This window comes from Pantherophis guttatus, chromosome 4 (assembly GCF_059756535.1).
Source record: "Pantherophis guttatus breed Tessera chromosome 4, ASM5975653v1, whole genome shotgun sequence".
Lineage (NCBI taxonomy): Eukaryota > Metazoa > Chordata > Lepidosauria > Squamata > Colubridae > Pantherophis > Pantherophis guttatus.
Window position 1 is genome coordinate 22,938,026 of NC_142066.1, and position 70,283 is coordinate 23,008,308.

Sequence of the window (70,283 nt, forward strand, 5' to 3'; positions counted from 1 at the left end):
AAGGTACTTATATTCTTTTCTTTAATCGAAGTAATCAGTTTTGCCATTTCTGCCAACTCCATCAGCTTCTGCAACTATTCGCCCATGGTGGGAATCCAAGTGTCCTTCTATTTATATTTGTATTCTCTTTAATTTTACCTCAGTCTGCCATTTTTACAAGCAGCATAATTCACTCAACCATTTGTAATAAACAAATGAAATGCTGAAAAGAATTCATAGCTGTAAATCTTTTCTGTACTCTGTCTATTTCCTTGGTAGTACAGTGATCTAAGGCACCCTGTTATTAAGCTGGTTATTAAGACCAGCTGCCTGCAATTACTGCAGGTTCGAATCTCGCCAAGGCTCAAGGTTGACTCAGCCTTCCATCCTTTCTAAGGTAGGTAAAATTGAGGACCCAGTTTGTGGGGGCAATAAGCGACTTTGTATAAATATACAAAAGGATGAAGGCTATTGCTGAGCACATTGTAAGCCGCCCTGAGTCTCCGGAGAAGGGCGGCATATAAATCAAATTAAAAAAAAAAATAGCTGTAAATCTTTTCTGTACTCTGTCCATTTTCCCCCCCCCTCTCTAATTTGTGCATTTGTTCTTTCTTTAAAATGCCATTTTCGCTCTCTGAATAAAGCTTTCCTCACCAAAAGTAAGCACAAAAGGGAGACACCAGAGATTTCTAATGATGTAACTACTAACCTGGCCTATCATTTATAAGAAGACAGTGCCCGATTTTCTGTTTATATCGTAGCTCGGAATACACAAATCAGCATTCGGGTTTTAAATGAGATACGACACCTCCCACAAAAGACTCTGGCTTGGAGCTCAGGGACTTAAAGCTGCATTGATAGGAGGCCACTTCTATTTTTTATTTTCTTTTAAAAATGAAGATTAAATACAAAGCACCTTCTGGCAAAAATATTCTCCCATTTGTGGGAGTGGGCGGGTAAGAGGCATTAGAATAGAGGCCTCTTTCTCTCTTTTGGTAAAATCGTATTCTTTGTTGAATCCCATGTCATTAATCTCACAACCCACCCAAAGTGGAATGCCCAGTTCTCCAAGGGACATCACGAGAAACTCGTTATTGCTTTAAATGAAATAAATAAACATTCATCTGGAAAAAATTAAAATGCCAATTGTTCCTTTCCAGCTCTGGATTCCAGACGGGCGTGCAGTCAACTAAAAAGGAGAAGTGAAACGAAAGCACAGAACAAACACTCTCCGTCTTTGCAAAGGCAAGTTGAATACGCTGTTATGAAAAGCCATTTCTTCCTTCTTGTTTTTCCCTCTCTTTCTTTCTCTCCCTTTCTCTAAAATCTCCGCTAGAATTCTAGCCCCCCACGTGCTAGAACAGGGAAGAAGTGAAAAGCAAAACAGAGCAAGAAGGAAGAAGAGACTCTTTTCGCAGAACTGGTCATCCGGAATAGTAGACCTGCTTGTCTGAAGAAGGAGGGGTGGGTAAGTTTCTCTCTCTCTACATATATATCTAATCTTGATTTCCCAGCAATGGTCAACCGGATAGCAGGAGGACGGCTGTGATGATAAGACACATCAAAAGACAATTGCAGATGAAAGAAGGGAAGGGAATGTTGTTATTCTGACTTCTTTAGAATGCAAGAACAAGGGAAACTTGCTCACAGAACAAAATCAACCATGGTGGATTTCTAGCTGTTACCAAGCTATTAAGATAGAATCCATGTTCAGAAAAAGGCAAGTGGCTAACTCTAAATAGGAATGGATGAGATGATGATGATGATGATGATTGTGATGGTGATGATGATGATGATGATGTTTTCCTTCCCATTCTAACGGCTGCATGGGAATTCTGCAACAAAGCATCCTAATGGTGACTTCCATAGCTGTAGTACTGCATCTAGTTTTGGTCATCACATTACAAAAAAGGACATTGAGACTTTGGAAAAAGTGCAGAGAAGAGCAACTAAGATGGTTAAAGGCCTGAAGGCTAAAACATATGAAGAATGGCTGGAGGATTTGGGTTTGGCTAGCCTAGAGAAAAGAAGGACTACGGATGACATGATAGTATTTGAAGGGCTGCCACAAAGAAGAGGAGGTCAACTTATTTTTCCAAAGCACCAGAGAGCAGGACAAGAAGCCATGGATGGAAACTAATCAAGGAGAGAAGCAACCTGGAATTAAGGAGAAATTTCCTAACAGTGAAAACAATTAACCAGTGGAAGAACTTGGCTTCAGAAGTTGTGGGTGCTACATCACTGGAGGTTTTTTAAGAAAAGACTGAACATCCACTTCTCTGAAATGGTATAGGGCTGTGATGGTGAAACTATGGCAAGCGTGCCGGAAGTGACATGTAGAGCCATCTCTCTGGGCCTGCCAGCTGTTGCCTGTTGCTCTTCACGTGTGTGCGGGAGTGCCAGAAACCGGAAGAGCAGCTCCCTGGCGTGCATGTACTCCCTGGCTGGCCAGTTAGTCTTCATGCTGCATGCGCACCAGAAACTGGAAGACCAAGTGACTGGCACACATGTGCATCCTGGAAACCGGAAGCTCAGCTTCCCGACATGCGCATCCCTGCAGGGGAACTGCTCTTCTAGTTTCCAGAGCTCCTGCGCATGTACACTGTGGAGCTGCTCTTCCGGTTTCTGGTGCTCCCCTGTGCTCAAAGACCAGCTAACCGTCCAGCTGGTCTTTGGGGTTCTGGCTTTCTGGCACACGCATGCACATGTGTACTTTCCGGTTTTGGCACTCGGTGCCAAAAAGGTTCGCCATCACTGGTATAAGGTCTCTTGCTTGAGTAGAGGGTTGAACTAGAAGACCTCCAAGGACTAATAGAACTTCCAGTTTTCTAACTCAAACAGCTGCTTCATTATGGCGCCTATGTATTCATGTGTATGGAATTGGAATGGAATTTACTTGGTGGATCATTATTCGTCAGCTTTATCCAAATATGCACTATATGAAGCTTCTGGACCATTTGTGGTCCATTAAAAATTGGAGACTTCCCAGTGGACCTCCAAAATTAATATCAAATAATGTAGTGTCCATCATCACCTAACCTGCTCTTTCTTGTGCCTAGAAAGCTGCTTTAATGAATATTTCCCAGCTTCATTTTAGGAAAGGTGTTGTTCAAATTTTCTGTGATGTTTTGTCACACCTCCAAATCCCTCCTCTAAACATCTTTTGCTTTTTTTTCTCTCTCCTCAGGACGATTCAGAAACGAACTGCTTAAGAATAAGGAACTCTTTCTGGGGATCATGCCCCAGCTTCATCTCTTCTTCATGGTTTACCTTGCTTCCTTCCATTTCTCTCTCTCCTTCCACAACAGTGAATGCGATACATACCTCGGACATGTCTGCAAGAATCATGTCAGCTTCGTACCAGGCCATAATTACATCGGGGAGGGAGTTGATATCACCACTCTGGAGAAGAAAGGGGCTTACGTGGTGGACATCAGCAAGTGGCAGGGACCCAATGGGACATGTACTCTCTGTCGGAATCATAAGATGGGTGAGCAGCTGCAGAGACTTCCCCTGGTTGGGGTGGATTGGCGGCAGAAGGAAAACTGCCAACAACAAGCAAGCAACTTTGTGGATGAGTTAGATATAGATGTGGCCAACGCAGTAGCCAAAGAAGTGAAAAATGGCTGGGAAATGGAGCTGGCTGAGGATTTCATGACGGAGGACCTGGGGTTCTTCAAAGCTCAGGTTGCTTTTGCTGGCTCTCACTCTAATACAGCCATTTGGGCATATCAGAAAACCCGCGAAGACCGATACAGCTTTCTGAGGAATGAGATTGCATGCGAACATTACAGGTAAGCATCGAAGCACTTCGAAGCATAAATAGGGAAAGGAGGAGCTGCAGTAGCCAATTTGCTAGAGAGGGGGAAAAAAAAACTTTTCAGGAGATGCTACGGAATTTGAGTTTTCCCCCAGAGGAAATAATTTCATACATTGAAACAAATTTCAGCTCCATCCTCCTGAACTGGAGTTGACCAGAAGGTATTGTGGAACATGAGGGGTCCTTCATGCTCTCTGAGCTTGGTTGTTTTATTGCAGACTTTTCATTACCCAAATTAGGTAACATCATCAGTGCTAAATGTCTATGGAGATTCTCAGTCATTCAGGTCATGGTTATCCCAAAAGTGCTTCATCTTTTCAACCCTGAACTACAAATATTCTCCTTTATTGTGGAGCATCCAATGGGCTATGAATAAAAAGTTGCTTAGCTCATGATAGATCTCAGAGGCTTGGGGTTACTATTGTTCAACTACAACTACCAATATCAGCTATTGGGACAAGATGCTTGATGTGTGTTGATGGCATGACTGCAATTACCTCAGAAGACACTGGCGTCCAAATCCATTCATTCTTGCTTTAGGACTGGTTAGGGGAACGAATTAGTCTTTGTCATCCTGACAAGTAATCTTTATTCAAAGACCAACGAGATAGCTGCTGTCTCTCCATAATCCCCCAGACGCTTTTGGTATCACCAACTACAAGGTCCTCTTTGATAACATCAAAGTTGGAGGCACCGTGTTGCTGTATTCCCATTCAAAATTAGTTTGTGGGGGAGTGGATTGAAGGATTGTGTTACACACTCATGGAAGTTAAAATGAGAGATATCCCAAGGCAACTTTGACCGGTTTTATTTGATCTCTGGTATGAATCTATCAGATGTGTTAATTAGAAGAGTCTGTTTAATAGGCATAATCAAAATGTTGAAGAAGACACACTATATTTCTTCATTGCATCTGAGTGCACAATATGCACAACCCACATTGGTGTTTGGATGCAAATACAGGAAGTCCTCGACTTATGACCCCCAATCAAACCCCAAATTTCCATTTCTGAGCAAGACAGTTGTTAAGTAAATTGTGCCAAAATTTACGAGCTTTCTTGCCACAGTTGTTACATGAATCGTTGCACTTAAATTAGGTTGTTAAGTGAATCAGGCCTCCCCACTAACTTTGCTTGTCAGAAGGTCGCAAAAGAGGATCATGTGACCTGAAACACTGCAATCATCCTACATAAAAGTCAGTGGCCAAGCATCCAAATTTTGATTACGTGACCCTGAAGTTGCTGCAATGGCCGTATGAAAAATGGGCATAGGTCACTTTTTTCAGTGCTGGTGTAACTTCGAACGCTCACTAAATGAATGGTTGTAAGTTGAGGATTGCCTGTAACAGGATGGATGGTAGGCTGTAGCTGAATGTACCCAAGAATGAGGGTTGTGGCTATGAGTTTGATAACTGCTGTGTTTGAGATGGGATTTCTGAAGATCTTTCTGGGATCATCTTAAGCATCAGAATTTCAAGGGCTCTCCTCACCAAAGATACTACTGTTTGAAATGTGCTTGAATTCCATGTTTCTCTGAAAATAAGACCTTGTCTTATATTTTTTTGAACCCCGAAATAAGCACTTGGCCTTATTGCAATGTGCTCAAAAGCCCAATTGGGCTTATTATTAGGGGATGTCTTATTTGGGGGAAAACAGGGTATTAGTAGCTCGGGTTGGTAGCTGGGCTGTTGCTTTGAGCTCTGAGCTTAGCAATTTGGCGGCAAATGTTTCATCACCATTCGAGGAGACATTGTCAGTGCGCTTTGAATGACGAGCACAATTCAAAGTACACTGACAATGTCTCCTTGAACGGTGACAAAATGTTTGCTACCAAATTGCCAAGCTCAGATCTCAAACCATCAGCCCATACTACTGTTTGCTGAGTAGCTACAACCAATTTTAGGAATAAGGTTGCTATGCTCAGTTCATGTTCCTCGTTTTGCTTCCTCCAACACACTTCATTTCCTGGCTCCATTTGGAGTAAGAGGGGGGGAATAGATAATTAATCCAGGCAACTAAATCCCAAAGGAGTAAAATTTTACCTCATGACAAGCTCAGTCATGGACAGGGTTACATTCCATCTCGTCAACTGAGTTAAAAAACACCCACACAAATGCAACTAGGGACATATTGTTTGTACTTAGTTCTCAAAAAAAAAAAAGGATAGAGATAAGGGTTACTTAAAAAGAAAACAAACATTTCTATTAATGGACTCGCTGCCAAGATTTAATAGCAACATAGACTGAGTGAGTTCCACAATGCCAGCCAGACCATGCCATTATGTCTTGCTTGTTTACTAGTACAGATATGGAGCTCCGCCAGTTATTTGGGGGAAAGTTTCTTCGGATGCCAGATACCTCCTGGAGGGAACAAGGAGAGGCTCATTATTGAGGAAGTCCTCAATTTATGACCACAATTGAGCCCACAATTTATGTTGCAAAGTGAGACATTTCGTGGAGGGGTGGGGCCAGCCAGCAATTTAACAACCCGTTTGCCCGAACCAGCTGAACTGGCCCAAACTGGCTGAATCCCACCTCAGGTCATAAGTCACTTTTTCCAGTGACATTGTAACTTTGAGTTGTAAGTCAGAGAGAGGGGGGGGGGAGGGAGGGAGGGAGGGAGGGAGGGAGGGAGAGAGAGAGAGAGAGAGAGAGAGAGAGAGAGAGAGAGAGAGAGAGAGAGAGCGCCTTGGTAGTACAGTAGTCTAAAGCACCCTGTTATTAAGACCAGCTGCCTGCAATTACTGCAGGTTCGAATCTCGCCAAGGCTCAAGGTTGACTCAGCCTTCCATCCTTTCTAAGGTAGGTGAAATGAGGACCCAGTTGTGGGGGCAATAAGCTGACTTTGTATAAATATACAAAAGTATGAAGGCTATTGCTTAGCACATTGTAAGCCGCCCTGAGTCTCCGGAGAAGGGCGGCATATAAATCAAATTAAAAAAAAAAAAAAAAAGTCGAAGACTATCTGTATAGAGTTCTCCTTATTTACAGTTAGTCCTCAACTTTAAATCATTCATTTTGTGACCATTCTAAGTTACAACACACTGGGTTGTTTTTACATCTATGATTCTTGCAGCATCGGCAGGGTTACGTGCTCAAAAATTTTGGACGCTTGTCAACTGGCATGTATTTAGGATGGCTGCAGTGTCCCAGGGTCATGTCATTGCCTTTTGAAACCTTCTGACAAGCAAAGTCATGGAGGAAGCCAGATTCATTTAACAACCATGTTACCAATTTACCAATTACAGTGATTCAGTTAACAACTCTGGCAAGAAAGGTCACGAAAAGGGGCAAAGCTCACTAAACAACCTTTCTTCCTCAGCGATGGAAATTTGGGGCTCAATTGGGGTCAATTGAGTCAAGGACTACCTGTATTTGTTTGTTTGTTTGTTTGTTTGCTTGCTTGCTTGCTTGCTTGCTTATTGATTGATTGATTGATTGATTTGATTGATTTGATTTATATGTCGGCCAATCTCACTATCCAGCAACTTGAGGCAGCTTACAATGTCGAAAATAGCAGCATAAAAGAATTTTAAAAATGAGAATAAGAATGTTACGGCTAAAACCCTAACCTAGGGCTAGGTTTTTCAGAGAGATCCATTACCACAAAAGATGTGCAAAACTGCCCTGATTCAGGAATGGAATAGAATGTTCCAGAAAGCTCCAGAATGTCCCTTCTGGTTCATGCCATTTAGGGGGCAATATGATGGTATCTGGAAATAAATCCACTGTGCTGGAAGCAGTTTGAAGAGTTGAGGATTCCAGATTAATCAGCCTCTTCCAGGGCGAAAACAATTGAGACCCATTTTTGGTTAAGAGGATATACTTTTGGAAATGAATTCAAATCACCCGTGGACAGGTATGATCTGATGACAGACTTCAAAGACCACAATAAACCACAGGATGAAACCTTCAGACCAGGGGTGAAATCCAGCAGGTTCTGACAGGTTCTGGAGAACTGGTAGTGGAAATTTTGAGTACTTCGGAGAACCAGCAAATACCACCTCTGGCTGGCCCCAGAGTGGGATGGGAATGGAGATTTTGCAATATCCTTCCCCCAGGAGTGGGGAGGGAATGGGGATTTTGCAGTATCCTTCCCCTGCCATGCCCACTAAGCCATGCCCACCAAGCCATGCCCACAGAACCGGTAGTAAAAAAAAATTAATTCCACCACTGCTTCAAACCCATAACAAGGAACTTGGTTAAAGTAAAAATTTTACAGATACAATCTAGATAGGTAAAGAAGTAATTACAGACGGGAAAGTTGGTGTCTATAATAGATATTTATTGTACCGTGTTTCCCCGAAAATAAGCCCTTCCCCCCAAAATAAACCCTTGCCTGAAAATAAGCCGTTCCCAAAAATAAGCCTTCCCTGAAAATATTTAAATGCATGCACAGCCGGTCCCCGCCATTTTCCCTGGTTAAGGTTAGGGGGAGAGAGCTGGAAATCAGGTAAGACAGCAAGAGAAGCCCCGTCTTGCTCCACGTGCCCCAAAATAATAAGACCTCCCCAAAAATAAGTCCAAGTGTTTATTTCAGGGTTCAAAAAAATATAAGACAGGGTCTTATTTTTCGGGAAACGCGGTAGGTGACAACTGATACTTATTGTGGGTTACCTTTAAAATAAATTGCAGCTCTGGTACTCCAGAAAGAAACAGACAACCAGGTTCTGGGTACTTCTTGACTTACGACCACAATAAATGTCCATTATTAAAGCAAGACAATTGTTAAGTGAGTTTTGTCCCCTTTTACGGCTTCCTTGGCCACTGTTGTTAAGCGAATCACTGCAATTGTTAAGTGAATCATGTGTTCATTAAGCAAATCTGGCTTCCCCTATTGACGCAGCTTGTCGGACGCCAGTTAGGAAGGTTATACATGGTGATCGTAGGACCTAGGACATACCAGTTGCCAAGTGTCTGAATTTTGATTACGTGACCACAGGAATGCTTCAACAGTTGTAAGTTTGAAAAATGGCCATAAGTCACTTTTTTTTAGTGCTGTTATAACTTTGGTCACTAAACAAATGGTTGTAAATTGAGAATTACTTTGTATAGACTGTTATACACTCAGTAAAGTATTTGTTGGTGTCATGATGGAAAAAATGAAAAGGAGTCCCCCATTTTCAGAGAAACTTTTCAAGATTAGGAAAGGGACACCAGAAAATATGTTTTCCAAACACCACATGAAACGTAGCAGTGCACCCCTACCAGTAGTGGGTTTCAAAAATTTTTACTACCGGTTCTATGGATGTGGCTTGGTGGGCGTGGCTTGGTGGGCGTGGCTTGGTGGGCATGGCAAGGGAAGGATACTGTAAAATCTCCATTCCCTCCCCAATCCAGGGGAAGGTTAGTGCAAAATCCCCATTTCCTCCCAATCAGCTGGGGCTTGGAAGGCAGAGAATAGACGGGGGCAGGGCCATTCAGAATTTTTACTACTGGTTCTCCAGAACTGGTCAGAACCTGCTGAAACCCACACCCATTAACTGACCATCGGAGAGCATCTGATCTTAAAGCATGGTTGTTGCATCATGTTCAGTGGTGTGATTCAAATAATTTAACAACTGGTTCTCTGCGCTAATGACTGGCTGCATAGGTGTGGCCATGTTGGGTTTGGCCAGGGGGTGTGACAGGCACTCAGCCTCCTGCACGCCCCTGGTAGCAAAAACAGGCCACGGGGGGAGGGCGCCCCACACCCTTGTGCCCCATTTTGGGTTTAGAAGACCTCCCTGAAGCCTTCTGGGAAGCGAAAATGGGCCTAGGAAGCCTCCTTGAGGCCTCCTGGGAGCGAAAGAGGGCCATGGGGGGAGTGCCACCCCCCACCCCCCTGCACCTTGTTTTGAGTCTAGGAGGCCTCCCTGTACTTATCTGGGAGCCAAAATGGGGCACGTGGGGACTCCTAGAAGGGGTGGGTCAGCCTGTAATTTAACTACCGGTTTGGCTAAACTGGCCCGAACCAGCTGAATCCCACCAGTTATAATGTTCCTTTCTCATGCTGAATGCTGAGGCAAGAAATGTGATTTGGTATGCTGCCTTTGACACAGAACTGTCCAATTAGCATACCCAAAACAAGAAACACTCTTTGGAAAATTGGAATTTATTGGATATACCATGTTGGTACTGAAAAAACAAAACCAGCTCTGGTTTCCCGCACAAATACCTGCCCAGTTAAACAATACTTTCTTCTTCTTCTTCTTCCCCACCATTGGTGGATCACATTGTCCAATTATGAGATGTTCTTTTATTATGGGAACAGTCCATCTCTTTCTCAAGCACCTGCAGTGTGACCTTGATGGCTTCCATGTTTTCACGATCTCTGCATACATTCTCCACATTCCATTTCCCCCTTTTCCTCCCCCCCCCCCGGTTCATTGGCAAATTGAAAAGCATTAAGGTTTGAAAGAAGCAAAGTGGCTCCATCGTGATATGCTGACAATATCCTGCATTTTTCATTCTTTTCCTTTGCAGTTTGAGGCTTCAGACGAATCCTCTGCTGTCCTTCCATTTTGCTCAGACCATCGGCAGGTTGCCCCCCAATCATGACCCTGAGGAATACCAGCATTTCATCAATATCTACGGCACCCATTATATCAACCGGGTGTATCTAGGTGGACGAGCTCGTTACTTGATGGCTTTGAAAACTTGTGTCATGACCTTAATGGGGCTCACAGCCGAGAATGTCAAGGTCTGTTTGGATATGGAGACAAACCTGAAACATAGAGGGCTTTGGGGATCTATTTCCTTCCATTCCAAATGTGCCAAGCTCTGGTTCGGGAAATCTAAATCCAGCTTCCACGACCTTCATTTGACCCAGCACACAGAAGTAGTTGGCGGTCACAAAAGGATGCTCTTTTCAGAAAGCAGAGACGTGCACCATCTCACGGAATGGATCGAGAGTACCAAAAGGACACCTGGGTTGGTGTCTTATTCCCTTTTACCTCTACACACCTTGTTGAACAAAACAGACCCCAGGAGGAATTTTTTAAAGCAAGCCATTGTGAGCTACATTAGAAGAAGGGCCCTAAGGAGGGACTGTCGCCAAAGCTGTCCCAAAAACTTCAACAGTTGGGTCCGAAAGTGCACTTGCATGTGTATACCCAACGGTGTCATCAACGACAAATGTTGTGGCACTGAGGTAGGCAGGGCTTACCTCAGGTTCCATGTACACAGCGGATCCGGTCTTTGGGGCGACTATTTTTCCTCCACCGATGCCTACGTCAAATTTTTTTTCCAAAACCAGGAAAGGCGCACTAGGGTCATTGGTGGGAACAACAATCCTCAGTGGTCAGAAAATCTGAACTTTGGGGCTGTCACATTGGATGGCAATGACAACTTTGTGATGGAGGTTTGGGACAGCGAAGTCTGGCATGATGAACTCTTACATCGATGTCGTGGGAGGTTGAGGTCAGGCCTTAGCAACTGGCACAAATGCTACCTCCCACATGGACACGTTAGGTTCTATTACGTGTTGACGTGTGCCCCTACTCTGACCGGGTCCAGCTGCCATGATTATATCCCTTTGCATCTGCCAACCTCCTATTTCAATGACACTAATCCTGACTGGGAAACTTCATGGTCACACAAATTTCGTACCTAGCTACTGCATGGGTACAGCTCATACTGCTAAATTAAGCAGGGGTGGGCTTCAAAAATTTTAGCAAGGGGTTCGCTGCCTGGTTGCTGGGTGGGTGTAACCATGGTGGGTGTGGCCTAGTTGGCCTCCTGCACCATGGCAGGGGGGGTCCTTTTTGCCCTCCCCTGGCTCCGGAGGCTTTCCTCGAGCCTTCGGGAGGGCAAAAACGGCCTCCCCAGGCTCTGGAGGCCCTCTGGAGGCTGGAAATGGGGCCATTTCTGGCCTTCCTGAACTTCCGGTAGGCCCATTCTTTACCTTCCCCGAGCCTCCACATGCACCCTGCACTTACCTGCATCCAAAATGGGTCACGTGGGGACTCCTGGGAAGAGAGAGGAGGGGTGAGCAGGCAAGCCAGGAGTGGGATTTGGGAGTTCTCCGAACTGCACAGAACCTTAGCTAGATGTTCTCCCAAATCCCTGCGAACCCCCAGCAGCCCACCCCTGAAATTAAGGCATTATTCAGATTTGGAAAGAATCTAATAGGAATCCCTATCAATTTTCTTCCATACAACTGGGAAAGAGTTATCGAACAGATAATTTCTAGAAAATGTACTCTTGTCTTCACCTTCCAGCCCCAATTGAGCCTAACATTTCTGTTGTTAAGTGAGAGAATTGTTAGGTGAATTCTGCCCCATTTTATGCCTTTGCTTGCCACGGTTGTTAAGTGAATCATCGCGATTGTTAAGTCAGTAACACAGTTGTTAAGCGAATCTGGCTTCCCCATTGACTTTGCTTGTCAAAGTTCTCAAAAGATGATCACATGACCCCAGGACACTGCAACCAGTGGTGAAATGTAAAATTTGTTACTACCGGTTCTGTGGGTGTGGCTTGGTGGGGGGGTAATATGACTGAGTGGGCATGGCCAACTTTTTTTTTTTTTACTTTTAAAACCATTTTTTCTACAATCTCTTCAGCTGAAGAGGTTGTAAAAAAAATGCTTTTAAAGCCTCTGACGATCCCAGCTGACTTGCCTGATCCGCAGAGGCTTTTTTTCCTTTTAAAAGCATTTTTTTCTATAACCTCTTCGGCCGAAGAGGTTGTAGAAAAAAATGCTTTTAAAAGCCTCTGACGATCCCAGCTGAGCCACGTGATCCGCAGAGCCTTTTTTTTTTTAACTTTTAAAAGCATTTTTTCAGCTGAAGAGGTTGTAGAAAAAATGCTTTTAAAAATTAAAAAAAGAAAGCCTCTGATGATTGCGCGGCTCAGCTGGGCAATGGTGGGGGGAGGGGTGCAGGGATTTTTGCTACCGGTTCTCCGAACCACCCGCCTCCATCGCTACCAGATTGGGTGATCCGGTCCGAACCGGCAGCATTTCACCCCTGACTGCAACTGTCATAAATATGAACCAGTTGCCAAATATCCACATTTTGATCACATGACCATGGGGATGCTACAACAGTTGTGTAAAAAAAACCGGTCATGAGTCACTTTTTTCAGTGCCATTGTGACTTCATATAGTCACTAAATGAATAGTTGTAAGTCAAGGTCTATCTGTATAAATATAGGTGGGCTCAATCATTTCTTTCTTCTTAATGCCTTTGTTATTATTCACTCGCGCTTTTTCAAGTGGTCCAATTATACCGTGGACCAGGTATGTATCAGGACCACATAGTTGTGAATTTGTAACATGACATGGGCCCCTTTTTGCAGACGTCATAATCACAACCTGTATGGATAGTATATTTTTGTATTTATAATTAGAGAAGTAGTAGCATGCTGTGAGAAGTTAATTCAACATAATTTCATGTGGTTCAGAGAAGGAACTATTAGGAACCCAGTCCTGTTAGCAATACTTAAAGGAGCTGGATATATATATAGCTTGCAAAAGAAAATGCTAAGGGAAGATGTCTATGGAGATTCTCAGTCATCCAATCACAGTTTTTCCAAAGATGCTTTTTTTCCAACTTTGTTTCTTTGCTTTTCCTTGAAGACATTTCGCTTCTCATCCATGAAGTTTCTTCAGTTCAGTTCTTCAGAACTAAAGAAGCTTCTTGGATGAGAAACGAAATGTCTTCAAGGAAAAGCAAAGGAAGTCCAGGTGTGCCTCTTGGAAAAAAAGCATCTTTGGGGAGATACAATAGCAATCTTCAGATCTTGCAGGTTCACCTTCTACCGGCCTCCCATAGGCCAGTGCGCTCACATTGGACTGCCCTCCTCCGGGTGCCATCAGCCAGACAATGTCAGCTGGTGGCGCCCAGGATGAGGGCATTCTCTGTGGCCGCACCGACCCCCTGGAACGAGTTACCCACTGGGCTCCAAACGGCCCCTGACTTCCGCTCTTTCCGCAGTGACCTGAAGACATGGCTTTTTCAGAAAATCTTCTGATCTATTTGGGAGCTATAGTTTTAATTTGGGGATATTAAATTGGATTTTTAACATTATTTATTGTCTTGTTTTATTGCTGTGAGCCGCCCCAAGTCCTTCGGGAGAAGGGCGGCATATAAATATTATCAAATAAATAAATAAATAAATAAATAAATAAATAAATAAATAAATAAATAAATAAATAAATAAATAAATAAAATATACAAAAGGTTGTCAGATTAGAAGAGTGAGCAGATTTACACTAGATTTGAGGAAGAACTTTCTACCATTGAAGCCATCTTTTCGAAGATGTGGAATGTTATTTTTCCACTGGAAGCCTTCAAATAAAAGCTGGAGAGGAATCTGTCCAAATTGTAGGTCAAATCTTGGACTAAGCAGGATATCGGGCCAGGTGACCTCCAGAATGTCTTCCTATGTATTCTATGCAATATTTGGAGACTGTAATTTAACATTAGCACAAAGTCCCACTGTGCCTAGAATTAATTTCCCAGATTTATCATCGTGACAAATCCCGTTTTTTCCTATGTACAATATATAGAACTCTGAAACGTATGGTTCCTGCAAAAAGGACACCTGCCATATTTTCAAGGATGAGTTGAAAATAGAGACGGGGAAAGTCCTGACCTAACTACACATCCACATAAAAGAATTATCTTCTGTCAAATCCTTCCTATACTATTCAATTTAATTATTCACTTCTAATAGATTCCATCCTTCTGAGGTGGGTAAAATGAGGACCCAGATTGTTGGGGGTAATATGCTGACTCTGTAACCCGCTTAGAGAGGGCTGTAAAAGCACTAAGAAGCAGTATATAAGTGCCATTGCTACTGTGTTTCCCCGAAAATAAGACCCTGTCTTTTATATATATATATAAACTCTGAAATAAGTGCTTTGCCTTATTGCCATGCACTCAAAAGCCTGATTGGGCTTATTATCAGGGGATGTCTTATTTTGGGGAAAACGGGGTATTTCAGAAACTTTCATACAATCTGCAAAATACATATAAAACATAAAGAAATAAATCTTCAAATATGTCTGTGGTGTATGCTTTGTTTTGATTTTTTACCCCCTATGTCATACTGTTGTTTTAGAAAACTATCCTTTGCCATTCTGATCATAAAGTTGATTTGTACAAATCCATGGGTTTCTGTAGGACTAATGAGCATTGCATAGATAATGAATGCTAAGTCTGAAAGCCAGTTTTCATGGATGAATGCAGTGATAGGATTCAAGTAATTTAACAACCGGTTCTCTGCCCTAATCATTGCTTCCAATAACCAGTTTGCCAAACTGCTCAGAAAGTTAACAACCGGTTCTCCCGAAGTGGTGCGAACCGGCTGAATCCCACCACTGGATGAATGGCATGGTCTTCCATGCCATTCCATGCAGTGGAGAAGGAATAGTGAAAAGAAGGGGAGATACGATAGCAGTCTTCCAATATTTGAGGGGCTGCCCCAAAAATGAAGGGGTCAACTTATACTTTTTATCAGGTTTGCCTGATTCGCCAGTTGCATCCCTTTCTGGATCGGGACTCGTTACGCACAGTCACTCACACCCTTGTCACCTCACACCTGGATTATTGTAATGCTCTCTACATGGAGCTCCCCTTGAGAAGCACCCGAAAGCTCCAACTGGTCCAGAATGCGGCCGCGCGGGTGGTAATGGGAGCAATGTGGCGCTCTCATGTAACCCCCCTCCTGCGCGAGCTGCACTGGCTCCCAGTGGTCTTCCGGGTGCGCTTCAAGGTTTTGGTTACTATCTTTAGAGCGCTCCATGGCTCAGGACCAGGGTACTTACGAGACCGCCTCCTGCCACCAATAGCCTCTCACCGACCAGTTCGCTCCCATAGAGAGGGACTCCTCAGGATGCCGTCGGCCAAACAATGTCGACTGACGGCCCCCAGGGGGAGAGCCTTTTCTGTGGGGGCACCTACCATCTGGAACGGGCTTCCCCCGGAGTTACAAAACATCCAAGACTTACGCATATTCCGCCGTGCCCTGAAAACATTTCTATTCCAACAAGCTGGTCTGGCCTAACTCTCCCTTTTTAATTGGCTTTTAAACTGGCTTTTAAATTGGGTTTTAAACCTCTTTAGATAAATTTGGATGTTTTTAATCTTTGAGCCTAAATTACTTAATCTGTTTCTTAATAGTTTTTAACTTCTATATGTATTTGTATTTATTATGGCTGTTCACCGCCCTGAGTCCTTCGGGAGTAGGGCGGTATACAAATATGAAAAATAAATAAATAAATAAATAAATTCTCCAAAGCACCTGAAGGCAAGACAACAAACAATGGTTGGAAACTAACCAAGGAGAGAACCAACCTAGAACTAAGGAGAAATTTCCTAACATTGAGAACAATTAACCAGTTGAACAACTTGCCTCCAGAAGTTGTGGGTGCTTCATCACTGGAGGCTTTTAAGAAGAGACTGAACAGCCACTTATCTGGAATGCTATAAGGTCTCCTACTTGAGGAGGGGGCTTGACTAGACGACCTTTAAGGTCCCTTGCATCTCTGTTATTCTGATTTTACTCCACTAGTTCAGATGAAATTTCTCCTAAATTGTTGTCTCCATCATGACGCTCTGCAGACGTCCTCCAGAAGAACGGGAGAAATAGAGCAAATGGATGGCAAAACCTTTTACAAAATAACGTTGAAGTACAAGCAGGGAAAATACTGGGGGGAGACTAGTCTGAATTGGGTTATGAAGCTGGCGGTGCTTCACCTCTTCCCATTGTACTCAAAGCTGCCGGCCGTGAGTCATTCCCAAATCCCCATCAAGCCACTGAGACATCCGCGGGGAGGAGCCGGACCCCTCGCCGCTTCTCCTGCCTCAATTCTAGGGCTTGATTGAGACCCGCATTGCTGGGAACTCACCCACCTTCAGAAGGCGGCACCCTGCTAGGGTGGCAACTTGGCCCTTCCCTCAGACCTTCCCAGAGGCGGGAGAAAGGGTGATGGACACCCAGCACGTGGCCTCTACGGAGAGCTTCCTCCCAGCAATTATCTACTACTTTCACTCCATACCTTATATAACCGCTAATGCTCACTCTTCAGGCAAGTTAGGGTGGCTATTGATTCATGCCCGATGTCATTGGTATCAGTTGCAAGCACGAGAAAACTAGATCCTTTCACTAAAATATACAATGCTTTACAAATTGTAAAACGCGCCTCTCGGGACAAAACAGGGGATGGAGAACGGATATTTCTAGTTGGAGCGGCGACCATCATGCACTTCTTCACATATGCAAATCTTCACATATGCAAATTTTCCCTCTTCTTCTTCTTCCATCCGAGCAGGTTTCAGCCAATGGATGGCCGAGGATCGCTTCCGCTCCTCCTCCTCTTCCGCGCGGATTCTTTTTTTTTTTTTTTCCCAGCGTCGTCGCGCATATGCAAATTTGACGACTGCAAATTGAAAAGGGGCGGAGTCTTCCCGGATTGTAGAACGTTCCCGGGAAGGCGCCTGCAAGAGGAAGGCGGAAGGCTTTATCCAGGGTAGCGCGAGCGGAAGTTGCCGGTGAGTGCCCGGTTGATTGCAAAAAAGCAAACACGGAGAGAAGCGTTCGCACGAAGCGGGAAGCTAGTTTTGCATTAGCGTCAAGGGGAGGGGAGATAAGCGGGGCAAAGTTGCAAAAACTCTTGTTTGCAGTAAAATAAACCTTGTTAAGAAATAGACGGGGTCGAGGGTAGGCGCGTTTTGGTGGCTTGTTGGGGATTTGGGAATAGGAGTCAAGCAAAGAAAAGTGGGGAGAGGAGCAAAAAATGCATGCTTAAGGTTTCCCGGTGGACTGAATAGGTTTCAAGTAAGCTGGCTTTTTTTTTTGCAAATTTTTATCTTCTATTTAAATAGTTTATTTAAAATTTAAAAAATACATTTTGCAAAATTTAATCAGGATGGGTGAATGGAGCGGACTCTCCCGCCGAAAACGAATCTGAATGTGGGCTTAACCTGATGAGAATATTCACCTGCTGTTCTGATTGGGATCAGGGAAGTTCTGAGCATGTGCAGAGTGTACAGTACAGGTAGTCCTCGACTTACAACCACCACTGAGACCAAACTTTTTCTGTTACTAAGTGAGGCATTGGTTAAGTGATTTGTTTGTCCCCTTTTACAGCAGTTAAATTAACAGGGTTAATAACAGGGTTATTAAGTGAATTTGGCTTCCCCATTACAAAAGGGGAGCATATGACCCTGGGACACTGCAACCATCGTAATTATGAACCAGTGGCCAAGTGTCTGAATTTTGATTCCATGATTGTAAGGATGCTGTAATGGTTGTAAGGGGGAAAAAGTTTTCCGTGCCATTGTAACTCCAAATGGTCATTAAATGAACTGTTGTAAATTGAGGATTACCTGTAACTCCCATGCAACTGGCCAGCCATTGCTAATATTGCTAAAGATCACTTAGAAGCCATAATAAAAGGGTACAGTACTAAGAAAAGTGGCTGGCAAACCATTTTGGGGGGGGGTAGTAAGTTTCAAGAATAGGTATCTATAGAGATTCTGAATCATCCAGGTCATGGTTATTCCAAAAATGCTTTTTCTAAAAGGCAACTGGACTTTCTTGGGGGTTTTTTTCTCTCTTTGAAAACATTTTGCTTCTCATCCAAGAAGCTTCCATAGTTCTGATTGGTGGGGAATGGAAGGATTTATATTCTTTACAATCATTTAGACCTTAGCACTCTGAAGGTTGATTGTTAGCTCTCTGCCAGTCCTTGAGACCACTTGGGCGTGGTAAGATTCAAATTTCTGTGGGTGTGGCTTGGTGGGTGTGGCACGGGAAGGATACTGTAAAATCTCCATTCCCACCCCACTCCAGGGGATGGTTACTGCAAAATCCCTGTTTCCTCCGGATCAGCTGGGACTCCGGAGGCAGAGACTAGATGGGGGTGGAACCAGTCAGAGGTGGTATTTACCGGTTCTCCAAACTACTCAAAATTTCCGCTACCGGTTCTCCAGAACTGATCAGAACCTGCTGAATACCACCTCTGCACTTGGGGGTTTGTCTGTATCCTCAGAGTCACCTGAATCAGAGTTCAAATCGATATGGGACCTTCTTGAGACTGTGTTGTAAGCAGGGGATAGATTGTGTTGTATCCCTTCCCATTTGTTGAGGGAGGGCTGTTCTATTTTAACATAAATGACCTCTTGGAACTCCTTTCAAACAGGTGATTCTCCCTGTCCTGAATGTGAATTTGGCTGTCCTCAAAAGCGTGACGCTTGCTTTTCAGATCCAAATGGACTGTTGATTCCTGTCCTGATGAGTTTGTTCTCCTGTGTTGTACCATGCGTTTGTGAAGTGGTTGTTGTTTTGTTTCCCCAATGTACAAGTCTGGACTTGTCTGGTTGCATTGCACTGCATATACCACATTGGTGTTTTCAGAGGACCTGATTTGAAAGTGGAGCCAGAGGCCATCTATATTAAAATTGAATAGTCCTTCCCAGTGGTGGAATTCAAAATGTTTTACTGGTTCTGTGGGCATGGCTTGGTGGGCGTGGCTTGGCTTGGCAGGTATGGTGTAGCTTGGTGGGCATGGTAGGGAAAGGATACTGCAAAATCCCCATTCCCACCCCACTCTGGGGCCAGCCAGAGATGGTATTTGCTGGTTCTCAAAATTCTCAAATTCTCAAAATTTCAGCTACCGGTTCTCCAGAGTCTGCTGAATAGCACCACTGGTCCTCCCTAAACAGAGGGGGAGGGATACGACACAATCTATGTCCTGTGTAGAATGCAATCCCAAGAATTACACTCTCGATTCAGGTGACCCTGAGAATATAGATAAACCCCAGAGTAGCCTCAATGACTCTGAGAGTGTTAACAGATGGCTGCAAAGAATATTCATCCTTCCATTGCCCATTAGTTACAATTGAGGAAGCTTGTCGGATGAGAAGTGAAATGTTTTCAAATTAAAAACCAAGAAAATCCAGTTGCTTTTTGAAAAAAGCCAGGAATGAAGTTTCAGAAAACCCTCATAAACACACTGCACACCTATTAGGAAATTTTACCACTGAATAGATGAGAAAATAGATAAGAAAAAAAATGTCTTCTTGTATTCCAGTGGGAAAGGGTGATTATATCAATGGTAGTGATGGAAAAATAAGTTGTAGGGTATTTACAAAACCAGTGGCTTTATTATAGGGGGGAAAATAGCAAAAGGGGTGCATTATAATGCACAAATCCACATAGGCTTGTTAGTCTTCAAGCAGTCACAAGGAACACTTAATTACAGACTCATTTCAGACTTGTAAGATGATGTATTTGCTGCAAGAACCTGAAATGTTTCAAAGCCCACTCTCTTGATGATGCTGAATGCACACTCTGCTCCTACAAAACCATCCGTAAGTGCCTAAAAGGCCTGGTTAAGTAATTCTCACCTGATTCAAATCTGCAACACATTTGCCCAGCAGCTGAAAAAAATGCTTTTTACAACAGGTAGTGAAAAACGCTCTTACGGGAAGATAATAATCTTGTGGTTCTCTAAAGATAGCAAGGTTATTATGACATTCACTTTGGTTTTAGAGGCAGGAAAAACAGCTTGCAGATAGGCCTTGATTTACAGTGACACTTAAGCTCAAAATTTCTGCTGCCGAGTGAGCTTGTCCAATTTTACGACCTTTCTGGATACAGTGGTTAAGGCAAACTCTGCAGTTGTTAAGTTTAGTCCCACGGTTGTTAAATGAATCTGGCTCCCCCATTGACTTTGCTTGTCAGGTCACCAAAGGGGATCACACGAGCCCAGGACATTGCCGTCGTCATAAGTATGAACCAGTTGCCAAAAATCTTGAATTTTGATCACATGACCATGGGGATGCTGCAATGGTGGTAAGTGAGAAAAACAGTCATAAGTCAGTTTTTTCAGTGCCGTTGTGACTTTGGTCACTAAACACACCCTTGTAAGTTGAGAGCTATCTATATTGGGAGTTTCTACTATAGCATCTCAAGAATGGCTGGCTACACAGTGCCCAGGAACGGGGCAGACAAAGAAACGCATCTTCCCTTTTGCAGAAATGGGATAATGGTTGCAGCTTAGCACCATGGTGGCGCAGTGGTTAGAAGGCAGTATTGCAGGCAAACTTTGCCCACCGCCTAGAGTTCGATCCCGACAAGACTGAAGATTAACTCGGCCTTCCATCTTTCCGAGGTCGGCAAAATGAGGAGCCAGATTATTGGGGGCAATAAGCTGACATTGTAAACTGCCCAGAGTGTGCAGTAAAGCACTATGGGGCAATATATGCAGGTAGTCCTCGATGTATAACAGTGCATTTAGTGACTGTTCAAAGTTACAACGACACTGAAGTGATTTACGACCAGCGATGGGTTTCACATTTTGTTACCACCGGTTTGCCCCGCACGCGTGCACACGCACACCCGTGCATGTGCTTTGCTTGTGTGTGCGCTTTCCGCGCACGTGCCTGTCCTCAAAAACATGCCTAAATAAGACAGCATAGCACTGGGGCAGGTGAGAGATCTCTGCTACCAATTCACCTGAACCGATTGAATACCACCTCTGCTTATGACCATTTTTCACACATACGACCTTTGCAGAGTCCCCATGATAACCTCATCCAAATTCAGATGCTTGGCAACTGGTTCATGTTTACAACCATTGATGCGTCCCACGTGATCGCCTTTTGCGACCGTTTTGAAAAGCAAAATCCACGGGAAAGCCCAGATTTGCTTCACAGCCACGTGGCTAATTTACCAACCGTACTGATTCATTTAACTGTGGTGAGAGAGTTGTAAAATGAGTCAAAATACTTAAGAAATGTCTCACTTAACAGACTAAATTTTGGGCTGAATTGCGGTCGTAAGTCGAGGGCTATCTGTACAGTTAGTCTTAAGTGCTATTGTTGTGGTCCGTACGCAGCTACTGCAGTTAGTAGCTGATTCAGACAGCAAGGAGGCTGATGTGGTGCTGCATTGTCCAACTCGAGTGGTACTCGAGTCGGACAATGAGGAGGCTGGAGAAGATGTGGTGTCAAAGGCAGGGATTCAGCCAGGACCTTCAAAACCTCCAGAAGCTCCTTTAAGTGAAGAGGATGGAGAAGAGGAGCCTCTTCTCGATGCACAGGCGCGCAGAGCTGCCAAAAGGCAGGGGTGGCTCCTCAGGAGGAGGTCTCCTCGAGAGTAAGGCTTGGGGCTAATTGGCCACTCCCTTAGCCTATTTAAGGAGGAACGCCGACTGAACTAATTTGCAGGGAACAACTTAGTTCACATACCTTCGTGTCGTGTCTTGCTTATCTTACCAGCTTCCTGCAAATTGCTTCTGGGCATTCTGCCAACCATAGTAAGTTTTCAGTTATTATTCTTTGAATTCTTGACGGCTGTTAATGCAATTAATTAATAGCCATTGTTGTAAAAGACTGGTTTATTCAATAAATTAAGGTTTGAACGGACTTCGTGTGTGCTGCGTTCTTTGGGGTCCGTAGCTGGGGCAGAACAGCTATTGCTATTGCAGCTTATCTTCAGCGCCAGGTTGGGGGCCTCTGAATTGACAACCTGTCCGCTTACGTGTGTGTTGTGTTGCTGTCACAGGGATGAAGAGGAAGCGAATGACTTCCAGAGTCCAGCCTGACGAGGCAGGGACTCAACCTGACCTGCGCTGGGAACACGAGATCAGTGGCAACCAATGGCAGGTATTCCCACCTGAGCAGAGTGAGATCCTGAGCCAAGCAATTCGGTAAGTTGGCTTCCTGGAGGAGGAGGAGAAGTAGAAAAACAATAATGTGGCGGGCCTGGAATTGGTTGGTGAGATTGCAATGCAAACTCTCGTGTTCTCTGCAGGGCACAGAAACTGGCCGAAAACTTAGGAGACGACCAAGTGGACCTGTGCAGGATGTTGCTGCGGAACAAGGAGAGCGGCCTGGAGAACCGTGTCCGTGTGGCTGTCTGTGATCAGAAATCCTGTAAGTTGCTGTCTCTGATTCTATAGGTAGTCCTCAATTTACAGCAGTTCATTTAGTGACCGTTCGAAGTTACAACGGCCCAGGGAAAAAAAAAATCACTGATGACCATTTTTCACACTTGTACCTTGTGTTTTCCTGAAAATAAGACCTAACAGGAAAATAAGCCCTGGCGTGATTTTTCAGGATGCTCGTAAAATATAATAAGCCCCAGTTAAAATTCTCAGGTGGACATGTTTAGTACCGTATTTCCCCGAAAATAACCCCTCAGCAGAAAATAAGCCCTCATGCGTCTTTTGGAGCAAAAATTAATATAAGACCCCGCTCTTATTTTTGGGAAAAATACGGTAGCATCCCCATAGTCACGTAAATCAAAATTCAGTCGCTTGTCAGCTGACTCATGTTTATGACGGTTGCCTTGTTCAGGGGTCATGTGACACCCACACACCCTTTGCGACCTGACAAGCAAAGGCAATTGGGAAAGCTGGATTTACTTAACAACTGCGTGGCTAACTTAACAACTGCAGCGATTCGCTTAACAACTGTGGCAAGAAGAGTCGTAAAATGGGACTAAACGCACAAGAAATGTCTCGCTTAGGAACAGGGAATTTGGGATCAGGGAATTTGGGATCAGTTGTGATTGTAAATTGAGGACTGCCTGTATTTATTGCATCTGTATTCTGCTCTTTAGGTCAACATTGCCAGCGCCCACCATAACTGGTCCTGGCCTTTGATTCTCATACAGGGCGGGGGTGGGGGGGTTTCCTTGATTTATAACTCATTTAGGGACTTCTCAGAGTTGAACACCCAGAAAAAAATGACTTGTGTCCAGTCTTGCAACCGTTGCGGCCTTCTCACAGTCACCCTGATCAGAATTCAAATGCTTGGCAAGGGGAACCTATTTACCACAGTTGCAGCTTCCTGGGTCACATGATCACCGTTGCTGACCTTCCCACCTGTTGTCTGACAAGCAAAGTCAATGGAGAAAGGCGGATTCGCTTAATGACCGCATGGTTTGCTTAGCAACAGCGGCAGAAATGTTAAATAAATGGTCATTTAACAACCATCTTGCTTAACAATGGAAATTCTCATCCAGTTGTGGTCATAGGTTCAAGGACTATATGTCATCCGGAAAGGTTTAAGTAAGCCCTGGGTTTGACAAAACAACAGATAGTCCTCAACTTACAGCCACATATAACAGAATTTTCTGTCATTAAGTGAGAGAAAATTTTAAAAGTGAGTGTTATTTCATTTTCTGACCCTTCTTGGCACAGTTGTTAAGTGAATCACTGCAGTTGTTAAGTTAGCCACACAGTTGTTGAGTGAACCTGGCTTTCCCATTGATTTTGCTTGTCAAAAGGTCACAAAGGCAGATCACATAACTCCGGGACAATGCAACCATCATAAGTATGAACCAATTGCCAAGCATGTGAATTTTGATCATGGGGATACTAACAAAGGTCGTAAGTGTGAAACGGTCATAAGTTTCTTTTTTTCTGTGCCGTTGTAACTTTGAACGGTCACTAAACTGTTGAACTGTTAGTCGAGGACTACTGTATCATAAAACGTGGCTATATGTACAAGAGAGACTGGCTGAGCCAGAGGAAGGAGTCAAACAGGCAATTAATCTGGAATCCCTACATGGGCACAAGACAGTGAATTCTGATACTCCTTACTTGCTGATAAACTTTTATTTGGATAAGAGACTACCTGTAAGACAAGCTGGTTTCTCATTTCTCTTCCTATTCAACCCCTGAGAGATGTTTAGCTTTGACTTCTTATATTTAATTCAATTTCTTTTTCTCCTTTTCCTCTTCTTCGCCCGCATGGGAGCAGATTTCGTCTGGCAATGGGAAGGAGACCAGGAAAATGAGTGGATTCCATACCCTGCTGCTACCTGCTTGGATTTACAGGCAGCCAAAAATGGTGACCGGGAACCCACAGTGGACTTGACATTCGGTCAGAAATGCTACAAGCTGGACACGGCCCGCATGGTGCAGACAAACCAGCAGACTAAATTTGAACGTCGGATAGAATACAAAGAGTCAGGTATTGGAGTCCAGGTAGTCCTCGGCCTACGGCCACAGTGGAGCCCAAAATTTATGTTGCTAAGCGAGACATTCGTTAAGTTTATTTATTTATTTATTCAATTTATATACCGCCCTTCTCCTAGTGGACTCAGGGCGGTGCACAGCCAAAACTAAAATACATAACAATACAAAATTTAAAATTAATTAAAAGAATTATATACTTTGGCCCGAATTAAAACAGTGCGAATTAAAACCCATTAACAAATTAAAACTAAACAATTAATAACCATTAAAAACTAAAAAAGGGGGGCGGGGTTCACGCCAGCCCTGCTTGCTGGAAAAGAAGAGTTTTCAGGGCTCGGCGAAAGACCCGAAGATCCGATATCCTTCTTATCTCCGGGGGCAAATCATTCCAGAGGGCGGGGGCTGCCACATAGAAGGCCCTCCCCCTGGGGGTCGCCAGCCGACATTGCCTGGCCAACGGCACCCTGAGGAGTCCCTCTCTGTGGGAGCATACTGGACGGTGGGAGGCTATCGGCGGCAGAAGGCGGTCCCGCAAGTACCCAGGTCCTATGCCATGGAGCGCTTTAAAGGTGGTAACCAACACCTTGAAGCGCACCCGGAAGACCACTGGAAGCCAATGCAGCTCACGCAGGAGAGGTGTCACATGGGAGCGACCCCTCGCTCCCATAACCGCCCGCGCGGCCGCATTCTGCACCAGTTGGAGCCTCCGGGTACTCCTCAAGGGGAGCCCCATGTAGAGAGCATTGCAGTAGTCCAGGCGGGAAGTGAGGAGTGCCTGAGTGACTGTGCGTAAGGAATCCCGATCCAGAAAGGGACGCAACTGGCGAATCAGGTGGACCTGATAAAAAGCCCCCCTGGCCACGGCCATCATATGCTCTTCTAAAGACAGCCGTGCATCCAGGAGGACGCCCAAGTTGCGAGCCCTATCCGTGGGGGCCAATAACTCGCCCCCAATAGCCAGCGTTGGGTTTCCCCCCCACCCCATTTTACGACCTTTCTTGCCACAGTTGTTAAGTGAATCCGTGCAGTTGTTCAGCGAGTAATATGCTTCTTATATTAGATGAATCTGGTCACAAAGGGGGAATCGATCACATGACCCTGGGACACTGCCCACGTCGTAAATATGAACCCGTTGCCCAGCATTTTAGCTTTTAATTGCATGACCCTGGGGATGCTGCAACATTCGTAAGTAATTTTGAATAATCCCTAAATTAACTGTTGTAAGTCAAAAGGGTACCTGTGCAGAAATTTATTGTTATGCTGGGAATTGAACTATAGAACTTCGACCGGGCTCTGTCACTCCTTGCAAGTGAAAATCTATGAGTGTAGATTTGGCCCCGGGGCCCCTTCCCCTCTATCCTTACATAGGAATGGAAACAACAGTTAACACCTCTGTTCCATTCTGCCTTTCCCTTTTTTTTTCACCTAGCCTGGCTAGGTGGCTCAGTGGCTAAAACGCTGAGCTTGTCGATCAGAAAGGTCGGCGGTTCGAGTCCCTAGTCTGGGTCTCCTGCATGAGCAGGGGGTTGGACTAGATGACCTCAAAAGGTACCTTCCAACTCTGTTACTGTTATTCCTCATTCAGATGCAACAGAGGCAGAGGTGGGATCCCTGCTGAGCAGCAGTGATTTGGAGGCCAGTACATTGGTTCCTGCTAAGAAGTCCCAGACTGAATTAGATGCCCCTACATCTCGGGGGCAAGGAGATGGGATGGGTAGGTGCCAAAAAAATTGATTTTGGGGATCAGTGCATGAGGGTGAGATGGAAAGAACAGCTTGGTTCTTCGGAAATAAATACGTGGTGGGGAGGTTGGTAATAGGAACTGCAATTAGGAATCTCATAAGAAGTTAAAAGATAAAAGTTCCCCCTGTCCAGTCACGTCTGACTCCAGGGAATGGTGCTCATCTCCGTTTCTTAGCCGAGGGAGCCAGTGTTGTCCAAAGACGCTTCTGTGGTCATGTGGCCAGCAAGTCTGTATGCCGAAGCACACGGAATGCTGTTACCTTCCCACCAAAGTGGTACCTATTAATCTACTCGCATTTGCATGCTTTCAAACTGCTAGGTTGACAGGAGCTGCAGCCAGTAACGGGAACTCTCCCTGTCGCGCAGCACTCCTCGAACCTAGGCTGTCAACTTTCCAGCTGACAATCTCAGGATCTTTAATCTCCGATCCATTGTTCCTCCCCCATAAGAAGTTAGAGTTGCTGAAATACCCCTTTAATTAAGTGTATTTTGTTTTAAGCCCAGAGACGTAGGATCATAAGGAGTAAGGACCTGTTCTTTTTTAATGCTTAGATTGTAGGATGTCAGCCTAAGCTCCTTGTAGCCAAATGCCACCTCTGTTCAATGCAAAGTGGGTATTTTATTATTATTTTTCACCTACAGAGGCAGTAAAAACATTGACCGTGAAGGGAAAAGCTCCGGTTGACCCAGAGTGCAAAGCCAAACTGGGAAAAGTATGTCATCGGTATCGTTATGACCTTTCTGAGAATAGAATATTTGCTAAATTAGAGTCCAGAGTTTGGTCAGCAAACAGGTTGGCAGATGTTGTCAGGAAATTTGCCAAGAAAGCTTTAGCAGAGAAATTGGTATCTTTCATGGGATTGCTGTGGGAAAGACCTTGGGAACTGACCGGCTGCCTAGGAGATGGTCAGATAATAGGCAGCAGAGCCCACAACTGGATAGTGGGTGAGGCAAGAAACTCCAAAGGGATCCTTTTATGTTAAGAGATCCATGATGGCGAACCTAGGGCACGCGTGGCCAAAGTGGCACACGAAGCTGTGTCAACCCGGCACGCGCGGCCTTGCCTGTTTGTCTTCCAGGTTTCTGGCGCGCATGCGTGCGCGATGATCAGCTGTCCTTTGCAAGCGTGGCAGTGCCAAAATCTGATTAGCTGATTGTCGGGTGCGCATGGATGCCAGAACTCAGAGGTTCGGCTTTTCCATAGCGCGGCCCTGACGAGCACGCGTGCACGACATTTCCGTGTGACCTTTCGCCATCACTGTTATAGACTGTAAAAATAACAGTGGGGGAATTGTACTCTCAGAGTTAAAAAATTCAGTTAATGTGGTACAATAGAATTAGTTCATTGGTTGTATTTCCTATCTGGTCTGCCTGGAAGGGCCGGGAGCATCTGAGGTTAGTAATGCCCGCCTTGTAGGTTGGAGGCACCCTTTTGAAGGAGCCAGTGGGAAAGGAGAAGGAAGCAAGGAGTGGCATCTTAACGTAGGTCAGTGGATTGACCAGAGAGTCCAAGGACATGGTATTATGATCCAGGTGGGTCAAGGCAAGGCAGGCCTCTAGAGCAGGAGTGTCAAACTCAATTTCATTGAAGGCCGCATCAGGGTTGTGTTTGACCTGAGAGGGGCAGCATGGCCAGCTTGACATCACTCGTGTCAGGGATGGCTACGGTGGCCTGAGTGATCTGCCAGCGAAAATGGGCTCCCGAGCTCCGTTTTCGGCTGTGATGGCCTCCTGCAACCATCTGCCAGTGAAAACGGAGGCCGGGAGGACCCACATGCAGCCCTACTGAGCTCCATTTTCACTGGTAGAGGCACCTCAGGACGGTCCTTCGATGTTTCCAGGGCGGCCCCGCAGTTCTAAGCACCATACAGGCCAGATCCGGCCCGCAGGCCTTGAGTTTGACAACACTGCTCCTCAACCTTGGTAGCTTGAAGATGGGTGGACTTCAATTCCCAGAATCCCCCAGCCAGCGCTGCTGGCTGGGGGATTCTGGGAATTGAAGTCCACCCATCTTCAAGCTACCAAGGTTGAGAAACACTGCTCTAGAAAGTCCTTTAATTGCTCTCAAAATATGTTCAAACAAACGGCCTTCTAACTATCAGTAAGGCTCTAACCCCTCCACGCTACCTTGAAGGCAGCCACCCTCAGTCCCACCAAACAACAGCCCCTATGTTACAAAGACAGTACACCAGGTAGGAGCATGTTCACAGAGAAAGGTTCAACGTTTAGTCCACTGGCTAAGCGAGTCCACATGGCAAACTGTAGTCCACAAGGTAAAGTTCAGGCACAAGATAAATAGCAGTTCTCAGAGGCAAAGGCAGTTGTAAAGGCAGAGCAAAGCCAAAGACAAACGTCCAAGGCAAAAGGCAGAAGACAGTCCTCGAGGCTAGACAAATCAACAGGCGTAAAGCAGCCTTTAAGGCAAGGCAAAGGGCAACAGACAGGAGGAGGAGGGAGGGAGTGTTAGCCAAAGCAAACAATTCTTCCAGGCAAAGACTAACTCCCGACCTCCAAGGTCCCTTCCAACTCTGTTTTTGTTACCCCAAGGCTTCTCCTTAATTTACTCCATATGAGATGTTCCTTATGAGGAGGGATGGGAGGAGTAGCCTTGCAGTCCTTCTGTGGTCTTGCTTCCTCCAAACCGGGCTCTCATGGGGGAGGACACATGGTTTTCTGTCATTGGTCTCTTTTAATGACTCCTTCCTTCCTTCCTTCCTTCCTTTTTTCTTTCTTTCCTTCCTTCCTTTCTATTTTCTCTTTCTTTCTTTCTTTCTTTCTTCCTTCCTTTCTTTTTTTTCCCTTCCTTCCTATCTTTCTTCCTTTCTTCTTTCTTTCCTTTCTTTCTTTCCTTCCTTTCTTTTTTCTTTTTCTTTTTTCTTTCCTTCCTTCCTTTCTTTCCTTCCTTCCTTCCTTTCTTTCTTTTTTCTTTCTTTCCTTCCTTCCTTTCTATTTTCTCTTTCTTTCTTCCCTCCTTTCTTTTTTCTTCCTTCCTACCTTCTTTCTTTCTTTCTTTCTTTCTTTCTTTCTTTCTTTCTTTCTTCCTTCCTTCCTTCCTTCCTTCTTTCCTTTTTTCTTCCTTTCTTTCCTTCCTTCCTTCCTTCTTTCTTTCCTTCCTTCCTTTCTTTTTTCTTTCCTTCCTTCCTTCCTTCTTTCTTTCCTTCCTTCCTTCCTTTTTTCTTTTTCTTTTTTCTTCCTTCCTTTTCTTTCTTTTTTTTCTTTTTTTCCCTCCCTCCCTCCCTCCCTTCCTTCTCTCCTTTGCTGCCATGATAAGCTACATGGGTGATAGTCATTGCAGGAAATTTCTTCTGCTGTTATTACAGTCCAATAAGTTCATTCATTCCCTCACTAGCAGAGGAGAATCACCCAATTTCTGCAGAGAGCTGGTGTGTGTGTGTGTGTGTGTGTGTGTGTGTGTGTGTGTGTGTGTGTGTGTGTGTGTGTCACACCTTGGTTGCCCGTGAGGTTCCTTAAGCCACTTCCTCATGCTAGCCTTCGTTAGCATAAAACAGCCCCTTTAGCCATGCTTTCTGGGAATTGAATTGGGAGTTGAAATCCAACATTTGGAACAGCATTTGGTTGGGGAAATAGAAGATTTTTGCAGTCTGGCAAAGAGACTCTTTTAGCACAGCAAGTGGCAGGGCCGGGACATGCTGTCTGTGCTTGCAAGCTAAGCAGTGAAGGGAAACAAGTTACTACAAAATAGTATAGTTATACATATAGTTATTACAAATTAGTCTTAGTTGAACCTCTGCTATTTTGCTCCCTGATTTCTCGCTTCTGTGTGTTGCTTCTATGGTGGCGCCAGGCACAGTCTTGCCGTAGAGATAAGAAGCGCACAACACAAAGCTGCCCGAGATGAAGTCAGAATAGATAAGGAAGACAGACACACAAGCCTACAAGAAATGCTCTATAGATAAGAAAGGCATGGTCAGGGCAGGGTCAAGGAATGCTCTATGGATTGGTAACAAACTTTTGTCTCTGACTGGTTACCTGAATGTATAAGATGCTTGCCACACTCTTCTCAGGTGTGGCTTTTTCCCTTGCATGCTTGCTACTTGCATGCTGTGGAACTGTCCACGCAGATATTTGGCCATAACAAAAGCTGTTACTTTTTCCAAGCCTCTGCTCAAGTCTCTTTTTGGAACTTTGATGACTTGAGTACATTTTGGACCTTACAGCAGAGTCTGGTTTGGTTAGTACTTGGATGGAGGCCTACAGGAAGTCCTAGGGCTGTAGACCAGACTGGCAAATGTGAAGAAGACAATTGCATTTTTCAGCCAAAGAAATTGCATGGTTGTTGTCTTTGTGAAGTCAAACCTAGCTTAAAAGGGGGTTTATTTTTCTTTTTTCATTCCTGTGTTTTGAATAACCTCCTTTCCTCTTTCTTGCCTTTTCTAAAGGCTCATGTTTATTGCGAAGGAGATGACATTTATGACGTGATGTTGAATCAGGTGAGTGGACTCTACCTGTTGGTATGTTTTTTTTCCCCCCAATCAAGAGATTCTGCCTGGTTTTAAAAAAAGTTTGGACTTCAGTTGGAGAGAACTAGGCTCATCCCTCAATTTCAGTCGCAGAGCCAACCAAATGAGGTCAGACAAGGCCTATCTTTGAATCTCTTGTTCTTAGCAAGATTATCTGGATGACGAAATTGTGGGGAAAGCCCTTCTAACAGGCAGGGAAGACAGAACTAGAAACTCCAATGATGTAGGTCAGTGATTCTCAACCTTTTCTTCACCACGGACCCCCTTTAAATAACTTTTGTGGCCACGGATCCCCCAAGACTTAAGATACTCAAGATTTAAATCATAACATTTTTTTCAAGTCTTCGCGAATGCCCTGTGATGACATTGTGGTTCCCCCCATGGGTCCACAGACCACAGGTTGAGAACCACGGATGTAGTAGGGGGAGCTTATTGATAAATTTGGGCTTCCCCCTTCTTCAGCTGGCTTCCTATCACCCTACAGAGCAAAATTCCCCTGAAGAGATTGGAGAAATAGTTTCATGAAAGTCTGATTTTTCATAGAGGTTTGTTCAGATGACATCTAGGAGAGCAGTACATGGAATAGAAATGGAACAAGATGTTGTCTTCTCATTTCTGACCATCTCCTTTTTTTCCCCATCTTGGCTTCCTCCAGACAAACCTTCAATTCAACAACAATAAATATTATCTCATACAACTGTTGGAAGATGACAATGCACAAAGTTACAGTGTCTGGATGCGCTGGGGGCGCGGTGAGTTGGGGCAAGGAACTGAGTCATGGAAAAAGGAAGTGAGAGCAAAGCTGACACTTAGTAGGCCTTAATTTTTAATACAAACTAAAAAGAAAGCATGGCTCTATTTCACCAAGCAATCATGGATCTAGGATTGTGTTTCTCAATCTTTGCAACTTTCAAGATGCGTAGACTTCAAGTTCCTGAATTCATGCTGGCTGGGGAATTCTGGGAGTTGAAGTCCACACATCTTAAAGTTGTCAAGACTGAGAAATACTATCAGGGATCTCATTGCCTGAAAATGCTGTAAGTGGTTAGAATGCAGTATTGCAGGCTGACACTGCCCACTGCCATGAGTTCGATTCTGACCAGTTCAAGGTTGACTCAGCATTCCATCCTTCTGAGGTTGCCAAAATGAGGGTCAGGATTGTTGGGGGTAATATGCTGACTCTGTAAACTGCTTAGACATGGCTGTAAAGCACTATGAATCGGTGTATAAGTCTTAAGTGCTAAGTGTTACGTTATCATAAATACCTTTAAAAAAAACAATTGAAATGTTAGTGAATAATGATACATCAAGTTTTTGGATTCTTCTGGAGTTCTTGCATTTTTTTCTGAGTTATAGAATGTGGCTTCACCTCTTCTGTACTCCTCAGTATCCTTTTGATCATTCCATTCCATTCCTTCCTTCCTTTCTTCCTTCATTCCGTAGTGGTGCAGTTGTTAAAATGCAGTATTGCAGGCTAACTCTGCCCACTGCCAGGAAGTTCGATCTTGACAGGCTCAAGGTTGACTCAGCCTTTCGTCCTTCCGAGGTGGGTCAAATGAAGACCCAGATTGTTGGGGGCAATCGGCTGATTCTGTAAACTGCTTAGAGCTGTAAAGCACTGAAGCGGTATATAAGTCTAAATACTATTGCTATACTTTATATAAAAACTATTTCAGATGAAATTCTGACTGTGTTAACCTTCAGATGCAATCAAAGGAGATATTAGTACACCGTTTAGAGGGCTGTAAAGCACTGTGAAGTGATATATAAATATAAATGCTATTGCTATTTATTCATTCATATATATTTTTTTTTACTTTCTAGTGGGTAAGTCTGGCCAGAACTCCCTCGTTCCTTGCTCTGGAGATTTAGCAAAAGCCAAAGAAGTGTTCGCCAAAAAGTGAGTCCCTCTAAAAGTTTTGGCAATGTTCTTATCCCACTCAGCACCTCCTTTCTCCTGAACTTTTTTGTTTTGTTTTTGCCTCTGAGGTTCCTAGACAAAACCAAAAATGAATGGGACAAACGGGCTAACTTCCAGAAGGTCGCAGGCAAATATGATCTTCTTCATCTGGACTTTGAAGCCAAAGATGCTGTAAGGCTTTTTGGCGGGAAAGAGCAGAGGGAGGCAGCTTTAGAAAACAGAAGGATATTTTGCTCATAAATCCTCATTTTGTATTCCTGCCAGAAGAATTCAGGAGCTGCCCCCGAGAACACAGTCTCCAAACCCCAGCCGGTTTCCCAGCTGGACCTAAGGTTGCAGGCTTTGGTAGAACTGATATGTAATATTCGCACGATGGAGGAAATGGTGATCGAGATGAAGTACGACACCCGAAAAGCTCCATTAGGTACGCAATCATGGTTTGTCCCTCTTACCCTTAGTTTTAATTTATTTAAGAGGTCAACTTGGCCAAAAAACCCTTTTTTTTAAGTAGAGAAAGCGCACAATCATCTTTTAGAAGAAATGAGAAAGGTTCCTTTGCTTAAGAAATCTTATTGAAAATAAACACAGGTAGTTCCTGACTTACAACCTGTTCTGACCCAGCCTTCACAAGTAGTGATAAGCTGTTTACTCACGAGTTAAACAAATCCCTTTTTTTATAATGGGGCAGTAAGAGTCTTTTATTCACATGGATAAACAAAAAAAAAAATCAAATGTAATTAGTCCCAACAAACCTGGGTTTAACCAAGAAATCCGAATTGCTTGCTGTAGACTAGAAACAAATGATTGTCTGCGACAACAGGCCACACCCAAATCCCTACTAGTATAACCCTACTCCCAGCCTGGGAGAGGCTGGCTAGCATCCATATCTGCTTTTCTTTGAGATCCGGCTTATTGTTTTCCTTTGCTCGCCTCTCCTCTACTCCCTATGCAAATATGTATCTGGGATGGGCCCCATCTGTTCTTCCCCCTCACTTAGCTCAGACCCCAAAGACAGCTGCCTCTCCATCTGTGGGAGGACGGAAGGCCCCGGCTCCTCTTCTGTCTCTGATGCTATTTTGTTATCAGACTCCGAAGCGGGCCTAGGCTCTCCATCCACTTCCTCCTCATCTGACTCTGCTACTAGCTTTGCTGGCAGTCGGCGGGCCACAACACAACCATTCGGTTTAGCGATTGTTCAAAGTTACAATGGCACAGAAAAAAGGGACTTGCGACAGTTTTTCACATGACCGTTGCAGCATCCCCATGGTCAGGTGATCAAAATTTGGGCGCTTGGCAACTGGTATGTATTTATGACAGTATCCTGGGATACTGTGGGACAGTGTCCTGGGATACTGCCTGGGACAGTGTCCTGGCAGTGTCCTGGGATTATGTGTTCACCATTTGTAACCTTCCCAGCTGGCTTCCAACAAACCAAATTAGTGGGGGAAGCCAGATTCGCTTAACAACTGTGGGATTCACTTAACAACCTGGGTTATTAACGTAACAGTTGCAGTGATTCACTTAACAAGAGTGGCAAAAAAGGTTGGAAAATGGGACAAAACTCACTTGGTTTATATTAGGTGCATACGTAAAAATCAAGCTAAGGTTTATTTTCGGGATAGGTCTTATTTTTGGGGAAACACAGTACGTATACTTCGGGAAATTTTGGGAAGTTTCAAGGCACCTGGGATGATCTCACCGGAGTCCCACCAGAAGCAGTTAGATGGACAGCTTCCTTCCATATCGAATTATAACATCTATCTCAACAGCCCCTGTTCTGTCCCCACTACACGTTAGTCTGTGTGCAGCTAAACCCACCTATCCTCCAGTAAAACAGACCGTGTGCATAGATCTGAGTCAGTGGTGAAATCTAAAATTTGTTACTACTGGTTCTGTGGGCATGGCTTGGTGGGGGGGGGTAATGTGACTGGGTGGGCGTGGCCATTTTTTTTTTTACCTTTTAAAACCATTTTTTCTACAACCTCTTCGGCTAAGAGGTTGTAAAAAATGATTTCAAAAGACTCTGACGATCCCAGCTGAGTTGCCTGATCAGCAGAGGCTTTTTTTCTTTTAAAAGCCTCTGCCGATCAGGCAACTCAGCTGTGATCATCAGAGGCTTTTAAAAGCATTTGATGATCCCAGCTGAGCCGCATGATCATCAGAGGCTTTTTTTTTTTTTACTTTTAAAAGCATTTTTTCCACCGAAGAGGTTGTAGAAAAAATGCTTTTAAAATTTTTTTAAAAAAGCCTCTGATGATTGTGCGGCTCAGCGGGGTGGGGGGTGGGGGGCAAGGATTTTTGCTACCGGTTTTCCGAACCACCCGCCTCTATCGCTACCGGATCAGGCAATCCGGTCTGAACCGGGAGCATTTCACCCCTGATCTGAGTGCTTTATTGAAAGAACAGGATATGGTGAAACAGCGATGCTCGGTGTGTAGAATCTGAGTTTGTCCTTGGATGACCATGTGCCACAGATTTAAGATGGATTCCTCTTTGCTTCTGCCTTCTCCAAATGCTAAAGGAAATGGAGTTTGGCTTCCCAGCATGCACTTGTTTTCAGAGTGCAGGCTGATGGGTAATAGGGTGGGGTCAGCTTCAAATAATATACTTGATATTTGTCTCTCCGGCCAAATGGGGCTAGAGACCAACACCAGTATATAAAGATCGTATGTTAGGGCATATTTGTCCCTCCGGGGATAAATATATAGATGGGGATAGGGAGCAACAACAGTATATAAAAGTTACAATATATCGAAGAAGTGAATACACACCCTCACGTTTTGTAAATATTTAAGTATATATTTTCATGTGACAACACTGAAGAAATGACACTTGGCTACAATGTAAAGTAGTGAGTCTACAACTTGTATAACAGTGTAAATGTGCTGTCCCCTCAAAATAGCGCAACACACAGCCATTAATGTCTAAACTGGTGGCAACAAAAGTGAGTACACCCCTAAGTGATAATGTCCAAATGGGGCCCAAGCAGTGGTGGGATTCAATTTTTTTTAATACCGGTTCTGTGGGCGTGGCTTGGTGGGCATGGCTTGGCTTGGTGGGTGTGGCTTGGTGGGCGTGGCTTGGTGGGCATGGCAGGGGAAGGATACTGTAAAATCTCCATTCCCTCCCCACTCCAGGGAAGGATACTGCAAAATCCCCTTTTCCTCCCGGTCAGCTGGGACTCAGGAGGCAGAGAATAATGGGGGCGGGGCCAGTCAGAGGTGGTATTTACCGGTTCTCCGAACTACTCAAAATTTCCGCTACTGGTTCTCCAGAACTGGTCAGAACCTGCTGAATACCACCTCTGGGCCCAAGCAGAGGTGGTATTCAGTTGGCTTGGATCGGTTCGGGCAAACCAGTAGCACCAACAATCAGTTGGCCCCACCCACCTGTCCCGGTCTATTGTATCCTTTATTTCCTGCTTTGTAGCTCATCCCAGTCGCGCAGCACAGCTGATTTCTCCCTCACTCGCTGTTCTACTTACCGTTGCTGATTTGGAAGGTAAGCCGCTAAACTTCTAAATGCTCCATTTTTGGCGCTGCGCTTAAGCACCTTAGCATGTGCTCACCGAACCGGTTGTTAAACCAGCAGCATTCCACCACTGGGCCCAAGTAGCCGTTTTCCCTCTCTGGTATCACATGACTCGTTACTGGTACAAGGTCTCAGTTGTGAAGGGGGAGCAGGTATGTTAAATTTTGGTGTTATCGCTTTCACACTCTCATACTGGTCACTGGAAGTTCAACGTGGCACCTCATGGCAATGAACTCTCTGAGGATCTGAAAGAAAGAATTGTTGCTCTATATAAAGATGGCCTAGGGCTTAGTCTATAAGAAGATTGCCAAGACCCTGAAACTGAGCTTCAGCATGGTGGCCAAACCATACAGCGGTTTAACAGGACAGGTTCCACTCAGAACAGGCCTCGCCATGGTCGACCAAAAATGTTGAGTGCCTGTGCTCAGCATCATATCCAGAGGTTGGCTTTGGGAAATAGACATATGAGTGCTGCCAGCACTGCTGGAGAGGTTGAAGGGGTGGGGGGGTCCAACCTGTCAGTGCTCAGACCATACGCCGCACACTGCATCAAATTGGTCTGCAGGGCTGTCGTCCCAGAAGGAAGCCTCTTTTAAAGATGATGCACAAGGAAGTCCGCAAACAGTTTGCTGCAGATAAGCAGACTTAGGACATGGATTTCTGGAACCATGTCCTGTGGTCTGATGAAACCAAGATAAATTTATTTGGTTCAGATGGTGTCAAGCGTGTGTGGTGGCAACCAGGTGAGGAGTACAAAGACAAGTGTGCTTGCCTACAGTCAAGCATGTTGGTGGGAATGTCATGGTCTGGGGCTGCATGAGTGCTGCTAGCACTGGAGAGGCTACAGTTCATTGAGGATACCATGAATGCCAACATGTACTGTGGCATACTGAAGCAGAGCATGATCCCCTCCCTTTGGAGACTGGGCTGCAGGGCAGTATTCCAACATGATAAGGACCCCAAATACCTCCAAAACGACCACTGCCTTGCTAAAGAAGCTGAAGGTAAAGGTGATGGACTGGCCAAGCATGTCTCAGACCTATTGAGCATCTTTGGGGCATCCTGAAATGGAAGGTAGAGGTCTCTAACATCCACCAGCTCTGTGACGTCGTCATGGAGAAGTGGAAGAGGTCTCCAGTGGCAACCTGTGAAGCTCTGGTGAACTCTATGTCCAAGTGGATTAAGGCAGTGCTGGAAAGTAATGGTGGCCACACAAAATATTGACACTTTGGACATTATCACTTAGGGGTGTACTGGCTATTGTTGCCACCAGTTTAGACATTAATGGCTGTGTGTTGCGTTATTTTGAGGGGTCAGCACATTTACACGGTTATACAAGCTGTAGACTCACTACTTTACACTGTAGCCAAGTGTCCTTTCTTCAGTATTGTCACATGAAAATATATACTTGAATATTTACAAAATGTGAGGGTGTACTCACTTCTGTGATATACTGTATATGCTGGGACATGACAGTCCCCAATCTTTTGGGCACTGGGGACTATGTTCCATGGAGAAAGGCTTTTCCACGAACCAGAGGCGGTGCGGTTTTGCATACTGCCTGCATCCCGCAGATGGAGCTTCGCTTGTTTGCACAACCCAGCTTCTGTGGCATGCCACGAACCGATGCCGGTCAAAGGACTGGGGTGGAGGGTGGGTGAACCCTGATCTATCCCATTGCAATTCTGTGGTTCCCTACACTTAAGTTGATTTGATTATGGTTTTATATTAATATATTACTATGTTTCCCCAAAAATAAGACCCTGTCTAATATTTATTTGAACCCTGAAATAAGCGCTTGGCCTTATTGCCATGCGCTCAAAAGCCCGATTGGGCTTATTATCGGGATGTCTTATTTTGGCGGAAACAGGGTATCTCCTATATCCGTGTTGGCGAACCAATGGCACGCGTGCCGGAAGTGGCACGCAGAACCATTTCTCCAGGCACGCAAAGCCACTGCCCATTGTTCTTCCGGGTTCCGTACGCCAGTCATCTGGTTTTCATGTGCACAGGGTGTGCCGGAAATTGGAAGAGCAGCCGTCCATTGCACATGTGCACTCCAGGAAAACGATCTTCCTGTTTCCAGAGTGCGCATGCGCACTGGCCAGCTGGTCTGGTTTCTGGCGCGCATGCGCACACAAAGACCAGCAATTGGCGTGTGTGCCAAAAGATGCAGAGAGGGAATCCCAGCGGTCACTTCCTACAGGAGCAGAGCAAGATAAGCCAGAGATTCCCTCCCTCCCTGCCCGCGCAACTACTTGCACGGTCCCAGGCAGTCCAGACCACCGGTGGACCAGCAGCCTTTTGCCTATGCTGCTCCCCCAGTCAGAAGGGGGTGCAGGGAAACACGCGAGGAGGCCGTAGTTGCTGCCAGCCGGGCCTGCCCGCCTTCTCCGGTTGGCAGGCAGTGGAGGCTTGCAATGAATGGTGCAAGCAGGACTGCAGCTCCGCCCCCATGCTGTAAATGTGCCTTGCGGGAGCGGAAGCTCGGAAGAGTCGAACCCTCCTGCCTGCCTTATGATGTACCTTTCCAAGGCAGGGCTGGGCTCTCCAACCTTGGCAACTTTGAGAACTCTGGGAGTTCTCAAAGTCCACAAATCTTAAGGTTGCCAAGGTTGGAGAGCCCTATTCCAAAGGGCGCCTGCAACCCGTGACTGAAGGAGCTGGAGTTGTGGCTGTGCCAGCCATCTCCCCCACCCAATTCGGCTCCCTTCCCCCCCCAGCCGCCTCCTCTTGCCATCGGGCTCAGCGCCTGCAATCGCCACAGGTGGGAATTGTCCACGCTGCCGGTGGATCCCGGGTTTCCTCCTTGCTGCGCTCCGAGGGACCCAGCAACGGAGTGCCAGGACACCGGCCGCACTGCGCTCTCCCCCGAGGCTGCCCCGGCTGGACCGCTGCCTGGCCTAGCTAGTAGAGAGCGAAGGGGCAGCGTCTCCAGCTGGCCCGGCACCTGCTCTCTGCTTGGAGGACCTGCTACTGTCTTTAGGAACGGTGCTGAGCCAAGCTGCCCCGGGAGGAGGGGCCACAAACCGGCGCTGTGCTCTTGACCTCCGACTGAGGGAGTCAGCCCTCTCCGTGGTGAAATCCACAGCAACACATGGGGAGAGGCAACCCAGTGCGAAGCGGCGGCCCCGAGGCTGGACTCAAAGCTTGCCAGCCTTTTGGGGAAAGTGGAGCTCTGGTTCCCGGCTGCGCTGCTGGTTGGGAGGCTCGGGCCCCAAGCAACGGTGGCTCCTGGCCTGGGGCAGAGGGAGCGTGGGGGAGTTTGCAAGGGCTGCTCGGAGGGACCTTTGGGGAGGTTTCAGCAGCCGGAGATTGAATGAAAAAATCTGGAGAAGCTAATAAACTAAACAATTGATCTGATACAGAATTTTCAGGCGGCAGTGCGGGCTGGGCTCCTCCCCCCTGCCGCCCGAAAATATTTTCCTACCTGGAAATGCACATTCCAGAGCCGAGCGCCCTTCTCCTCCTTCTCCGCAGACTCACTCCGCCTCGGGGGAGAGCGCAGCGCGGCCGGTGTCCTGGCACTCCCTTGCTGGGTCCCTCGGAGTACAGTGAGGAGGAAACCCGGGATCCGCCGGCAATGCGGACGATTCCCACCTGGGTCATTGCAGGCGCTGAGCCCAATGGCGGGAGGGGGCAGCTGGGGGGAAGGGAGCCGAGTGGGGTGGGGTGGGGTGGGGACAGGATGGCCGGCACAGCCACAACTCCAGCTCCTTCAGTCGCGGGTTGCAGGCGCCCTTTGGAACAGGGCTCTCCAACCTTGGCAACCTTAAGATTTGTGGACTTTGAGAACTCCCAGAGTTCTCAAAGTTCCCAAGGTTGGAGAGCCTAGCCCTGCCTTGGAAAGGTCCGTCATAAGGCAGGCAGGAGGGTTTGACTCTTCCGAGCTTCCGCTCCCGCAAGGCACATTTACAGCATGGTGGTGGAGCTGCAGTCCTGCTTGCGCCATTCATTGCAAGCCTCAGCCGCCCGCCAACTGGAGAAGAAGCGGGCCCGGTTGGCAGCAACGGCAGCCTCGCGTGTTTCCCTGCACCCCCTTCTGACTGGGGGAGCAGCATGGGCAAAAGGCCTATGCTGGGATGGGTGAATGGGGCGCTGGCGAGTTGGCAGGCAGGACCGTGAGCACTGCCGCCGGCTTGGGAACAGCTGTCTCGCAAGGGTACCTGGTTGTCCTCGGTTAAGAGGCGCGCCGGCCCTCTTGGAAAAAGTGGGGGCGCAGGCCTGGCAGGCGCACACCTGCACAGTAAGGATTGCATGTGCGCATGTGCAGTGTGAGGTGCATGCGCATTAGCATGGGGGTCATGTGCGCATGCGCAAATGGGGTGCCCATTGCATTATGGGTGCTGGCACGCGGGAGCATGCGAGGGTTCACGCGCTCGGACTTTTGGCACCCAACGCCAAAAAGGTCACTGTCCTATATCAGTGATGGCTAACCTTTTTGCCATCGCGTGCCAGGAGAGGGGGGGCGGGGAGGGTCGCGCGTGCATGTGCCCACGCGCATGCGTGCGCAACCCCCTCCCCCCTCCCCCCCGTTCCTGGCACATGATGGCCTGGTAGGCGCGTTTTTCTTTCTTACCTGGTTCCAGATCCTCTCTGTGTATCTGGAAGGGCGAAAACAGCCTTTCCCACTCCTTTGGAGGCCCTACGGAGGCTGAAAGGGCCCATTTCCCAACTCTCGGTGGGACAGGAAGTGACATTTTTTGCTGTCCCCAGCCTCCAGAACCTCTCTAGGAGCCTCTCTAGGAGTCTCTAGGAGCCGCTCTAGGAATTTCTGGAGGCTGGGGACAGGAAAAAAGTCACTTCCTGTCCCACTGGGAGCCGGGAAATGGGCCCTTTCAGCCTCCGTAGGGCCTCCAAGGGAGTGGGAAAGGCTGTTTTCACCCTTCCCAGATACACAGAGAGGATCTGGAGCCAGGTAAGAAAGAAAAACGGGCCTTCCCCACCCCGCCCCCAGGCCCTCCAGAGGCAGGAAACAGCCTGTTTCCCTACTTCTGGTGGGCCCAGAAGGCCCGAAAATCAGCTGGCCGGCGCGCGCATGCGCCCCAGAGCTGAGCTGGCATGCTCACTAATATGGCTCCGCGTGCCACCTGTGGCACACGTGCCACAGGTTCGCCATCACGGTCCTATATTGTCCACCTATCTTATATAATGTATATTTGCTGATGCTTTATTTAAAGTAAATTTATATATCAGTAATTACGTGGCCTCTTTAGATTCCATACACTCAATAAATAAATAACTGCCTGCCCACCTTGAATCCAACTGATTTTATTTTTTTTAACCTCTGCTCTAGGAAAGCTGACAGCTGAACAGATCAAGGCAGGGTACCGGTCATTACAGAAAGTGGAAGCTTGTCTGAAACGGAGTCAGACTGGTTCTGTCCTGCTGGAAGCTTGCAATGAATTCTACACACGGATCCCCCATGATTTTGGGTTAGTAGCACCGATTCCCCTTCTTGAAGTTGTAAGTTGTCCGGGAGAAGAAGAAAAAAAACCCAGTCTCCTTTGGCACTATTCTCATACAGATCATCCTCAACTTATGATTGTAATGGAGTCGGCCCATTAAGGTTGTAAGTCATAGTCATAAACAGGTCACCCGTATGACTGATCAGATTTTGTAACCTTTTTTGTAAGGTTACAAAAGGTTTGTAACCTTTTTTTTGCAGCGGTTGTGAAGTGAACTCTGTGGTGAACCAATTATTTGCAATAGGCCATTTGTGACTACAAACAGTTACTAAGCAACCGTTATAAGTGGAGGACTTCCTGAATAGCTGTTGTGTGTTATTATTCTCTACATTATTTAAATCTCTCAGCCAGTTTTCTGATCAATGAGAACAGGACTATGTATTTTTCCCACCCCAAACCTGTGCAGTTCCGATCTATCTGTAATTTTGCAGAGATAATGAATTGTTAATTGAACACCACAATTTGACTACAATTTTGGAGAGTTCAGTTTGTGCTTCAAATTAGCTTTCAGGGCCCCTTAGAACAATGCAACTGGTAAATAGCCCTGGTGTTTAAGTTTTATGGGAATGATCGTTTGTTTAAACAGTTGTGTGCTCATGCATAGGGTATCCAGAGACGATCTGTCTGCTAGTCTAATCTGGACTAATAGAGATCTTTTTGAATCCTCTCCCTGGTTGCTTAACTAATTGCAGAGAAGTTTTGATTTGCCAAAGATTTGATTCAATTCAGATTCGAGAGCCGTAGATTCAATAACAATTCGCAAATTTTTACCAGGCATAACAAGTGTAAACAACTAGAGGGGAATTGAAGAAAAGAAAGAAACTATAAGTTTCGGTTTCTGAAACTGCTGGTTCAGACCACAGCTTCCTCACTCACAGGCACACACACAAATGTGTCAGCCCTTTGAGGTGGCCCAGACATGAAACTAAAACCATAAGGAGTAACAGTGCCTTTACTTTAAGATTACACTAACAGATTTTGCAAACCTGAAAACATTTCTCCCCACCAGCAGTGGATTTCCAAAATTCTTACCACCGTTCACCCCGCACACGTGTATTCACTTCATGTGCCTTCCGTGCATGCATTTTGCTCGCTCGCGTGCCTTCCGTACATGCGCCCGGTCTTGAAAGCATGCCTAAATAGGATGGGGTGGATGAGCGGGCCCACCTGCGATTTCCACTACCGATTCATATGAACTGGTACAAACCGGTTGAATACCACCTCTGCTCCCCACCCTTCCCTGTATGTTCCAGAGAAACTAGGTAGGGTCCCTTTTGCAATGCTTTCTCCACCCCTTTGCCTTTGATGCCTGAGATATCTCTCATCTGACGGTTGTCCTGGCTCCAGCTCTTCCTTCTGTCTCCCAAGGTTATTCCCACAGTCCTTTACATCTTGCCCCTAGATTTTGATGGTCCAATCAGAGGTTGGAAACCAAACCATGTGCCTCCCTAATCTAAGAAGAATTTTTTGTAACTGGTGCTCCCGAGAAGGTCCTCTTTGTGGTTGCTACCTTCCCCAATTTCTGAAGGGCAGACACCTCTCTGAGGAGAATCTTCAGTGATGGGCAATTCAACTTTTTAATGCAAATCCCATCCCCAAAAAAAGTGTTTGCTCTCATTCTCCCTCTCCTTTTCAGGCTGAAAACACCACCACTTATAAAGACATTAAAGGAACTCCAAGACAAGGCACAGCTGCTGGAGGTAAGGAAAGTCACATTTAATTGCTCAAGGAGAGAGAGTTGGTATATGGACATTTTGACTATAAAGAACAAGGGGATAAATAGTTCTTCAGTTTCTGTGCTGAACTGAAAAATGAGGTGAAGCGCATACAGTATATCACAGAAGTGAGAATATCCCCTCACATTTTGTAAATATTTAAGTATATATTTTCATGTGACAACATTGTAGAAATGACACTTGGCTACAGTGTAAAATAGTGAGTCTACAGCTTGTATAACCGTGTAAATGTGCTGACCCCTCAAAATAGTGCAACACATAGCCTTTAATGTCTAAATTGATTGCAACAAAAGTGAGTACACCCCGAAGTGATAATGTCCCCTGTTATATAAGCTGTAGACTCACTACTTTATTTATTTATTTATTTATTTTATTTTTATTTGATTTATATGCCGCCCTTCTCCGGAGACTCAGGGTGGCTTACAATGCGTTAAGCAATAGCCTTCATCCTTTTGTATATATTTATACAAAGTCAGCTTATTGCCCCCACAAACTGGGTCCTCATTTAACCTACCTTAGAAAGGATGGAAGGCTGAGTCAACCTTGAGCCTGGTAAGATTCGAACCTGCAGAAATTGCAGGCAGCTGTGTTAATTACAGGGTGCATTAAACCACTGAACTACCAAGGCTCCTTTACACTGTAGCCAAGTGTCATTTCTTCAATGTTGCCACATGAAAAGATTGTGAGGAGGTGTACTCACTTCTGTGATATACCGTATGTCAGCTCTTCAAGAGAGAGATGCCACTGGACACCAGTAGTGCTGTTTTATTACAGTATGGGATAATAATAATCCTCAAAATCTTTTCAAGTTTCTGTCCCTCCTTATGATAATTAAAAACAAGGTAGGCTTGAGTTTCTTTATCATGTTTTTTTTTCAATTTATGAATTAAAATGGCTTCTCTAAGTCTCTCTGTAATGGTTCTTTCATAACAAGGTCATCCCCTTTAAATTCTTCTACATCAGGGATGGGCAACTCTGGCCCTTTTATGACCTGTGGACTTCAACTCCCAGAATTCCTGAGCCAGCATGGAGTCCACAAGTCATAAAAGGGCTAGAGTTCCTCACCTCTGCTTTGATAGTTTCAAAGCTTATATTCTTTCAAGCAGATGGGACAATAAATAGTCCTCAAATTATGACAGTAATTGAGCCCTGTAATTACAGTCATAACTTTCATCTAAGATTTTCCCAACCTGACAAATTCTATGTATTTTGGGCTCTTAATTCCCACCACACCTGGAAGGCAACCATCCAGATATCTAGCTCCTTCTGTGATTAATATTGCCCTATAAAACGTGATCACATCTGAATGTGTGATCGCTGCGCTCTGCTGACTTTCTTTTCCACCTCAAGGCTCTCGGTGAGATCCGTATTGGTATCAGACATGTGCAATCAGAACAATTGGATCTGGAACATCCTTTGGACCGGAGCTACAGGAGTCTTGACTGTGAACTCCAACCCTTGGAAAAAGCCAGCGATGTTTTCCAGGTGTGTAGCTGGAAGAAAGAACATGATGATGATGATGTTATCCTACTCTTGGCAATTCTATGGGTTAGGTCCCTCCACATCTTCTGAACTTATACTACTTTTGAGTTTTTCTATGCTCTGGCTGGTGTCAGCTTTGATGATGTCCAGCCACACCATGTTCTTTGATGGCCTGGATTCCTTTTAGTACTCTTCCATATATAATTGCTTTTTCTAGTGAATTCCGCCAAATATAATACTGCCAAAGTGAGATGCAGTTTCACGATTTGTTCTTCTAGTAACGTATCTGGTGTTATGCACTCCAGTACTTACTTGTTAGTCATCTTTTCTGTCCAAGGAATACGCAGGAGCCTTCTCCAGCACCACAGCGCAAATGTATCAAAGAAGACTGTAGAACAGGGGTGTTCTGTGAGGGCCAGATCAGCATTGTTCTCCACCACGGGCCAGCTGGTGGGAGAGGGAAGGATGAGACGGATGCCTCCTACAGCACCCTCCCAGCCAAAATGGGGTGCGGGTGGGTTGTGTGCACCCCCCTCCCCCCCCCCCCCCCGTGGCCTGTTTTTCCACAGCCTCCTGCAGCATTGCTGGCTGAAAACGGGTTGCAAGAGGGCTGCGTGAGGCCCCTTGAGGCCTGTTTTTGACCTCCATGGCCTCCTGCAGCACTGCTGGCTGAAAATGGCCTGGGGAGGGGGGCACTCGAGGCCTCACCGTGGCCCATTTTTGGCGGGCAGAGTGCTCCAGGAGGGCATGGAGGCCAAAAATGGCCCCAGGGTGTTGTGCATGGCCCCCCTGGGCCCCGTTTTGGCTGGCAGAGGCACCATTGGCTGGTCCTTTTATATTTCCAGGCTGGCCCCATGGGCCAGATCTAAGCACCCCACGGGCCAGATCTGGTCCGCGGGCTTTGAGTTTGACGCCCCTGCTCTAGAAAGAACCATTCTGATGGTTATATCTCAGCTTGCTCTCTCTCAGCATACACAGAGTGTATGTAAGGGAGTGGTAAGGACAGCTGAGAAGATTACAGGAAGCCCGATTCGTGTTATTCAGGATAGTGCTTATAAGCACTACGCTTAGAGCTCAAAACATTGTTAGAGACCCACACACACCCACTTTACAGTCTATTTCTGTTGCTCTCCTCTGGGAGGAGGTTTGGAAGTATTTCTAGCAGAACTACCAGATTCTGTAACAGCTTTGTTCCCTATGCCATCCGCCTGGTAAACTCTCAAGATTCGTTTCCCTCGCCATGCACATGTATACATCTGAACTAGACTGTGTTGTTTCTCTGTGTCATATAATATATGTTGGTATATGCATAATTTTGTACTTATTTATTTTGTCATGTTTATGAAGTGTATATTGGAGGTGGCAACCCTTTGAGAGCTGTATGCAACGAAATGTCATTTTAATGTATGCCGATTAGTGTACATTCAAAGCGAGAATGAATTTATCCTAAGTTCTAAGTCTTTCATGTCCTTTTTCAGGTACTGGAGCGCTACTTGCTCTCCACCCATGCTCCCACCCACAAGAATTACACGATGACCCTGATCGAGGCCTTTGAAGTGAACAAAAAATGCTCAGAAGCCATCTTCCGTTTTGACCTGCCCAATAGGTAAGAAGGGAGGTGATGAGGCGAAATGAAACCTATCCTTGGGATATATTCTGAATTCCATCTTTTATCCTCGTTTTCCCTTCTTCAGGATGCTGCTGTGGCACGGATCTCGGCTGGGTAACTGGGCAGGGATCTTGAGCCAGGGGTTACGTGTGGCACCACCAGAAGCTCCCGTCACAGGCTACATGGTGAGTCTCTTACTTTAGGCTGAACTCACGATTCGTTCAACTCAAGAAGCAGTCAGGTTTCAAGTCTTTTCTTCTTATTATTTCTCTTCCCCCCAGTTTGGAAAAGGCATTTACTTTGCGGATATGTCCTCTAAGAGTGCCAATTACTGTTTTGCCACTCGCGAGAAAGATATCGGCTTCCTCCTGCTGTCAGAGGTGAGATGACATCTTGGGTGGGAGGATAAAACACGAAAAACGTTTACAGGAGTTGGGTATATCTAGTTTAATGAAACAAAGAACTAGGGGTGGCATGATGGCAATGTTCCAATATCTGCCACAAAGAATAGGGTCAACCTATTCTCCAAAGCAGGGGTCTCCAGCCTTGGCAACTTTAAGACTTGTGGACTTCAACTCTCAGAATTCTGGCTGGACATAACTTGAGGACTATCTATAGTGAGAACAGTTAATCAGTAGACCATCCAGAAGTTGTGAGTGCTCCAACACTGAAGGTTTTTAAGAGATTGGACATATATTTGTCTGAAATAGTATAAGGTCCCCTGTTTGAGCAAGGGGTTGGACTAGAAGACCTCCAAGGTCCCTTCCAACTCTGTGATTATGCTGTACTTAAAACACATGGATTAATGAAATAATTTTCCATGGAAATATGCAGCTTTGTAGCATTTCAAATCATTCATTCATTCTTCCCATTGCTAGGTGAAATATATTTTGATACCTAGTTTAATTGTGATACTAACAAATCACAATTGATATTGATATCACAATGGAACAAAGCTGATTGTCCCTTTATTTTGAAGATTTCTGACAGTAATCACATTCGTAATTGAGATGAAGCTTTGGAATAGAAATTAAACCAAGCACATTGTCAGAAATCTTAACAACAAAAGAGGGGATCGATATACTTTGATTACAATTCTTCTGCTGCTATCCAACATTAATACAGCCTTATATTTTAATTATATTAGTTGGCTAGATATACTAGTGGATAAAATTGTATTCTATCCACTAAAAATTGGAATCTGCCCCAGGGTCCCATCCAACTCTGTTATTCTCTGGGTTTGGTTCGAGATAATAATTACAGATTTGCATCTAACCCTCTAGATGTAGCCTGACTCTGTGGCTTCCTGGATTTGTTGTTTTCTCTTTTGCTAGCACCTCGGCTATACTTTCCCTTCCCTGTTTGTCTGTGAAGCAGCATCCTTGCGATATATGTGAGTCAGCACTTAAATTCTGTATTTGTTTACAGGTTGCTCTAGGAGAATGCAATGAACTGTTGGAGGCCAATCCAGAAGCAGAAAAATTACCAGTCAGCAAACACAGTACCAAAGGCCTTGGCAAAATTGCCCCATCCGGTCGTGTTTCTCTGTGAGTTTGGGATAACGGGAAGAAAGCAGCCGGGGATGAAAAATTTCTATTTAAGTACTAATTACTAGTCTGGGAAGATGGGTATGACACTCCCACATCATTTAGTCTGTACATTATGACTGGTGTCAATTTATGCTATGAAAGAGAGAGTTGGCCCAGTGTTTCTCAACCTTGCCCCTTTTAAGACATGTGAACTTCAATTCCCAAGATTCCTGAGCCAGCCAAAGAATTCTGGGAGTTGAAGTACTGAAGTCAATAAAGGGGACCATCGTTCCCCACTTCTGAATTAGAGGGATGGAAACAATGCGGAGATTTGGTTTTAAAAAGAGATGAAGTGAAATGCACAAGCTTCTTCCATGCCGTCTTCCTGAGAAAATACAAATTTGTACTTCGAAGAAAATGATAATGTAGGTAGAATGTTTTATTTATTTCCCGCCTTTGTTATTATAAATAACTCAATGTGCATGCCTAGAACTCCTTCCTCCTCCAATTTTCCCCACAACAAATCTGTGAGACTGGTTGAGTTCAAAGAGAATGACTGGCCCCAAGTCACCCAGCTGGCTTTCACGCCTAAGGCACTACTAGAACTTACCACCTCCTGGTTTCAAACTAGGTGCCTTAACCGCTTGATTTAAATGTCTCACATTTTATCTCGATTTCTGTAGCTTTGTGAGAACTCTTAGCTCATGAATTTTTAAGCCATTGTGGTCGAACAAAAGGCCCCTTTATTTAAAGAAGAAAGGCTGTGTTGCAGAAATGTATAAAAATACTTGATTTTCAGTCTTGATGTCCCAGTAGAAATGCAACCCCCGCATATGTGTCCTACTCCCCCGCAGCCCATTTTGGCTTCCAGGTTGGTGCAGGAGGCTTTCCAAGGCCAAAACAGGGCGCGGGGGGGGGGTTTCCTCCACACACCATTTTGGGCCTGGAAAGCCTCCTGCACCAACCTGGATGCCAAAACGGGGCACGGGGGGCCGTATGAGGCCACACAAGCCCCCCCCCCCGTGCCCCGTTTTGGGCCTGGAAAGCCGCCTGCACCCTCCCATGCATGCACCCCACCTTCTGTGCATGCGCAGCAGAGATCCGAAGACCAGCTAGGTGGCGGGAGTCATGCCCGCATGCGCAGTGGACCTGGGCTGGGGCGACGGCTGACGTGCCCGCAGAGAGGTCTCTGCGTGCCACAGGTTCACCCATCACGGTCTTAGGGACTCGACATAACAATCTTGTGTCTTTTTCCTTCCTGCCCAGGCATGGTGCAATTGTTCCCGTGGGCCCAGCTAAAGAAACCGGGATATCAAACTCTAATGGCTACACCCTGAATTATAATGAGTTTGTGGTCTATGATCCCTGCCAGGTGCGTATGAAGTACCTTCTCAAGGTGCGCTTCAATTTTACGCAGCTTTGGTGAACGGAGAAAAAAACTCAGAGAAAGACTGGCATAAGAATGACATCTTGAAGCACAGATGGTTTTCTTTTGAGATGGATGCTTTCTACCTGAGAGACTGAAGAGCTGACGCCGACTTTGTTTTGCAGTTAGAAAACTTTTGTGTTTTAATTTACATTTCTGTTAACGAAGTTGGCTCCTGACTGACAAAAAAGATGCCGTGAAGGAAAGCTAATCCTCAGGGTTTCTAGTTGGTCATTATTTTGGGGGGGGGACGATCTGCAGATTCTGGTAGAAGTACAGCAATTGCTTGAAATTTTTGTAAAATAAAAGAATAAATGTCGCTCTGTTCTTTGATGTATGTCAATGACTTCGGACTTGGATAGAGGAAAATAAGAACATGTACAGATGAAACTCAAAAAATTAGAATATCATGCAAAAGTTCTTTTATTTTAGTAAATGTGAAACTAATATATGAGATAGACTCATTACATGCAAAGCGAAGATAGTTGAAGCCTTGATTTGTCATACTTTTGATGATTATGGCATTCAGCTCATGAAAACCCCAAATTCACAATCTCAGAAAATTAGAATATTGTGAAAAGGTTCAATATTCTAGGCTCAAAGTATCCCACTTTAATCAGCTAATTAAGCCATAACACCTGCAAAGGCGTTTAATTAGCCTTTAAATGGTCTCTCAGTCTGGTTCAGTAGGAGTCACAATCATGGGAAAGACTGCTGACCTGACAGTTGTGCAGAAAACCATCATTGACACCCTCCATAAAGAGGGAAAGCCTCAAAAGGTAATTGCAAAAGAAGTGGGATGTTCCCAAAGTGCTGTATCAAAGCACATTAATAGAAAGTTATGTGGAAGGGAAAAGTGTGGAAGAAAAAGGTGCACAAGCAGCAGGGATGACCGCAGCCTGGAGAGGATTGTCAGGAAAAGGCCATTCAAAAGTGTTGGGGACTTTCACAAGGAGTGGACAGAGGCTGGAGTCAGTGCATCAAGAGCCACCACACACAGACGGATCCTGGACATGGGCTTCAAATGTCATATTCCTCTTGTCAAGCCGCTCCTGAACAACAAACAACGTCAGAAGCGTCTTACCTGGTCTAAAGAAAAAAAGAACTGATCTGTTGCTCAGTGGTCCAAAGTCCTCTTTTCTGATGAAAGCAACTTTTGCATCTCATTTGGAAACCAAGGACCCAGAGACTGGAGGAAGAATGGAGAAGCACACACTGCAAGAATCTTGAAGTCCAGTGTGAAGTTTCCACAGTCTGTTGATTTGGGGAGCCATGTCATCTCCTGGTGTTGGTCCACTGTGCTTCATTAAGTCCAGGGTCAACACAGCCGTCTACCAGGAGATTTTGTAGCACTTCATGCTTCCTTCCGCAGATGAGCTTTATGGGGATGCTGACTTCATTTTCCAGCAGGACTTGGCACCTGCCCACACTGCCAAAAGTACCAAAACCTGGTTCAATAGCCATGGGATTACTGTGTTTGGACAGAAAACTTGCCTGACCTGAACCCCATAGAGAATCTATGGGGCATTGCCAAGAGAAAGATGAGAGACATGAGACCGAACAATGCAGAAGATCTGAAGGCCGCTATTGAAGCATCCTGGTCTTCCATAACACCTCAGCAGTGCCACAGGCTGATCCATGCCACACTGCAATTGAGGCAGTAATTGATGCAAAAGGGGCCCAAACCAAGTACTGAGTACATATGCATGCTTATACTTTTCAGAGGTCCGATATTGTTCTATGTACAATCCTTGTTTTATTGATTTCATGTAATATTCTAATTTTCTGAGATTGTGAATTTGGGGTTTTCATGAGCTGTAAGCCATAATCATCAAAATTATGACAAATCAAGGCTTGAACTATCTTGCTTTGCATGTAATGAGTCTATCTCATATATTAGTTTCACCTTTTAAGTTGCATTACCGAAATAAATGACCTTTTGCACGATATTCTAATTTTTTGAGTTTCACCTGTATTTGTATCTTTTAATTAGTATAATTTGTATTTTTGTGTAGCCCTCCCTCCTCTAGTAGACCAAATATTTACTATGCAGATGCATAAAATGTTTTGAAACTTCAGGAGGATTAGCTAAACTATTTTAGATCAGCCACTGTTGTCCCACAAGATGCTGGGGTTTTTTCCCAAAAGGCAACTGGACTTTATTTTTCCTTGAAGACATTTCACTTCTCATCCAAGAAGCTGTTTCAATTCTGATTGAATGGTGGAAGATGGAAGGATTTACTGCAAGGAATATAAATCCACCCTTCACCATTCAGTCTGAACTGAAGAAGCTTCTTGGATGAGAAGCGAAGTGTCTTCATGGAAAAACAAAGCCCAGTGGCCTTTTGAAAAACAGGCATGAATAACTGAGAATCAGCAGAAGACAATCAGGAGAAATTAATTTAATGCTTTGGACTTTCTGGGCTTTGAGTTAAACAAAATCTGGAGCACAGAGCATCAACTCAGGAATGTTCCCTCCCTTCTTCTCCACTATTGATGTCCTTGGCTTTGTCCTGCTCTCTCACCCAATCACTTCTGCCAAAACCAGCCAAGACCCATTTCATTCTGGGCCCAGATGATATCAAACCATCTGCTCTCTTCATGCATGGAATGGTGAACGTACCTTAAAATTACTCGTAGCTGTGATTTTTTTTAATTATTTTTATTTTGATTTATATGCCGCCCTTCTCCTTTAACAGTAGCATTAGTCTGCTGCACCACTCAGGCTCTTAAATTATCTTTCATCTGGGGCAGTGGTGAAATCTAAAATTTGTTACTACTGGTTCTGTAGGTGTGGCTTTGGGTAATGTGACTGGGTGTGGCCATTTTTTTCTTTACTTTTAAAACCATTTTTTCTACAACCTCTTTGGTGAAGAGGTTGTAAAAAAATGCTTTCAAAAGGCTCTGACAATCCCAGCTGAGCTGCCTGATTGGCAGAGGCTTTTTGTCTTTTAAATGCCTCTGACGATCAGGCAACTCAGCTTGGATCATCAGGGGCTTTTAAAAGCATTTTTTCTACAATCTCTGAAGAGGTTGTAGAAAAAATGCTTTGAAAAGCTTCTGACAACCCCAGTTGAGCCGCACAATCGTCAGAGGCTTTTTTTTTTTACTTTTAAAAGCATTTTTTTCAGCTGAAGAGGTTGTAGAAAAAATGCTTTTAAAAGTAAAAAAAGCCTCTGATAATTGTGCGGCTCAGCTGGGCATGGCGGGGGGGGGGAGGCAAGGATTTTTGCTACCTGTTCTCCAAACCACCTGCCTCCATCGCTACCGGATCGGGCGATCCGGTCCGAACCAGGAGCATTTCACCTGATCTGGGGGCAGGAACCCCAAATACTAGATGTATTATTTATAGTGCATTTGAACCCCATCATTCCTCCCAAGGGATCTATAGAAGTGTCACTAGAAACCAGGCAAGTAAGTATTTAAGGTTTAAGAAAGTCCAGATGAAACTCTTATTAATTTACAGCTTCTGGAAATGGACAGTAAAAATCTGAATATTCAGCGGCTAACTCGTGCTTGGCAACAAGCATGTAGTTACTATGGTTGCAGCAATCCTGGGATCATGTAATCTGCAATCTTCCCAGCTGGCTTCCGACTAGGAAAGTTAATGGGAGAAGCCAGGTGATTAATTTAACTGCACTGATTTACATAAAACCACACACGCAAAAAGGTTTTTCAAATCCAGCACCTACCACTTAACCACCCTGCTTAGCAATGGAAATTCTGGTCCTAATTGTCATAACTTGAAGACTTATGTAAATTGACCATGAGCAAATTTAAATTCCAGGTCTGCCTTAACTAGTCCTAAATAGTCTCACAATATTTAGTTTCCTCTTTAATATCTAACCCAGGGGTCTGCAACCTTAAAACACTCAAAAGAGCCATCTGGACCCGTTTCCCACAGAAAAGAAAACACCGGGAGCCACAAAACCCTTCCCGTGCCCATTTCTTGAGTGGCCACAAAACTAGCATATGTAGTTGAATTAAATGTTCTGTTTTCTTCTGAAACTTTTCTTGGATTTATCCATGGTTGGCCTACTGGGGGTTGAAAAGCTAAGTTGTGTGCCAGCGGATGTCGCACATTGGTGATTGTGACGTACCGTATTTTTCAGAGTATAAGATGCACCTTTTTACCTCACAAAAGAGGGTGAAAATCTGGGTGCGTCTTATTGTCCGAATGTGGCCCTACCCACCTGCTGGCGCCCACCCTTGGGAGGTTGTCGGCCTCCATGCGTCGCATTTTTCAGTGGTGGGGATCCTCACATTGCCAAAAATGAGCATCGCGTTTTCGGTCTCCGCATGCTGGGAAATGGTTGGTGGAAATGGTTAAGAGTGCTGCTTGGAACTGGCCGAAAACAACTGCCTCTGCATTTTCATGAGTGCACGCAGCTCTGCGAATTGCATCGGGGAATCAGGGAGGAAAACACCGGAAAATGCGATGCATGGAGGCAATGCTCTTTTTCCTCCCCAATTCCCTGAAGCAATTTGCAAAGCCGTGAACCCTCCTCCTCCTTTTTTGCAGTCTCACTTTCTCTTCCCTCCTGGCCAGATCCGTCTCCCGGGCCAAGAGCAAAAGCCGACTGCCCTCAGCCTGGGTAGTCTGGAGAAGAGGCAGACCGGGTGGCAAATACCCTCTCCACACAGAAGCACCTGCTTTGCAAGAGCATTGCCTCCATGCATCGCATTTTCCGGCTTTTTCCTCCCCGATTCTCCAATGCAATTTGCAGAACCGCGTGCCCTCCTCTCCTTGGTGGCTAAAGAAGAAGAAAATTCTGGGCACCTTGAGGAAGCACACACTCCTGTTGCTGGAAGAAGGTCGAAGTTGGTTTCCCCCCACCCCTTGCTCTCTTAAACTGAACTACACTGCTTTTCTGACTTGTTGATAAATGATCCTGGGAGAAAGCAGCAGCCAGCGCTCACTAATCCGTTTCAGGTGGTCAAAATGCCAAGTGGCTGTGGGGAGCTCAGATATTGTTCCTTCACGCCCCCACCCCATCCCCAGCTGGTCAGTGCAGTTCAGTTTAAGAGAGCAAGGTGTGTGTGTGGGGGGGAAACCAAGCTCGACTGCGGATGGAGCCCCTCTGGCCATGAAGACCGTTTGGGAGGAGAAGGTGGCTGATGAGGGAGGAGTGTAGGCACAAGGAAGGGGTGGGGGGTGGGGGAGACTGCAGGAGAAGCAGTCCTTCTCCCCTTCTTCCAACAACAGGAGTGTGTGTTCTCAACATGCCCATAGTTTTTTTCTTCCCCTTTAGCCACAGAGAGCTCCGAATTCTCCCAGGGTCTGCCTGGAAGCAGCTCCAGCAGTTCTGACGGCTGCCTTCACAACTTGTGCTAGGATTAATTTCTGCCCCCATGAAAATCATCCCCCACCCTACCCACTCCAGTTAAATAGATAGGATTTGTTCTAAACTGATAAAAAGATCTGTGCTACTCATCAAAATCTGAATGGAAGTGAGGACGCCGCTGATCCTGATGCTGGTAGGCAGAGGCAGAATTCTTTTTTCTCTTGTTTTCCTCCCCCAAAATTAAGGTGGGTCTTATACTCCGGTGCATCTTATACGCCGAAAAATACGGTATTTTGAGTGACGGAGCCGCAGCAGAGGGGTGAAAGAGCCACATGCAGCTCCAGAGCTGCAGGTTGCTGACCTCTGATCTAACCAAATAATAGGACATTCCTAATGCTCACAAATACTCAGCGAGAGAAAGTAAAATGGCAGCTTGGATTGAGAGATGGAAGCAAAAAAATACGTATGTTAAAAAAAAAGACTAAAGACACTACATGCAGTGAAGGAAAATTAATTTTAATTAATTTTAATTCCATTTAAATCTCACGTGAAAAATCTCTTTAAATTCCATATAAATTTATGTATTCTCAGGCACACCATCTAATTGTATTCAATCCGCGATGATCATCAAGTGGAGTTTGGAATTTTTATTTCTGATTGTAAGACTCAATCTAAAGTCTTGTCATTATTAAGCCACCATCAACCACAACATAGGAACCACTTTTAGGTCACAAGAAATAACATCTCGATGCTTGAGATAATGCTGAACAGGTCAGAAGAGGCTGAAGTGGCATTTGAAATCTCAGGCACAAAGTCCGTCCCAATCCAGAAAGTAAACAGTGCCCAAAGTATCTCCCACCATTAGGAGGACAGAAGAGTCCTTGCGAGGGAAGGGCTGGAGACAGGAAACTTGGGCCCGGCATCGGAATTGCCCAATCTGTAACCAAGACAAAAAGGGGGAAATAGAAGAAAAGAGACATCAGCAGAAGAATGCAAAATATTGGATTAGCTTGCAACTTTTGGGGAGACAGACTGTCTAATTATGGTGAGAAAAAGTCTTTAAAGTGTTTTTATGCACTCTATGGCAGTGTTTTTCAATCTCAGAAACTTAAGATGTGTGGACTTCAACTCCCAGAATTCCCCAGCCAGCTGTATAGAGTCCAGCTAAAGAGGGCTGGCTTGGGGTAGCTACCAGAGGTGCGTTTCAGCAGGTTCTGACCAGTTCTGGAGAACTGGTAGCAGAAATTTTGAGTAGTTCAGAGAACCAGTAGTGGAAATTTTGAGTAGTTCGAAGAACTGGTAAATACCACCTCTGACTGGCCCTGCCCCCATCTATTCTCTGCCTCCCGAGTCCCAGCTTATCGGGAGGAAATGGGGATTTTGCAGTAACCTTCCCCTGGAGTGGAGAGGGAATGGAGATTTTACAGTACCCTTCCCCTGCCACGCCCACCAAGCCACGCCTACCAAGCCATGCCACGTCCACAGAACCGATAGTAAAAAAAATTTGAAATCCACCACTGGTAGCTACATTCCCTACATTACTAGAAATATATATAATATATAGCATATATAGAAATAAGTAGTTCATCCAAGTCTTGGTCCTAAAACCAGTATTCTCGGTAGATAGATTTTTTTTTTTTTTTGTATAAAAAATTGTTTAAGAAGCAGGGATCTCTAGATTAACTCCAGGCATTCTGGCCATTAAATGTATTCCAAATGCATTTGGCATGTGTAGGAAAAGACACAGTTGGGGGAAATGAAACTTGCATTGAGGGAGAACAAGGTGAGGACAGCGATGGCATCTGCATAACTCCAGTCCAGCATCGTTCAGAGACACTCACCAGCTTCATTGTGCTGCCATCCCAAATCTTCACATCCCGGTCGCAGGATGCTGTGATAATCCTGTCTCCCACTAGATGCAAAGCTGTAATTTTGTCACAGTGGATCTAAGGAGGAAAGAAGATGTGGCGGAGTAAATTTTAGCTGTTGCATCAGGCCTAGTTGAACAATGGTAAATAGTATGACGGGGAGGAAGCTAACCACCAGAATGCAAGAACACAAGCGAACAGTCAGGCAAACTTGGTAACCTCAAATTGCAACGAACAAGGACATACCATAACTTTCAGAGTATAAGACGCACCAGAGTATAAAACGCACCTACCTCTTTTGGTGAGGAAAAGAAGAAAAAGAAATCTCCCTCTGCCTCTGAGCAATTTTGCCTTGTTGCAGCAAACAGCCAACAGCCTGCTTTACTTTCAGTTTCATTTTCAGCATAGCTTGATTAGCACAAGGAAAAAAAAAATCTGCTCCAGCAATTTACTTCTTTGCAGTAAGCAGCAGAGCCCTGCGCCGATCCAATCAACTTGTGCTAATTTGCCTGTGCAGAAGCTGAAAGGAGCTGTTTTTTCTTGCTGTTTGCTTGCAAGGAGGTAACTGCTGCAAGGCAGAGGCCAAAGGGTGGGGGCCAGTGGATGGGTGGGGCTACATTCGATGAATAAGACGCACCTAAATTTCCACCCCCTTTTAGGGGGGAAAAAGGTGCGTCTTATACTCCGAAAAATATGGTATATCCAATTTGGCAGCTACTCAGATTGTTGGCCGAGCAGGTACAAAAATAGCCAGGGAAATTAAGCCCGGGAAACAGGCCCCCCTGTCAGACAACAGGTGAGCTGATTTTATCACGTCCTTAGGAACCAAGAGCTTGACAGCACAAGGAAACAACAGCCAACAACTTAACAACTGGCCATCAGCAACTAAAAAGTAACACATAGTCAGGCATCACATAAATACTATGCATAGAATAACCCAAAACACACATTATGGTTAGAGAGAAGTTACTGAAGATGTGACTTGGAAGACAACCTCTGGTCCCGGTCTCCAATCCAGATTGGCTCCAGTAACTGGTTTTGATATTTGAAGGAGAATGGACTTTGAATAAGGCCTGGAAGTGGGTCATTCCCTCCAGTAACATAGAAAGGGACTCAGTAAATAGGAACAGTAATTTTGCCAATCAGTTGACTCAACTGGCATGACAAAATTCTTGGTCACATGACGTAACCAAGGAGAGATGGGCAGCCATTTTTCCGAACCTGTCTCACCTTCCTCTTTTGCCAGTCTTTAGATGCGTCTTCCTCTTCCTCTTCTTTCTCCACTTCCTCCTCCACTTCCTCTTCCTTCTCTACTTCCTCTTCCTTTTCCTCCTCTTCTTTTTCTTCATCCTCATCCTGATCCTCAGTCTCCTCTTCCTCCTCCTCCTCTATTTGCGCAGTCTGATTCCAGAGAAATCCCTCTGTGTCCCCATATAATAATTTGTCTTCCAAAAAAAGGGGGGGGAAGCAGGAATTAAAATGACTTATCTAGTTGCTTCACATCCTTTTGTGTACCTAGTTTGTCTCTCATCCCTTTACTAATCAGGGACCCTTTTCTTTGAGGTCCATGCCAGATTCTTTTTTTCCAATCCTGTTATCGGATCCTATGAAATTAACCAGCTCATTATTAAATCCAAGGAGAACCCACCTACTGGAGATTTTACTGTACATTTGTTCAGTTCAGTGGTGAAATCCAAATTTTTTTACTACCTGTTCTGTGAGCGTGGCGTGGCTTGGTGGGCGTGGCAAGGGAAGGATACTGCAAAATCTCCATTCCCACCCCACTCCAGGGGAAGGATACTGCAAAATCCCCATTCCCACCCCACTCTGGGGCCAGCCAGAGGTGGTGTTTGCTGGTTCTCCTAACTACTCAAAATTTCCGCTACTTGTTCTCCAAACTGCTCAAAATTTCCGCTACCGGTTCTTCAGAACCTGTCAGAACCTGCTGGATTTCACCCCTGGTTCAACACCAGGTCCTGGTGAGTTTTTCTTAAATAAATAACAAGTATATAATTCCAAGCTCACTGCACAGGAGGCTATAAATATCTATTATACTTCTATCATAAGCACAGAAATTGGGCATGAATTTTCTTTCAAAGAATCTTCAGGGGAAAAGAAACCAGCACAGTCTCACCTTTGGCCAGCCTGGCAACAGTAACGAAGCTAGAAGGCTTTTCCGGTGTCCACTTGATGTGCTTAATAATTGTGGCCTTTTTATTCTCGCTCAATTTCTAGGGGGGGAAAAAAGTACCACAAAATGAAAACAGGTGAGAGGAACCAGCTCGGATACTGAAAATCCATTGGGATAGTGGTGAACGAAATCCCCTGTTAAGTGACACATTTGTTCAATGAGTTTTGCCCCCATTTTATGACCTTTCTTGCCTCAGTTGTTAAGTGAATCGCTGCAGTTAATAAGGTAGTTAACCCTGGTTGTTAAGTGAATCTGGCTTCCTCATTGGCTTTGCTTGTCAGAAGGTCACAAAAAGGGATCCCATGATCTTGGGACACAGCAACGGGTCGTAAATGTGAACGGGTTGCCAAGCATCTGAATCTTGATCATCTGGTCATGGGAAAGGTTGCAACTGTGAACAACGGTCATAAGTCCCTTTTTTCAGTGCTGTTGCAACTTTGAATGATCGCTAAGTGAACTTTGTAAGTTTGACCAGTTTGACCATTACAACAGCATTGAAAAAATGGTCATGTGATCACCAGCTTCCCAGCCAGCTTCTCGCCAGCTAAGTCAATGGGGGAAGACGCTGTGGGATTCCTTTAAGAATTATAGTATTGCATTTAACAACCATGGCAAAAGAGGTCATAAAATTGAATGCGACTCACTTAACAATTGATATGGTGGTGCAGTGGTTAGAATGCTGTACTGCAGGCTAATTCTGCTGACTGCCATTTGCCGGCAGTTCGGCAGTTCGAGTCCCACCGGGGCTCAAGGCTGACTCAGCCTTCCATCCTTCTGAGGTGGGTAAAATGAGGAGCCAGATTTTTGGGAGGAAATAGTCTGACTCTTAAACCGCTTAGAGTGGGCTGTAAAGCACTGTGAAGCAGCATATAAATCTAAGTCAGTGTTTCCCAACCTTGGAAGCTTGAAGATGGGGGGACTTCAACTCCCAGAATCCCCCAGCCATTCTGGGAGTTGAAGTCCACCCATCTTCAAGCTACCAAGGTTGAGAAACACTGGTCTAAGTGCTATCGTCGGGCCCTGAAAACCCATTTATTTCAACTAGCTGGGCTGGCTTGAGTCAAATTTTAAACTGATTTTAAATTGGAATTGTTTTAATTACGGCCAAAAGATTTAATTATTTTAATCAGTTTTCAGATTTTGTATGTTTTGTATGTATGTCTTGTTTTATTTTGGCTGTTCACCGCCCTGAGTCCTATATTGGAGAAGGGCGGTATAGAAATTTAAACAAATAAATAAATAAATAAATAAATAAATAAATATTGCTTTGCTTAACAATGGAAATTCTGGTTCAATTGTGGTCATAAATCAAGGATTATCTGTATACATAGCACACCCACCACCAATAAAAATAGTAAATGTGGGGCCCTTGGTTCTCTCTCATACCATGCATCCATGAACACCAACTGACAGTCAGCAGACATGATGAAAAAATTTTAATTTCACAACATATAGGCAAATTTAACCAGATTTAACTTAATTCGGAAAATGTGACAATCCTAGACCAGGCCAAGTCCAAAAATGCCAGGGAATTTCTAGAAGCCTGGCACTCTGACAACTCAGCCATCAATAGACACATAGACATTAACATTTACAGACAATGCAAAAGAGATAATCAACCAGCCCAAAAGGGAAGAAAAAGACTCCAGCACTTCTCCATCAGTAATCAGCACCCAGTTCAGCATAGATTAACTCCAAGGTTAAGTTCAGATCAACAATCAACTAGAGGTCTGCAACCTTAAACACTCAAAGAGCCATTTGGATCCGTTTCCCACAGAAAAGAAAACGCTGGGAGCCACAAAACCTGGGTGGGCGTGGCCAACTCAACGTCACTCACTTCTACCAGTCACATGACCCCCTAGTCATGCCTACCCAGCCAGACATTAGGGCAGAGAACCAGTTGTTAAAAAACACCGGGAACCACAAAACCCTTTTCACATATCTCTCTCTCCCCTCCCTCCCCCCTCTCCCCCCCTCTCTCCTTCTCTCTGTGTGTCTCTCTATGTCTCTCTCTCCCCTTCTCTCTGTATCTCTCTGTCTCTGCCCTGGCCGCTTCTCCATCCCCCACTGTCACCCTTACCTTCTCTGGCCAGGCGAGGAGTGACTGGGAGGGGAGGGCAAGGGCCGGGGCCAGCCAGTGGTGGGATCACCGGACAGGGAGCCACAGCAGAGGGCCCAAAGAGACGCATGTGGCTCTGGAGCCGCAGGTTGCTGACCCCTGAACTAAACAATTCCCCAATCAAGAAACTGCCAAACAGCCTTCAGTAAACAGCCTAACCAAAGAGCCCCTGAGACCACTCACACAGACAGGTAAGTCACCAGAACACTCCTTACTAGCCCTGATGATGCCACCTAGTTGGGTAATGAAACTTCTGCAAGAAAACAAGCAAGTTTAGAGAGCACCAAGGACCCCTCATTTCAACCCTAAGCTACAAATATTCTTGTTAAATTGTTGCAATATATACTGAGGCAACTCACGATTGTAACTGTAACTCTTTATTGCTTCACCATGTAACTGTAACTGTAACGGCTCAGCTAGAAAATGGCAGTTGACAGCTCTTATATATGAACAGCTCAACCGCTCCAGCCAATGGCTAACAAAAGAATCTCCCGTGCGCATGACGTCATCGGTTTCATCCAATCACAACACTACAACTATAACTAAACCCTGCTAGACATAACACCCCTCCCCTCCTGGATCACGCAAGTGTAATCATTAAGGTACGCCGGGCGCCTGCGTGTTCATCCGGACCGTCGTAGTTCAGGTTCGATAACAGGTGCAGCTGATTCCGGCATGGATGGAGAAGATAACGGTACAACTGATGGAGTGTTCCCTGGAACAGACTTCCCAGCCTCGGACTCGACCTCAGGTAAGTTGAGCCACTGCTGGCTCCTTGCAGCACCCCGCGTTAAGTTTTCATTTGCTTGTGAACTTAGCGTTGGACCTGGCACAGAACTTAGCGGTGTTGTAAGTGACGGACTCACGACCTCTGCCGGGTTTTTTTCTAACACACGTTTCCGTAACTGGTCCACGTGTCTCCGCCAGGTTCTGCCATCAACGAGCAGGACCCTGTAAGAACAGGGACCCGTTACTTGTATTATCTGTCCCGGCAACCAACGGGGGTCGCCCCCATAGTTTCGTGCAAAAACCTGGTCCCCTTCTTTAAACACCCTAGGTGGCAAATAGCCTGTTGTAGGCCGGTCTGAGTTGTATAAAGGATGCAGACGGTCAAGTGTTGTTCGTAAACGGCGGCCCATCAGCATCTCAGCAGGACTTCGATTAGTGCTTGAACAAGGTGTTGTGTGCTGAGAAAGCAAATATGTGGAAACCCTTTCTTGCCACCCCCGTGGTCCTAGTCTTGCCAGCGCTTCTTTAGTTGACCTCACAGCCCTTTCTGCCAAACCATTACTAGAAGGACAATAAGGGGCAATCTGGGCATGGCGGATTCCTAAACTGGCCAGGAACATTTGAAATGGGGTGGATGTCAGTTGTGGGCCATTATCGGACACCAGAACATCCGGAAGGCCATATGTAGCAAATAATTTATTTAAAACACGTATGACAGCCTCTGATGTGATGGATGGCATTATTTCCACCTCGACCCACCTTGAATACGCGTCCACCACAATAAGGAACTGGCGGCCCATGAAGGGGCCAGCAAAATCCAGATGGACCCGCGACCATGGAGCCCTCGGGAATTCCCACTCCCTGGGAGGAACAGATGGTGCTGCTGGCCTCGACAGCTGACAAGTTTGGCATTTTGCTACCCAATCTGTTATATCCTGGTCGATCCCTGGCCACCACACATAATTTTGGCTAAGCCCCTTCATCCTGATGATACCAGGGTGGGCTTCGTGCAAACACTCCAAAATAGAGTTACGCAATTTTGGGAGAATAACGACCCTATGACCCCACAAAAGGCAACCCCAGAGGACAGAAAGTTCATGTTGCCTGAGCCGGAACAGCTTGAACTGCTCGGCCACTTGTCCCAATGGCCACCCCCTTGCCACCCAGTCGAGCACCTGCGCTAACAAAGGGTCAACTGCCGAGTGGGCGGCAACATCGGTTGCAGATAAGGGAATGGGCAGCTCCTCTACAAGGAGGACAGAAGAGGTCGGTGCAGGTCCTCCACGGGCAAGGGCAACGGACAGCGGCTCAACGCATCAGCATGTGCGATCTCCTTACCCGGGCAGTATCTTAAGGTGTAATTATAAGCCGCTAAAAACTCAGTCCAACGGGACATCCTGGGGGAAAGTATCAAAGGAGTCTGACGGTCCCCAGCTAAGAGCCCCAGAAGAGGCTTATGGTCAGTGACCAAATCAAAATGGCGGCCATAAATATAATTGTGGAACTTCTTTACAGAAGCCACTGCGGCTAGGGCCTCCTTGTCTAATTGACTATAGTTGGTTCCGTGGAGGAAAGAGTACGGGAATAATAGGCAATAGGTGCTTCTATTCCATTTGGAAACCTATGGCTAAGGACGGCACCGATGCCAAAAGGGGATGCATCCACTGTTATTACCAGAGGAAGGTGAGAACTATATTGTACCAGGACAGCAGAGGATGTTAGTAGGTCTTGGACAGCCCGGAAAGAACGGTTTTCAGCTTCACCCCAGGACCATGGCGTATTTTTGTCCAATAAACGGTGAAGAGGCTCCGCCAAGGTGGCTTTATGGGGTAAAAATACGCTATAAAAATTGAGGAGCCCCAGAAATGCTTGCAGGTCAGCTTTGCACGTTGGAACGGCAGCGTTTTTTATAGCTGCCACCTTTGAGGGAGTAGGGTGGATACCTGTGGCGTCAATTAAATACCCCAAAAATTCAACCTGTGGCACACCAATAAAACATTTAGATTTCTTCAATTTTAGGCTGGCCTTCCTGAAGCGTAGAAGGACGGCCCTAACACGGCCAACAAGCTCATCCCGCGAAGACGCGGAGATGAGCACATCAAAATATGGGACTACCCCGGGAAGTCCTTGTAGGAGGCGCTCCATTAAATTTTGAAATAACCCCGGGGCTATGCTAATACCGAATTGAAGCCGTTTGCACTTAAAAGCTCCCTGGTGGGTTACAATCGTTTGGGCCTCAGCTGAGGCCTCATCCACCGGAAGCTGCTGATACGCTTGAGCTAGATCAAGCTTAGCAAAAATGGAGCCTGAACCCAGGGAGTGGAGCAAGTGTTGGACTACCGGAACAGGATAGGGGTTGGCTTGTAATGCCCGGTTCAACGTACTTTTAAAATCCGCGCAGATGCGGACCGACCCGTCCGGCTTGATAGGAATGACTATTGGGGTCTCCCACCGGGAATGGTCAGTGGGTTCTAAAACTCCCTGGGCAATCAACTTATCTAACTCGGCTTCTACTTTTAGACAGAGGGCCAAAGGTACTCTCTGGGGTTTGAGCCTAATAGGGGCAACGTTCGGGTCTAAGTTCAGTGAAATTGGGGAACCCACATATTTACCCAGAGCATCGTTGAACACATCTTTGAATTCGCTAGCCAACATATCGAAATCGCTCTCTGAGGTTATTGAGTGGATGCCTGTGATGGCAAGGCCAAGGGATCCAAACCAATCTAAACCTAACAGACTGGGAAGGGAGCCATCCACCACGATTAAGGGGAGGCGGTCAGTGAAACTATCATATTCAACTAGGAAACGACCGTGCCCAATAATTGGAATCCGGTTTCCCTGATAATCTCTAAGTTTAACAGAGCTGGGGTGAAGCTGATTTTTCTGCAGGCTAGGAATCATTTCTTTGATGGTGGTCCAGGAGACAATGGATTTAGATGAGCCGGTGTCGACTTCCATCCTGCAAGGAACACTTTCGATCTTCACAGTCAGGAAAAGCTTGTTTGAATGTGTAGTGGAGTCACGGTGGGTCATTATTTCAGTGACCCGCCGGCCGCGGAATATCGCAAAACAGTCTTCACTGTTGACTGCAGCACCTTTTGGTCGAAATGTAGATTGCCTCTGGCGACCCGAGCGGCAGACACGTGCAAGGTGGCCAAGTTTGCTGCAACGTCGACATGTCACTGAATGGAACCGGCAAGTTGCTCGGGGGTGCTGATCGCCGCAGCTGAGGCAGGAGGATGGAGGAGGTTTTTTTCCAGTTGGCTGCCCACCTTTTTCAGTAAACGTCTTAATACGACTGACCTCCGGCTCTTCTTCATCGTCTTCAGAAACAACCTCCTCACTATGGACAGCCGTGGCTTGATTAGCAGAGGAATGGCACTTACGGATGTCCGCGGCGGATTAATCTGACATCTCTGCCGCCTGGGCCTCTTCCATGGCCGTTTGAAGATCTAGGGGTTTTTTTGCTAACAAACGCCTCTGTAAGTTTATGTCGCGTACCCCACAAACCAACTGTTCGGCCAAAGTGTCATCTAAATCCTGAAACTCGCAGTCGAGGGCGGCTGTACGCAGACGGGCGACATAATGGTTGACAGGCTCCCCTTCCTCTTGCAGTATATGCCTTAAATTAAACCTACGGGCTATACGAGACGGAGTTGGAGTGTAGTGAGCCCTCAATTTCTGCCTCAAAACTTCCCAGGAAGTAGTATGCACAGGCTGGGGAGCGAGTAATGCTCGGGCAGTAGCAAATACTTCAGGGCCATAAGCATTTAAAAAATGAGCCCTTTTCATACTGCTTGAGGTGTCAGTAAAATCGTTGGCTTCTAAAAAACATTCAAACCGCTCTTCATACGCATCCCACGTCTCAGCAGCAGCGTTGTATGGGGCGAAAGTTGGAGGAGCCATTTTGTGGATTGGTGGTTTGTGTATTGGGTGCCTCACACTGCCTGAATGTTGATTCTGCTCTCAATTCGCCGAGGGAATATCCCATCCTCGTCGCCAGTGTTAAATTGTTGCAATATATACTGAGGCAACTCACGATTGTAACTGTAACTCTTTATTGCTTCACCATGTAACTGTAACTGTAACGGCTCAGCTAGAAAATGGCAGTTGACAGCTCTTATATATGAACAGCTCAACCGCTCCAGCCAATAGCTAACAAAAGAATCTTCCGTGCTGATGACGTCATCGGTTTCATCCAATCACAACACTACAACTATAACTAAACCCTGCTAGACATAACAATTCTCCTTTATTGGTAAAAATAGTAGATGGTAATAAAGCGAGACTGGTCCTTTTTCTCCCAGTCCCAGCCAGGTAAATCTCTAAAGGGCTTCCAAACCAGAGAATTTCTTTATATCAGAATCCAGGAACAAACAACAACTGTAGAAGAAAAGTTCATACGAGAATTTTCACATACGTTTCTAACTCAGCATTATTGCTAAGATCTAAATCCTTAACAGTGCCCCAAACTCTCCTAATCTATTAAACTGGTTGAGAAGTTTTGGAAGTTCTCAAACTACAGTTCGTTTGTGTATATATATATATATCTATATCTGAAAAATAGTATCAAGATATGCAAAACAGACATTAATTTGAAATAAAGAATTGGGAATTTTAACAAACAAATGTCGTGTTTCTCAACTTTTAAGATGTGTTCTGGGAGTTAAAATCTGGGAGTTGACGTCCGCACATCTAAAAGTTGCCTAGGTTGAAAAACACTAGGCTAGAAAATTTAAGGGTGTCAAATGAATATCCTGCAAGAGATATAGATAGTTGACAGATGATGACAGTCAGTCAGACAGACAGACAGACAGACAGACATCCAACCAACCAACCAACCAACCAACCAACCAACCAACCAACCAACCAACCAACCAAAGATTCTTTTTGGTGACTTTACTGGACATTCCAGAGATTTTTTTCAGAAATCAGTTTTATTTGTTGGGAAGCTAGGGAAAGGAGATAAACCAGTTTGCTGATTTGAGGAATAAGAGGGTATCATTTACTTGCCAAATCTGTGGGCTTGGACCACATCCCATCCTCTAGTCAAGTCACCCAATGTGCTAAGCCATGCTTTGTTAAAGCATCCACAACTGGGTGGATTCACAAGCGACAACCACTGGGTTTCTACAACATTTTGAGACAAATCCAAACAAATCAAAACGATGGTTTAGCATGATGTGGGAGTAACTTGAGGGTTTGCTCTTTGGAAGGACTTTCATTTGGACACGTCACTCTGGCTCACCATCTTCATCAAGCCTGGTTTCTCCATGGTGTGCCACACATGTAAGGTCTCCTCCTCTTCATCAGATGGGGTTACATCAAAAGCACTGTTATCAATGTAACAACATGGGAACATATCTCTGCAGGGAGAAAGTCACAATTAGACAGAGTCAGTAAATAAATCCTTCTTCCATCTCGTCACCATCCACAGATATCTTACTCACCTGAACTTCTGGAAATTGTCATCTCCAGGTTGAAGAACCAACAAGTCTCCATCACTCAGTCCACAAACCGAAGCGCCCAAGGTGGGGAGCGTCCCCATGCACAGCACAGAGACTCCTTTGTTTTGCCACAAGATTCTCCTACGCGTCAAGCTAAGCAAGAGGGAAAAGACAACTAGCTAAAGAGAGTTGTGGAAATGCAACTGATGAGTGAAGAACAGGCTCAAAAAGACTCAACAAATGACAAGAACCATCTACTATAGGTAGTCTCTTGAATCAGTCTCTTGAATCCTTGGTTCTGCTCCAGTTTGCCCTTTCTCAATGAAACATTAACGGAGAGATAGAATCAAAATCATGTGAAGTGTTACTACCACTTTAAAATGCCTTGGAAAGACCACACGTGGAATATTGCATCCAGTTTTGATCACCACAATATTGAAAAAAAATATGTGCAGAGAAGAGCAACAAAGATGATTAGGGGACTGGAGGCTAAAATATATGAAGAACGGTTGTGGGAATTGGATATATCTAGTTTAATGAAAAGAAGGAGTAGGGTGACACGGTAGTGATATTCTAATATCTCAGGGGCTGCCACAAAGAAGAGGGGCCAACCTGTTCTCCAAAGCACCTGCAGGCAGAACGAGAAGCAATGAATGGAAACTAATCAAAGAGAGAAGCAACCTAGAACTAAGGAGAAATTTCCTGACAGTTAGAACAATTAATCAGTGGAACAACTTGCCTCCAGAAGTTGTGGTTGCTCCAAAACTGGAAGTTTTAAAGAAGAGATTGGATAACCATTTGTCTAAAATGGTACAGGGTTTCCTGCCTGAGCAGGGGGTTGGACTAGAAGACCTCCAAGGTCCCTTCCAACTCTGTTATTCTGTTATATCTTCAAAATGTTTTTGACAATCCCAAAGTGCCACAGTGGGAAGACTGAGCTCATCAAATTTCCATTTTGGGCCAGTTCAAGCAAGCCACAAAAACTGTTCAGTCTTTCTTGGATCATTTGCCTCTGCGACTGAGTGCTGCTAAACTCCTAACTATCTACCTGATAGTTCTAGCATTAAAATCTTGTGGCTGTGAATTCCACAAAACCTTATACAAGACCTTTTCTTCTTCTTGTGCTTGGAACTACCGTGTTTCCCCGAAAATACGACATGTCCTGAAAATACGGCCAAGCCTGATTTTTGGGATAGGTATAAATATATACCCACCCCTGGAAATAAACGGTGGTGAAGCGTGAGGCAGCACATGAGGCAGCCCTTCACTTCCCTGGTCACCTTATGGAAGCTTGGCACCTTAATTGTAGCCCGCAGATCAGCTGAGCCAGCAAGGGCCAGGAGCTGCTTCTCTGTCTCTCTGCGGAGGCCTCCCAGTGCAATGCTCTGCCACAGCTTCGGAGCAAACCTCCGCCTTCCCTGCGCAGGATTGCAAGGGTGAAGGCTTCAGAGGCAGCATTTTTGGGATGTGTCTGTTCAGAGTTCCCCAAGGATAGAACAATCGGCAAGGAAATGGGGGGAGGGGGATTTTCCTGCTGATTGGAGCAAGGCAAAGCCTCCAGCCTTGCAATCCTCCGCATTAGCGGGAGGCACCGCCCCCCGCCCCTGATGGCATCATCGGCGATCTGCGCGTGTGCGCGATCTCGTTGAGAACTGATAATAAAGGTAAGTAGAACCCACCCCTGGTGGATGGTCACTTTGCCCCATCTTACCTAACTGCCTTGACCTTCTGCATGCTGTCACTTATATCCCAAAGGCTGATCCCATCACAAGCCACAAGGATCGTATGAGAAGAATGGAACGTGAGAGCACTGATGCACTGGGGGCCAACCTGGAAGTTGATTTAAAAAAAAAAAAAAACAGACACCAATTGAAAGCAGGCACTGAATCTCCTTCCCCAAAGGAGCCGTTCCCAAGATCCAAATATACTTGAGCACACAGGTGCAGAACATCTGCCCTACCTTTGCCATCCCCAAAAGCTCTCCTCCTTGCCAGACAATCAGGTCACCGTGTTCCCCACCGGAAGCAGCCAAATTCCCATCAGGCGACCAAGCCACAGCTGTGACAGCACCCTGGTGAGGAGGCAGTTGTTCCGTATCAGCTGTTGAAAAAAGGGAAAGAAACATACAGATAGCAATAGCACTTATAGTTATATACCACTTCACAGTGCTTTACAGCCCTCTCTAAGCGGTTTACAGAGTCAGCCTATTGTCCCCAACAATCTGGGTCCTCATTTTACCCACCTCGGAAGGATGGAAGGCTGAGTCAACCTTGAGCCTGGTGGGATTCCAACTGGCAAATTTCAGTCAGCGGCAGTCAGCAGAAGTAGGCTGCAGTACTGCACTCTTAACCACTGCGCCTCCGTGGCTTATAGCAATAGCACTTAGACTTATATACCGCTTCACAGTGCTTTCCAGCCCTCTCTAAGCGGTTTACAGAGTCAGCCTATTGTCCCCAACAATCTGGGTCCTTGTTTTACCCACCTCAAAAGGATGGAAGGATGAGTCAACCTTGAGCCTGGTGAAGTACAGGTAGTCCTTGATTTACGATCAAAATTGACCCCAAAATTTATGGTATTAAAGTGAGAATTTGTTAAATGAGTTTGGCCCAGGGGTGAAATCCAGCAGGTTCTGACAGGTTCTGGAGAACCAATAGAGGAAATTTTGAGTAGCTCAGAGAACCAGAAAATGCCATGTCTGGCTGGCCCCAGAGTGGGGTGGGAATGGAGATTTTGCAATATCTTTCCCCCAGGAGTGGGGTGGGAATGGAGATTTTACAGTATCCTTCCCCTGCCATGCCCATAAAGCCAGTGGATTTCACCACTGGTTTGGCCCCATTGTATGACATTTCTTGACACAGTTGTTAAGTGAATCACTGCAGTTGATAAGCTAGTCACCTGGTTGTTAAGTGAATTTAGCTTTCCCATTGACTTTTGCTTGTTAGAAGGTCGCAAAAGAGGATCACATGACCTTGGGGCACAGCAACGGTCATAAAAGTGAGCC

At 45.4% G+C, this 70,283-nt stretch overlaps 3 protein-coding genes and 1 non-coding gene across 18 annotated transcripts in view; 2 read left to right on the forward strand and 2 right to left on the reverse strand.

Moving 5' to 3' along the window:
* The first annotated feature begins 757 nt into the window (after window positions 1–757).
* Window positions 758–13,807, forward strand: LOC117662184 (perforin-1-like). 4 transcript variants are annotated; one of them, XM_060691003.2, is made up of 4 exons: window positions 758–935; window positions 1,140–1,224; window positions 3,167–3,773; window positions 10,263–13,807. In XM_060691003.2, exons 3-4 carry the CDS (start codon window positions 3,217–3,219, stop codon window positions 11,389–11,391), a joined length of 1,686 nt encoding a protein of 561 aa, XP_060546986.1. In that variant the 5' UTR covers window positions 758–935; window positions 1,140–1,224; window positions 3,167–3,216; the 3' UTR covers window positions 11,392–13,807. The 4 variants fall into 4 exon arrangements, with proteins under 4 accessions (XP_060546986.1, XP_034267386.1, XP_087747910.1 ...); XM_034411495.3 differs by lacking the exon at window positions 758–935 and having other exon boundaries at window positions 992–1,447; XM_087891784.1 differs by lacking the exon at window positions 758–935 and having other exon boundaries at window positions 1,097–1,224.
* Window positions 13,808–16,431: 2,624 nt separating this feature from the next.
* LOC148113892 (Nuclear RNase P) lies at window positions 16,432–16,755 on the reverse strand. The gene has a single exon (XR_015734357.1).
* A 359-nt stretch (window positions 16,756–17,114) lies between these two features.
* Window positions 17,115–49,962, forward strand: PARP2 (poly(ADP-ribose) polymerase 2). Of its 9 annotated transcripts, none has more exons than XM_087891780.1 (20): window positions 17,115–17,275; window positions 22,296–22,440; window positions 22,545–22,666; window positions 24,500–24,712; window positions 26,303–26,431; window positions 27,103–27,173; window positions 30,861–30,911; window positions 31,597–31,693; window positions 32,766–32,841; window positions 32,931–33,033; window positions 33,127–33,286; window positions 36,292–36,363; window positions 41,690–41,828; window positions 43,498–43,561; window positions 44,948–45,082; window positions 46,558–46,685; window positions 46,774–46,873; window positions 46,970–47,068; window positions 48,117–48,235; window positions 49,484–49,962. In XM_087891780.1, exons 2-20 carry the CDS (start codon window positions 22,298–22,300, stop codon window positions 49,641–49,643), a joined length of 2,181 nt encoding a protein of 726 aa, XP_087747906.1. In that variant the 5' UTR covers window positions 17,115–17,275; window positions 22,296–22,297; the 3' UTR covers window positions 49,644–49,962. The 9 variants fall into 9 exon arrangements, 7 of the variants coding, with proteins under 7 accessions (XP_087747906.1, XP_087747908.1, XP_034267388.2 ...); XM_087891782.1 differs by having other exon boundaries at window positions 33,130–33,286; XM_087891781.1 differs by lacking the exon at window positions 17,115–17,275 and adding an exon at window positions 17,278–17,561.
* A 5,461-nt stretch (window positions 49,963–55,423) lies between these two features.
* The window catches only part of TEP1 (telomerase associated protein 1), a 139,270-nt gene continuing 124,410 nt past the window's right edge, over window positions 55,424–70,283 (reverse strand). For all 4 annotated transcript variants that reach the window (XM_060691001.2, XM_087891785.1, XM_060691002.2 and 1 more), the window contains exons 51-58: window positions 69,243–69,382; window positions 68,994–69,112; window positions 67,286–67,435; window positions 67,084–67,201; window positions 58,931–59,027; window positions 58,027–58,241; window positions 56,770–56,874; window positions 55,424–55,865 (exon numbers count right to left, since the gene is read on the reverse strand). In XM_060691001.2, the coding sequence (XP_060546984.2) occupies window positions 55,731–55,865; window positions 56,770–56,874; window positions 58,027–58,241; window positions 58,931–59,027; window positions 67,084–67,201; window positions 67,286–67,435; window positions 68,994–69,112; window positions 69,243–69,382 (1,079 nt within the window). In that variant the 3' untranslated portion in view covers window positions 55,424–55,730. The remainder of the gene's footprint in view (window positions 55,866–56,769; window positions 56,875–58,026; window positions 58,242–58,930; window positions 59,028–67,083; window positions 67,202–67,285; window positions 67,436–68,993; window positions 69,113–69,242; window positions 69,383–70,283) is intronic.

Excerpts from the sequence above, each read along its gene's own strand:
- LOC117662184 (XM_060691003.2), top strand. The coding sequence starts at position 3,217 with ATGCCCCAGCTTCATCTCTTCTTCATGGTTTACCTTGCTTCCTTCCAT. Across the intron at positions 3,774-10,262 it reads ATTGCATGCGAACATTACAG|TTTGAGGCTTCAGACGAATC; the intron begins GTAAGCATCGAA and ends TTTCCTTTGCAG.
- PARP2 (XM_087891780.1), top strand. The coding sequence starts at position 22,298 with ATGAAGAGGAAGCGAATGACTTCCAGAGTCCAGCCTGACGAGGCAGGG. Across the intron at positions 26,432-27,102 it reads GGGGCAAGGAGATGGGATGG|AGGCAGTAAAAACATTGACC; the intron begins GTAGGTGCCAAA and ends TTTCACCTACAG. Across the intron at positions 31,694-32,765 it reads CTGGATGCGCTGGGGGCGCG|TGGGTAAGTCTGGCCAGAAC; the intron begins GTGAGTTGGGGC and ends TTTACTTTCTAG.